This window comes from Ixodes scapularis, unplaced genomic scaffold (assembly GCF_016920785.2).
Source record: "Ixodes scapularis isolate PalLabHiFi unplaced genomic scaffold, ASM1692078v2 PGA_scaffold13__105_contigs__length_92229423, whole genome shotgun sequence".
Taxonomy (NCBI): domain Eukaryota; kingdom Metazoa; phylum Arthropoda; class Arachnida; order Ixodida; family Ixodidae; genus Ixodes; species Ixodes scapularis.
The window spans coordinates 18,308,447-18,380,535 of record NW_024609839.1 but is presented as its reverse complement, the minus strand read 5'-3'; the positions used below and the strand labels follow the sequence as shown (position 1 = coordinate 18,380,535).

Below are 72,089 nucleotides of genomic sequence, written 5' to 3'. Positions count from 1 at the left end.
CGTCGCGACTAGTGTCCCACAGAGCGGGAAATTGCGCCATGAGCGCGATGAAATAAAAAGTTGCATCGTCGCAAAACAAAAGGTCCGTCTTTTTCGTCTTCCACAGTTGGCGCCAAAAAGAAAACGACTTTGGATTTGGATTCCAATCCAAACAACAAAAGTCAGCTTGTTGCCAGACTTAGCGCTTCAATTACACTAAAAACGCCGCGGTCCGCCGCCAAGGTCCGGGCGAGAAAAGTCACTTGGCATTTCTCAGAAGCGCGGTCCGCGGACGGCCGGCGGACCTCGCAAACCGGTGACGTAAGATCACGTGATGCGCGGCCCGCGGACCAAAACAGCAATTTGGTTCGTCGTGTGGATACACCTTAAGGAGGTGCAGTTCATGCAAGTGGCGGCTAGGCCTGGGGTTGGTTGATTGATAGGATCGAAGCGTGTATATATGCCTCATTTACATGTTGATTATATAGTTGCAGTCAGCGCTCGTGTCTGTCTTGTCTTTCTTTCTTTTGTCCTCGTCCAAACAAGCGCTGCCATGCCTTTGGCAACCCAAGACCAATACCAACTAGCCCAACATACAGCTTTGTTTTACAGCCTATGTTGGCTTGGGGAGTATGTACGGTGGCTTCTGTCCATCCCTTCGATCACGTCGTTTTTCGTTTTGTTTTTTTGTTTTTGTTTCCCGAGCGGGCGATTTTTCGTGTTTGTCGTGTACGTCATTCTCACTATTCCTTCATAAAAGTAAGGCATTCAAAATAACGAGAAACTGACGCGTTAGCTTCAGGCTGGCGTCACGTGTTCATCTTGAATCCCAGCAACGAGCAAAGTACTTATTCACTTTTCGAGTGAGAAACGAGTAACGGCATTTAATTACTTCATTTCAGTTACGTGTACGTGTCTCATTGAATGCAATATTTACCCGCTTCGCGAGAGGGCAATTAAATCTCGGGCTCTCGCTCTCGCAGTCACGAAAATTGTACACCAGGGGTGATTTGTAGTGTTCGGAGGCCAGAACCGTTTGTGTCTCCCGCGCCCGGTACTATTTTCTGCCAGGGCTCCAATGAGAACACCGATCATCACGGGGACACGTGAGAGGGGTACAGACGGAAGCTCATTAGAGCACGAACGAGACAGAGAAAGGGGTCTCTAATTTGGTACCGCCAGATAGATACTAGCCACTTTCTGATGGCAGTCAAGGCCCCGAATCAAGTTGTCAAAGTCTTCGTATATTCGTCCAATCATCCGTCAATTATTCGCATGTTAAAATAAATTTTTTATTAAATTCATTAAATTTATAAAGTTTGAAAAATATAAGTTTTCTTTCTGATCCGTTCAGTGTCTCCAAGACCCTACAACAGCCTCTTCCCCCGGACGACTAACATGAAAGAACGTCCGCTTCACCTCAAGCGCCTCTACAGAAGGGACCAAAACGATTGAAAACAGTACCTGGACTTTTCTTTAAAATTTGTAACATGGAAACAGCATCTGTGAAGTAAAAAAAAAATATTACCCAAGCCGAAGTTAACGTTCCCGCCCTATTTTAAAATCTCATAACTGTGTCCAATAAACATACATGAACTATACAAGTTATATAAGAACTTAGAAGAACCATAACAGAACCATATGAGTACTATATAAAAACTATATAAGATATGTAAGAACATATAAAACCATGTAAGAAACTTGTGAGAAGTTTCTTTTATGGTTCTTATATTGCCACGCGTATCACCGAGCGAGCGCGTGCGTGGCCGAATGGTTACAGAGCTTGACCGTCGCGCGGAAGGTGTAGGTCCGATTCCAGTGAGCGAAATTTCACTTTCATCATTCTTTCAACTTGCCGTTCTCGTAAGTTTGAGAACATTCTCGCCTGATCATAATGCAATTCAATGCAAAGGTGCAAGCGAGCTGGACAAGAATGACGAAAATAATCCATGGAGAAGGGGAACAAGGGGGACAAAGGACAAACATAAATCTCCAAACACAGCAAGGTGTTTGTCCAGCTCACTTGCACCTTTGCATTTAATTGCATTATAATCATAACATTAAATTGCATGCTTCACCCTTGTTGGTGTACGACTGGTGGCAGCTGATAAAACCCGTTTGCTCTACTGACGTCTAACACCTGGTTAGCTCAGTTGGTAGAGCGCTCCACTTGTAATGGAGAGGTCCCGGGTTCAGAACCCGGACCAGGCGGATTTTTTCGGTCTCGCACTAGTCACCTAGCTGTGTTTGGAGATTTATGTTTGTCCTTTGTTCCCCTTGTTCCCCTTCTCCAGGGATTATTTTCGTCGTCTGATCAAGTTCCGAATGTTCTACGGTCCGAAAGTTCTACGCGGAGTGCCATAAACCCACGAGAGTACAAAAGGGACTCCGCATAGGAAGCGGAGTCAGTCTCGCCACAGCGTTCGACTATTCTGTTACGCCGCCGTCGACGCCCGCGACGTTCAATTTGTTATCATCCGTTTTATTTTTGTTTTGTGCACAAGTTCGCCCAATTAAACGTTTAGCTTGTTTTAGTTTTCGTCGCCTTATCAATTGTCATTCCTGACATTTTGGTGAAGGTGCTGGGTATCGCTTTCTATGCCCGTGAAGCGAACCCCTCCGAAGACATCCCGGTCAAGTGAGGTGCTCAGCCCCGGAAGGCAGAAGACGCCGACGCCCCAGCAAGCTGCCGTACCAAAGGTCAACCCCCTGAAGAATTCGGACCTCTGCTGCAGAAACCAAAGACCGCGACGATGACCACTCCACCCGTCGTTGTCCTGCCCCTCGTTGCCCGCACGCCTGCGTCCTTCCATGGTGAGCCTTATGAAGACGTCGAGGACTGGCTACTGCAGTACGAGCAAGTGGCCCAGCGCAACGGCTGGATGGAAGAACAGCGCCTGCTGAGCCTTTACTTCGCGCTCGAAGGAACGGCCAGGCATTATTTCGAGAATCGCGAAACCTCTTTGACTTCGAAGTCCGCGTGGTAGGGTGTGCTGAGACGGACATCCACGAACCAATATCGACGAGAGAGGGCCGAGGACCTTCTTCGAATGAGGACCCAGGGCGCAAACCAAATTATTACCAGTTTCATCGAGGATGTTCTGCGCCTGATCGATCGCGCCGACCCTCAAGCCACCAACGAAAAGAAGCTGCAGATCTTGATGCGACGAGAAAAGGATGACATCTTCGGTGGTCTTGTTCGCGAACCCCCATCCACCGTCGATTATTTTGACAAAGAAGCCACGAACATGGAACTTGCCCTCCTCGCAAGAGCCAGCCGCTATTATCGGCACTCGAGCATCGCTGCTCTTTCTGCAGTGGGCTACAACATTAGCTTTAGCATCCCCGGAATTCGTGACATCATTTGTAAAGTCGTCCGGGAAGAGCTTTCGCAAGATGCTCCCCGCTGCGGATATCCCGTCCTCACTATCGCTCGCCCAGGTTGTCCGAGAGGAGGTTCACCAAGCCGTCCAGCCTGAAGTTCCCATCAACACGAACAACCAACGTTGAGCTACGCTGCCATGGTCCGACAACCTACGCAAGCTAACCGCCAGGCGACGGCACCACCCCGACGAGGGCACCATGACAGAACAGCACACGACAAAACAGCACGCGACAAAACAGCACGGTCAAAACAGCACGCGTCAAAACAGCACAGCGTCAAAACAGCACGGCGACAAAACAGCACGCGTCAAAATAGCACGCGACAAAACAGCACGGCGTCAAAACAGCACAGTGTCAAAACAGCACAGCGACAAAACAGCACAGTGTCAAAAGGGCATAGCCGCAGAAGAGAACGGCGTCAAAACAGTACCGCAATAAGACAGTGCAACGTCAAAACAGGACAGAGACAATATAGCTAGGGTTTGGCCTTTGCGGTTTTTATTATTTTGAAATTCGGCGTACTTTTTTTGTTTCTAATTCCAAACAGAAGTTTTCGGTTTTTTGCGATGTGCATTTGTAGACTCACAAACTTCTCGGTTCTTTTCAGTTTATTGACGAAAACCAGTATACTGACGAAAATGCAATAGTTTTTAAAAGCGTTTGTTTAAAATGTACAGTCAGTAAACCATCTACTGGTTTCCTTATTTGTTGCAATCTGTGACAGCCGGCGGGACCTGTTCTGCAAGACGCACTGGGGCCCTATTGTGTCCTGCCATTATCGTCGTGCACTCACACTTGTACACAGGACCAACATGATCTTCACTATACCACTTCGGTCGGAGAGTAAAATATCAAAATCCAGAAATTCGCAAGCATTGTACTCAGTGCGTTTTTCCCCCACTTTCACGACTGCGAGAGGTGATAATTAAGTTCCCGCCGACCACAGAAACGACAATAAAACAATCGTATTTACGCCCTCCTTTAGTAGACGGAAGCTAGAGCAGTTAAAAAATGTGCGGCATTTACGGACGCCCATGATCTTCATTGTTCAGTTCATGATTAAACTCTCTTATTTGAACATAGAATTCTGCACACAAAATCTTATAAGGTGCAAAAACCCAGCTTTCGTCCTGAGGACACCTGCGCTCCTAGAGCTTTTTCTGAAAGTTGAACTGATCTGGAAGACAAGATGCGAACTGCAAAAGGAGGTTGTCATACAGTCAGTAATGTGTCACCCCCCCCCCCCGCCCCCCTTCCAAACGCCCTAAAAAAACTGACCTTTTTTAGTAAAAACCTAATTCGGAGAAATGAATTCGGCGTATGTTTACCGGTTTTATTCGGTTTAAGACGGAAACGATGAGCCCTAAATATAGCGTATGGAGTTAAAAAATGCATGTGTCAAAGTAGGTACTGAAAAAGAATTGAAGGGTTTAAGCCAATTTATTTATTTATTTATTTCAGTACCCTCAAGGCCCGAGGGCATTACAGAGGGGAGGGGCAAGTAACAAACCATAATACAGAAATGACAATCAATACAAAAAAATAACAAAGGGATAAAGCAGTCAGGGTGCCTGCTGGCAAAAATTGCTGGTTAATGCAGTTCTAAAAGAATCATATGGCGATGTAGATACTAAAGATGCGGGAAGGAGGCTTTCGACGATTTGGCTTTTGCCGAAAGCCAACTCCTCGATGGCCAATTTGTCGAATAGGTCAATTCTTCGAATGGTGACTTGTGGAAGAGGCCACCTGGTCGCTGCTTTTTCAAAACCAAAGTATATAATTTTTGTCCTGAAAAGGCAAAGCAAATACTGCCCTATAAATTGTAATGCTTAAAATCGCCGCACGATAATTGACTTTCAGTGGGCTCTTTCTTGTTGAAGAGAACAACTTCTCACCGCTTTCATGAGAGCCATATTAGATGCTACATTGCAGTTAGGGTTGCGGAGTTTGGTAAGCATAAAATATGCATTTTTTTTAACCTAGCGACACTAAATGAAATGTTCAAGGAGGTTCGAAATTATTCGCGGAGAGAGAGGTGAAGAGCGCGCTCGAAGTTGCTGCAAGCGTGCTGTTTTGACGCCGTGCTGTTTTGGCGTGTGCTCTTCTGTCGCTGCGCCGTTTTGACGCTGTGCTGTTTTGTCGCGTGCTATTTTGACGCGTGCCGTTTTGTCGCCGTGCTGTTTTGACGCTGTGCTGTTTTGACGCGTGCTGTTATGACCGTGCTGTTTTGTCGCGTGCTGTTTTGTCGTGTGCTGTTCTGTCGTGTGCTGTTCTGTCGCGTTCCCCCCGACGAGACCCTCTAATGCCGCAGAGTCCTCGGCGTCAGGAAGCACAAGTTCAATACGCCCGTCCGGAGCGACGCTCGCCGAGGAAGACCGAGGTGTGGCTGACGGCCGACAGGCGACCGCTGTGCTACCACTGCGGTGAGGCTCACCACGTCTACCGGAGGTGCCCATACCGTTAAATGGGTCTACGAGGGTTTGCGCCGTACGACCCTCGCCCAAGGTATGGCGAACGCCCTCGCGAAATCAAGGAATACCTCCGTTGCCCGTCACCAGCGCCAACAGCACCACGAGGTTCCCCTTCTCCATCCCCCCGACGTTCCGCATCGCCCTTCCATTGGTCGCGCCTTGACAGCCTGTCTCTCATTTCCCGGCGGAAAAAACTAAGCGCAGCGAATCCCGGAGGGGAGGTTGCCGTGGACAGACGACGTTAACGGCCTCCAAGAACGCCGGAGCAGTCCCACTCTCCCGACACCACGCATCGCAACGACGGCCCTGCAACGGTGCCCAGCATCTTAAACGTTGTTATCGACGGCCACAAAGCGTCGGCACTCGTGGATACCGGAAGATACAACTCAGTCTTGAGTAGGAGGCTCTCTCTGCGCCTTCGAAAAGTGATGACGCCGTGCGATGGGCAGGAGATACGAACCGATGGAGGACACCTTATCACGCCTGTTGGAAGGTGTTCTGCTCGCGTCGAAATTCATGACGAGACGTGTTCTGTGAAATTCATCGTGCTACAAGGCTGCCCCAGGGACGTCATTCTCGGCAATGATTTTCTGTGTGAATACGGCGCCGTCATCGACCTTGGAGAAAAGAGATTCACGCTACGGACACCTGTTCCGCCTACACAGAAACCCCAAACTGCGTCAGCCGCCGTCCGAGTCTCCGCCCACCACGTAAAGCTGCCACCGCGATCAAGTGTTATCGTGCCCGTCGTGACTGATGCAGCTGCCTGCGGCGAAGTTGTTCTTTAAGGTAACCTTCAATTGCTCCGGGGAAGACGAATAGGTGTCGCAAGAGGAATAGCTGAACTTCAGGACGGGCGCGCTGTGGTCCTCGTGACTAACTTCCGACAAGAAAAGCAGCACCTCATTAAAGGTGCAGCTGTGGACCATGTCAAGGAACTCTGGAAGTCTGCCGAAATCGTCGTGATTACCGAAGAATAATCACCGCCTCAGCAAGACTGTACGTCACCAGCGCAGCTCGACATTGACCCTAAACATCCGGGTCCGAAACGACGGCCGCTGAATGATCTCCTCGCCGCATACAGCGACTGCTTTGCGACGTCGTCCAAAGTGCGCCAAACCACCGTTGCGAAGCATCGCATCGTTACCGAGGACAACGCGCTTCCTGTGCATAAATCTCCATACCATGTCTTCATAAAAGAAGGGGAGGTAATCCAGGAGCGAGTGCAAGAAATGGTGAATGACGATATAATTAAGCCTTCAAGCAGTCCGTGGCCTTCTCCAGGCGTACTGGTTAAGAAGAAGGACGGAACGCTTAGGTCCTGCGTGGACTAACGGCAGCTGAACGAGGTGACGAAGAAAGACGTCTACACACACCCCCGCATAGACGACACGCTAGATCAGCTGCGCCACTCTCGATATTTTCATCGATGAAACTGAAGAGAGGCTACTGTCAGATCGAAGCAGACGAAAGGGACCGAAAAAAGAGAGCTTTCGTCACGCCAGATAAACTGTACGAGTTCAAGGTGATGCCATTTGGACTATGCACGGCACCAGCAACTGTCCAGCGTGTCATGGACACCATACTGGCTGGGCTGAAATGGCAGAGCTGTCTCGTCTACCTTAACGACGTCGTGGTGTTTTAAGGGATTTCGACGAGCACTTGCGATGACTCCCAGCTGTCTTCCAAATCATACAGACCGTCGGCCTCACCCACAAGCCATCGAAGTGTTGCTTTGCCTATGACGAACTGAAGTTGCAAGGCCACGTGGTTAGCAACGATGGTGTTCGGCCAGACCCGAAGACTCACACCATCGCGGCATTTCCAGCACCGACAGACAAGAAGGCCGCGCGAAGATTCCTCGGACTATGTGTGTACTATCGGCCCTTCGTTCGCGATTCACAAGGACTTCCGCACCGCTCACAAACCTCACAAAGGACTCCCAGAAGTTTGAATGGGCCGAGGAGCAACAGCAGGCATTCGACGAGCTGAAGTTACAACTCCAGACTCCTCCAGTTCTTGGACACTTCGATCAAGACGCGGGAACCGAGAGTCATACTGACGCAAGTAACGCGGGACTTGGCGCGGTACTGGTACAAGTATAAGAAGGCACCGAGCGAGTCATCGGCTACGCAAGTCGAACACTGTCTAAAACAGAGATAAATTACTCAAAGACTGAAAAGGAGTGCCTTGCGGTCGTCTGGGCAATCACGAAGTTTCGCCCGTACTTGTACGGAAGCCCGTTCCGCGTTGTCACGGACCACCACTCACTCTGCTGGCTTGCTATCCTAAAGGACCCTCTAGGACGCCTCGCTCGACAGAGCCTCCGATTGCAGGAGTTCAACATGATTGTGGTCCACAAGTCAGGCCAAAAACACAGCGACGCCGACTGCCTGTCCAGAGCCCCCCTCGAGACATCTCCCGATAGCAATGACGAAGATGACGACGAGTGCTGCCTATGCGCAGTGAACACCGACGACATGGCACAACGTCAAAGAGACCATGCGGAGTTGCGCGCGCTAATCGATCAAATCGAAGGACGAAGGGTGTTTTCTTGAGATCCCTGCCGCCCTTTGTCCTCCGACAAGGTGTGCTTTAAAAGGAGAGCTTCGGAGACGGCAGCTTGCCATGGCTGCTGGTAATCCCTACCGACCTTAGAGCGGAAATCTTCCAAGCCTGCGATGACGACCCGACGTCCGGACGCCTTGGTTACAGCCGTACGCTGGCCCGAGTTCGTGAAACGTATTACTTGCTTGAGCTCCCGAAGACCATTCACCTCTACACACGATCGTGCCGCCAGTGCCAGCGACGCGAGAAACCACAGACGAAGCCAGCAGGTCTCCTGCAGCCGATAGCATCCCCCACCGCACCGTTCCAGCAGATCGGAATGAAACTAGTTGGTCGTTTCTCACCAGCGACGCAAGGAAACAGATGGATAATCGTCGCCACAGATTATCTCACGCGGTACGCCGAAACGAAAGCCCTTTCTTCAGGGACTGCTTTGAAAGTCGCCAATTTTTTCACCGAGTCGATCGTCCTCCGGCACGGCGCTCCCGAAGTTCTGATCTCAGACCGTGGATCATCGTTCATGGCCCAGCTGACGCAAGAAATCCTTCGCCTCAGCCACACCAGCTATTGTCGCACCACTCGGCTTACCACACACAGACCAACCGGCTGACTGAGAGACTCACCATGACCATCACTGACATGATCTCCATGTACGTCGACATGGAGCACAAGACATGAGATGAGGTGCTGCCGTACGTTATATTTGCCTAAAACACGGCCGTGCAAGAAACCACAGCGGTTGCAGCCTTTCAACTGGTTAATGGTCGCAAAGTAACGACAAAACGACAATGCTGGGCGCGTAGTTAGCTCGCGAACCGGCTGTCGACGAGAAGTGACGACGCCCAGGTGGTTGACCAATGGGCAGAAGTCCGTCTGCTCGCGAGACTCCGGATTCAAGCCCAACGACGCGTCGACACTCGCCGCTACAGCCTTCGCCGTCGGGACGTCCACTTCCAGCCAAAAGACAGAGTGTGGGTGTAGACACCGATTCGCCGCCGTGGTCTCAGCGAGAAACCCCTGAAGCGCTACTTCAGACCCTACACAGTGCTTCGTCGACTCGGAGATCTGAACTACGAGGTGATGTGCGACGGAACACAGACTTTACCACGCCGCCCTCCACGACCGAAAGTCGGCCACGTCGTGCGCGTCAAGCCGTACTGCGATCAATACGACTATGAATTGTGTTTTGTACTACGCTCGATAGGATTGTGGTGTACAAGTCGCAATAGTTTGCCATTATTTTTGTTTGTTTCGCTGTTTTGCTTCCCGGCACGTCGCATCGAGACGATGTGCTTTTAAAAGGGGGGAGTAATGCCACGCGCGTCGCCGAGTGAGCGCGTACGTGTCCGAATGGTTACCGCGCTTTACTCTGGCGCGAAAGGTCAAGGTTCGGTCCAGTCAACGAAATTTCGTTTTATTTTTCTTTCAACTTTCCGTTCTCGTAAGTTTGAAAATATTCTCGTGTGACCGAGTTCCGAATTTTCTACGGTGCGAAAGTTCTACATAGAAGGTTCCAGGAACCCACGCGAGTACATAAGGGAGGGGCATGGCGAGCGACGTCAGTCTCGCCCCAGCGTTCGATCGTGCTGTTACGCCACCGTTGACGCCGGCGGCTCTCTCTTATCTTCTGTTTCTTTTCTGTTTTGGACACAAGTTACCCTACTGAAAGAAACCACTTGAAATTCAAGCGGATCCCTAATTAGTGGATTCGTTTGAATCAAACAGGTGGCAAACTTGTCAATCCGTTTGGATCAAACGTGATTATGGGATATGGGTACCCGTTTGAAACGGCACCCGTTTGAAACGGCACCCGTTTGAATCGATACCCGTTTGAAGCAATACCTGTTTAATACGGGTGCCCATTCGACCTGGCACGTGACCACACATTTGAACGGGCCGTTTGGATAGGCAAAGTATTCACTTGCCCTAAATGGGTATCGTCTGGAAGGTTGGTTATCTTAAACTTATTTAAGACATCCCGAAACTCATGAACCTATTTAAAACACGAAGGAAACACGTGGAACAAATGTGATCGCGCTTGTGCTTGCAAATGGGCAGGAAAACAGACACAATAGATTGTTTTCAATTCTTTTAGAAGTTGCATAACGATCATCTGGTGGGCTAGTTTGTTGATCATTATGTTGAATTTTTTAGAATTATTTAGAATAGGTTGAATAATTACAACTTATTCTGTAGACAAGTATAAACGTGCATGCGATCTGTGAAATCTGAAGAGACACTCTAAGCTTTTACAAAACTGGGAAGATTGCGAAGTAAACAAGAACCGACGTAATTCTAGACTATAAAGGTAGACTTTCGGGAAATTATTCCCCCGGCTGGTGCGAGAATAGACGCTACATAATTCTATAGATAATCTTGAAGAGTACCCATAGAAGAACGGTCAATCGATGCCAACAGGTAGGCCGCAGTGTACTTACCTTAATAAAGCGGACTTGAAAGATGTAATCCGTGATATTTGTCGACACGATCAAAGCAGGACAACCACACAAACATAAAAACGAGAGGGAACGGCTCCTTGGAAGTTTCAACACGATGCGGCGCACAAGCTGTCATTTGCCGAACCCAACCAAACCGCAAGAATTTCTGACTTCTTTGAAGTATCGCTTGTTGGCGATATACGCGTAGGACTTTTTGAACACTGATAGCTTTGGTGCACATCCAATACGCTCTCAAGAGACATCATAATAAGACCGCAGGGTTAGGGGACAGAGCGAAGCAGGTAGGACGAACAAAATTTAACTAGCAGACAAAGAAAAAAGCGGCCGCCAGGTGCGCCCTGCCGTATCTTGGAGGCTTACCAGCGTGTAGCTCGCGCGCTGCTGGTGCTTTCCTCTCCCTTGGCTCACGTGACAGAGGTGACAAGAGTAAAGGGAGGGGGTGATGAAGGCGCAGGACACCGGGGGATTGCCCTGTACCCTTTCTCTAGGCATTCCAGCATGACGTGATCGTAGACTCGGAAACCAGGCGAATCGTGAGCATTTCAGCACGCACGAACACTGGAAATGGCGCCCGCCAGGAGCTCGGCTTGCGCCCAAGTGAATAAAGTACTCAGCGCGAGCTCGTAGTTTGACTGCTGCAACGGCGGGCGTGCTCTCGCAATGCTCGATGCTTTTACAGTCACGTGTTCGCGCTACCTTCGCTGCGTCTTGAATTGAGGTGAAACAGAGTCTAGAAGTATATTCCTTCCCGCGGTCGCGTCTTTTGCGAGAGAGATTCGAGCTAAATACGTAAATTGAGGGAACACATAACGACAAGGTTTTAAAGTTCTGTCAAAAATATCGACTTACAACGTCACGTGTTTACGTAAAAAAAAATTTTAGTTTTAGTTGCAGTATATTTGAATATCACCGCAATTAAAATATAAATATAATTACTTGCATTACGCGGACGATTTGAAATCGATGAACCCGGCAGCCTTAGTTCCCGGCCCTCCGGAAACTAAGGCTGCCACGGCTGAAACAAGCATGCCCATGCCGCCGATCTGTAGGCCCAATATCAAACGGGCTCCGGAAAGCCGTGAAGTTTGATGAAACCGGTACAGTTGGCCGGTCAACGGTCACCCGTCTGTGCAACATGGTCACCTGTTTGAGCAAACGTGTGACAACTTTGCCCAAACGAGTCTCCTATTTGCCCAGACGAGCGACCAGTTTTCCAAAAGAGTGACCTGTTTTTCCATATAGGTGACTGTCACGTTCCTGAAGTGACGGTGAAAGCGAAAGACGAAGAAGGGGGCAAGCTCGAGCGAAAGGGAAAGGGCAAGCTCGAGCAAAGGGGAAAGGAGAAGCTAGCGCAAGACATTCGACGACCGAACCTGAACGGCGGCAGCTGACACGCGAACGCTCCCGGCAGCCCAGGCTTCGCTCCTGGTGAACCCTGGCTCCGCTCCAGGTCTTCTCGCCGTTTCTGGGGTGCAGCTTAAACCTCCGTAAGGTTTCAAAGCCTCCCCGGGTAATCTCATTTCCCTGGCAGGCGCCTCTGTGTCTGCACTCAGGCTATGGGGGACTGTTATCAAGTCACTGTCAACTTTCCCATCAACGAATCGCTCTTCAACTGATGCGCACATCGCATCTTGAGCTGAAGCCACTCGGGCTTCCAAAAGCCCGATCATATCTTTCAGGCTACGAGATTCTGCCTGAAGACGCGACAGTCGTGCGGCCGTCTCTCTTTTACATTTCTGCATTTCTGAGGAACCTCCGTCACCTCCATTCTCCGTCTCTTGCCATAGCGTTTCCCATTCTTTACATTCCAGCTCCCACTCTTGCTTTACGAACGACAGGTGACCTTCTAGCCACTTCTTCAGTGACACCTCGTCCATTTCCAAGGACTGCCCGAGTTTCGTTACCCTATTGAGTCTGTCATCTTTTCTCATCCAGGCTCTTTCGTCGTCTACAGATTTCTTCAACTCTGGCCCAGCATAGCCCAGTTCCTTTTCGACAGCCGTTAATCTCTCTACCTCCATGACCCTGGATGCCTTTCGCCTTCCGACGCTCCTCTACCTCTCAGAAGAACAAGACGTCAGAATGGGCCATCATCCTGGCAGGCTCGCCAATTGTCATGTTCTTCCGCGGGGATGAGGGCATGTCGAAAGACGAAGCAACAAGGATGAAAGGACGTTAATGTGAACAAGAATTTGGACGCGGAAAAAGGTGCCGAAGTGCGTGCGCTGATCAAAGACTTCAGCGAGATCTTCTCTGATGTGCCGGGAAGAACAAATCTCTTGACATGCGACCTGGAAGTCACAACGACGCGCCCGGTACACGTAAAACAATACCCGCTGCCCCTTTCAGTCCAAGAAGTGGTCGAGCAAGAGATCTCAGAGATGCTGGCGCTAGGAGTCATCGAGAGATGTTCCTCACCATACAACGCACCGGTGGTGATCGTGAAGAAGAAGGACGGATCGAAGAGATTTTGCATCGACTTCAGGAGATTGAATGATGTCATTAAACCCAATGCGGAGCCGATACCTAGGATCGACGTCACATTTGCCAAAGCGGGGCAGAAGCGCTTTTTCTCAAAGCTGGATGTGGCCAAAGGTTATTGGCAAATTCCTATGGAGGAAAGCGCAAAAGAAAAGACGGCCTTCTCATCAACGAGCGGGCTCTTCCAATTCAACTTCATGCCCTTTGGAATAAAAACTGCTTCAGCTGCGTTCACAAAGCTGATGCGAAAGTTGTTGGACGGAATCCCAGACGCGTATCACTACATAGATGACGTCCTGGTCGCTACAAGCTCGTGGAGGGAACATATGGAGACGCTTAGCCGTATCTTTCAACGCCTGCGAGAGGCCAACATCACGATCAAGCCGATGAAGTGTGAAATAGGATTCTTGGAAATCAGCTTCCTCGGACACGACATCGGAATGGGCAAGATATCGCCGGACCCTAAAATAATTGAAAGAATCCAAGATGTTCTGAGGCCTCGAACAAAAATACAAGTCAGGTCCTCCCTTGGTCTCACGGGGTTCTACCGAGAGTTTGTAGAAGACTACGCTCGTCTGGCTGCACCGCTAGTAGAATTAACCAAAAAAGGAGCCCGGAATGAGGTCGAGTGGGGGCCAGTGCAAGAAGAGGCGTTCAAGGAGCTAAAGAGCAGACTGGGACAACCTCCCATCTTATTAGCACCGAACCCAGAAAAAGAGTTAGTACTAAGAACGGACGCCTCTGATGAAAGCGTGGGTGCAGTCCTGCTTCAAGAAAAAGATGGCACGCTACATCCAGTAGTGTATGCAAGCAGAAAGCTTAGTAATGCAGAACGGAAGTTCGCAACGGTGGAAAAAGAATGCTTGGCGCTGGTATGGGCCGTTGCCAGGTTCAAGTTGTTCTTGTATGGTAGGACGTTCCGGGTCCAGACCGACCATCAACCTTTGGAATTCTTGAATAAAGCCAAGCACACCAACAGTCGAGTGATGAGATGGAGTATGACTCTAGAAGATCAAAGCTTTCATGTAGAATATATTAAGGGTAGAGAGAACGTGGGGGCTGACTTTATGAGTCGCGTGTGAGGAGTCGCGACTAGCTCATATAATGCACGAGGGAGCTTTGTGTTCATTTGGAACAAAGTTAAAGGAAAGTCACAGAAAGGTTTCCAAAGTGTTACAAACACTGTAAGACTGGTGCGATTATCATGTCTCATTTTGTTTTTATGTGTGCGTTGATGCTTTTATGCGTGTGTGTGGGGTGAGCGTTGTGAGGAAGACAAGCGACGCCAACGACGCGACGCACATCTCATCAGAACTTGGACCGCTATTCGCCTCAGGAAGTGAGGCTCTTGAAGAAGGGGGGAGTGTCACGTTCCTGAAGTGACGGTGAAAGCGAAAGACGAAGAAGGGGGCAAGCTCGAGCGAAAGGGAAAGGGCAAGCTCGAGCAAAGGGGAAAGGAGAAGCTAGCGCAAGACATTCGACGACCGAACCTGAACGGCGGCAGCTGACACGCGAACGCTCCCGGCAGCCCAGGCTTCGCTCCTGGTGAACCCTGGCTCTGCTCCAGGTCTTCTCGCCGTTTCTGGGGTGCAGCTTAAACCTCCGTAAGGTTTCAAAGCCTCCCCGGGTAATCTCATTCCCCTGGCAGGCGCCTCTGTGTCTGCACTCAGGCTATGGGGGACTGTTATCAAGTCACTGTCAACTTTCCCATCAACGAATCGCTCTTCAACTGATGCGCACATCGCATCTTGAGCTGAAGCCACTCGGGCTTCCAAAAGCCCGATCATATCTTTCAGGCTACGAGATTCTGCCTGAAGACGCGACAGTCGTGCGGCCGTCTCTCTTTTACATTTCTGCATTTCTGAGGAACCTCCGTCACCTCCATTCTCCGTCTCTTGCCATAGCGTTTCCCATTCTTTACATTCCAGCTCCCACTCTTGCTTTACGAACGACAGGTGACCTTCTAGCCACTTCTTCAGTGACACCTCGTCCATTTCCAAGGACTGCCCGAGTTTCGTTACCCTATTGAGTCTGTCATCTTTTCTCATCCAGGCTCTTTCGTCGTCTACAGATTTCTTCAACTCTGGCCCAGCATAGCCCAGTTCCTTTTCGACAGCCGTTAATCTCTCTACCTCCATGACCCTGGATGCCTTTCGCCTTCCGACGCTCCTCTACCTCTCAGAAGAACAAGACGTCAGAATGGGCCATCATCCTGGCAGGCTCGCCAATTGTCATGTTCTTCCGCGGGGATGAGGGCATGTCGAAAGACGAAGCAACAAGGATGAAAGGACGTTAATGTGAACAAGAATTTGGACGCGGAAAAAGGTGCCGAAGTGCGTGCGCTGATCAAAGACTTCAGCGAGATCTTCTCTGATGTGCCGGGAAGAACAAATCTCTTGACATGCGACCTGGAAGTCACAACGACGCGCCCGGTACACGTAAAACAATACCCGCTGCCCCTTTCAGTCCAAGAAGTGGTCGAGCAAGAGATCTCAGAGATGCTGGCGCTAGGAGTCATCGAGAGATGTTCCTCACCATACAACGCACCGGTGGTGATCGTGAAGAAGAAGGACGGATCGAAGAGATTTTGCATCGACTTCAGGAGATTGAATGATGTCATTAAACCCAATGCGGAGCCGATACCTAGGATCGACGTCACATTTGCCAAAGCGGGGCAGAAGCGCTTTTTCTCAAAGCTGGATGTGGCCAAAGGTTATTGGCAAATTCCTATGGAGGAAAGCGCGAAAGAAAAGACGGCCTTCTCATCAACGAGCGGGCTCTTCCAATTCAACTTCATGCCCTTTGGAATAAAAACTGCTTCAGCTGCGTTCACAAAGCTGATGCGAAAGTTGTTGGACGGAATCCCAGACGCGTATCACTACATAGATGACGTCCTGGTCGCTACAAGCTCGTGGAGGGAACATATGGAGACGCTTAGCCGTATCTTTCAACGCCTGCGAGAGGCCAACATCACGATCAAGCCGATGAAGTGTGAAATAGGATTCTTGGAAATCAGCTTCCTCGGACACGACATCGGAATGGGCAAGATATCGCCGGACCCTAAAATAATTGAAAGAATCCAAGATGTTCTGAGGCCTCGAACAAAAATACAAGTCAGGTCCTCCCTTGGTCTCACGGGGTTCTACCGAGAGTTTGTAGAAGACTACGCTCGTCTGGCTGCACCGCTAGTAGAATTAACCAAAAAAGGAGCCCGGAATGAGGTCGAGTGGGGGCCAGTGCAAGAAGAGGCGTTCAAGGAGCTAAAGAGCAGACTGGGACAACCTCCCATCTTATTAGCACCGAACCCAGAAAAAGAGTTAGTACTAAGAACGGACGCCTCTGATGAAAGCGTGGGTGCAGTCCTGCTTCAAGAAAAAGATGGCACGCTACATCCAGTAGTGTATGCAAGCAGAAAGCTTAGTAATGCAGAACGGAAGTTCGCAACGGTGGAAAAAGAATGCTTGGCGCTGGTATGGGCCGTTGCCAGGTTCAAGTTGTTCTTGTATGGTAGGACGTTCCGGGTCCAGACCGACCATCAACCTTTGGAATTCTTGAATAAAGCCAAGCACACCAACAGTCGAGTGATGAGATGGAGTATGACTCTAGAAGATCAAAGCTTTCATGTAGAATATATTAAGGGTAGAGAGAACGTGGGGGCTGACTTTATGAGTCGCGTGTGAGGAGTCGCGACTAGCTCATATAATGCACCAGGGAGCTTTGTGTTCATTTGGAACAAAGTTAAAGGAAAGTCACAGAAAGGTTTCCAAAGTGTTACAAACACTGTAAGACTGGTGCGATTATCATGTCTCATTTTGTTTTTATGTGTGCGTTGATGCTTTTATGCGTGTGTGTGTGGTGAGCGTTGTGAGGAAGACAAGCGACGCCAACGACGCGACGCACATCTCATCAGAACTTGGACCGCTATTCGCCTCAGGAAGTGAGGCTCTTGAAGAAGGGGGGAGTGTCACGTTCCTGAAGTGACGGTGAAAGCGAAAGACGAAGAAGGGGGCAAGCTCGAGCGAAAGGGAAAGGGCAAGCTCGAGCAAAGGGGAAAGGAGAAGCTAGCGCAAGACATTCGACGACCGAACCTGAACGGCGGCAGCTGACACGCGAACGCTCCCGGCAGCCCAGGCTTCGCTCCTGGTGAACCCTGGCTCCGCTCCAGGTCTTCTCGCCGCCATCGAGCCGGAGCGAAGTCGTGCCTGCTGCTCGCACCAGAAGCCCGGAGCATTGGACTTCGAGCTCGAAGGCGGACGCGAAGGGGTGTCCGCGCAACACTCCTGTCAACCCAGGCCGCGTACCTGGTCGGCCAAGCGACACCATCGAACCGGTGCTGGAAGGCCTAGAGCTCCTAGCAAGCTTGGATCAACACCCGTAACATCGAGGAACAAGGCCGCGTTCCGTTCCAAGCAAGATCGACACTCGAGACTGTGAGTGTTCTCAGCGCGCGACCGAGACTGTCTGACTGTAGCTATTTAACCACTCTATTGTTTTCTTCCTTTCGCTTCTGCTTATAATTTTGTTTTCTGGATAGCTAGGTTCGACATTGTACATGTACCTTTTTTTAGTACACGGAAGTGACGTCATCACGTCTGATTGGTTGGAAACAAAAGTGACGTAATTTCCCTAGAAAAATGTGGGCGGAGTCGGCAAAACTAGGCGGAGTCGGCTACCGGACGTGACAACAAAATGACGTTTCGTTTTGTACCGAGTACGTTTCAAAAGGTACTTGCTCGGAACTAGGTGTCATTGGCAGCATGTTTTCAGCGGCGAGGCGTCGCCGTCTCGTCACTTCGACTTCTTCTTTCATAGAGCTTTTTTTTTCGCCAGAAAGGCTGTATCGGGAACACCGCGATGCATTCGAGCTCCCGGAGGAGATCTTTCGGAAGCAATACCGCCTGCCCAAGATCGTGGTGCGGTGGTTGTGCGACGAACTTCGCGAGGAACCGGAGGTGAGGAGAGTGCGTACCACGTCATGACTGTGGAGCTTCAAGTGTTGTGTGCACTGCGCTTCTACGGCACGGGGAGCTTCCAAGGCATGGTGGCGAGCGACGAACACGTAGCGCGGGACCAAAAGACAGTCAGCGTTGCGGTCCGCGCCGTGTCCGTCGCTATCGTGCGTCGTCTCGGGGTCCAGCGTGGCTGAATCCACTTCCCCGAGACGCCGAGCGAGAGGTTCGACGCGGAGAAGGGCTTCAGGCTGCTCGGCCGGATACCCGGCGTCATCGGTTGCGTGGACGGGACCATGGTCTCCATCGTCGGCCCGTCCAAGAACGACCCCACCGTCACGAAGGCGGCGTACTGGTGCCGCAAGTACTTCTACGCCCTCAACGTGATGGTGGTAAGTACACTCATGTTACGTTGTCAAAACGCGCCCCAAATCTGTAGAAAAAAAACACGTATTGCCGAAACGGTTTAAGTATGCCGTTTTATGACTGCGGGGGGTCTCACGACTGCGCGAGCGTGTGCTCTACGTAGCATGTGAGCCGTGAGACGCTTCTCCCAAAAATAATATTTGTCTGTTAAAACGTGCAAGCTTCGTAAAAAAAAAACACATTATTTTTGTTTCAAGGTAGTTAGTTGTACCTTGCATCCAGGAAGGTGTGTTGACATGCATGTGTCAGACAAAATAACTTAAAACGTTCTGAAATTGCGACTGCTTTGTGAACCATAAGTACAATCTACTACTTGTGGATTCAGGTAATTACATGTCAATATCTCTCTCACTTTCAGGTGTGTGACGCCGACTCCCGGATAATGTGCATCGACCCACGGTATCCCGGGTCGGTGCACGACTCCTTCGTGTGGCAATTTTCCTGGCTCCGAAACCAACTCGAGCAATGGCAGCTGCCACGCGACGGCCGGTTCCTGCTTGGTGAGCATACTAAATTCATTTCTTACGCACACGGTGGCTCCCACTGCTTGAAAGCCACAGTACCACACGTACTGTGCTTGTTGTGAGGCACACAGACAAAGTTGCTGGAACTCCTTGAAGTGAGACAACACCCAAAGTTTGGCCATTAATCTCTGTTTATGTCCACATAACTCTCACACTCTGCAGGCTACGAAAGCCACACTACACCAATCTCACGACAGTGATAGACTAAGCAAGGCATGCGACCGCAGTGCGAGTCGCTGTCCGGTTCGGCCCACTCACTGTTACTGTCTGCCTGTACCCTCTTGCTGGTTGGTTTTTGCATGAAGTTGGAGCTCTTTCACTGATACCTGGGGGCTCGCCTGGTCGCTTTGACGGTCGTCAGTTTGTACGGAATGGGATCAATTCCTCCTTGGCCACTTGGGGCTCGCCAAATCTGTCCTCGGGTCGTCTCTGTCCCACACACTGGATTCTTTTCCCTGACCCTTCTTCTTCGGTCTGCCTATATAGCTCCTCCTATTAGACCCTCCGTGTCCCAACAGGACCTGACTCCTTTCCAATCTAACCACCCCCTCTCTTTTCCCCATCTCCAACTCCACCGAGGATTAGGAAAGAGGTTCGTCGAACTGGCGCCTTATCCCCTTGCTTGCCAAAGACAAGGCCAGCGTGTTCTGCTCTGCCCGTGCCTATGGTCACGGCCACACTCCCAAAAGCAACAGAGCTTTTATCTGTCGGATGCAAGGGCCTAATAATGCACCTGCATACAACACAGCACCCCTAAGGAATCGTGCACACATCCCATACAACCCACCAGGAAAACACATAGTTACATGAAATAACAGGGAGTTTGCAGGCAAGCTGGTGCTAATTAATCATAATGTAAACTGATACTGTAGTGCAGAAATATTAACACACTTTTAAGTCACACCTAAGTTACATTATAATTGACATAGTTGCACACAGCTGTTTTCTTGCCTTTTATTTTAAAAAGTAAAGAATGTAATATGTTCCATCCTCTACATGTGCAGGTGACAGCGGCTACCCCTTGGAGCCTTGGCTCATCACCCCTGTCCCCGGGAACCACGCGACCTCCACCGCTTGCGGCCGGTTTAATAAGGCGCATTCCTCGATCAGGTCTGTTGTGGAGCGCTGCATCGGGCTGTTGAAAAACAGATTCCGGTGTCTGCAAAGGCACCGGGCTCTGTATTACCACCCTTCAACAGCCACCGCCAATATTTCGGCATGTGCAGTGCTCCACAACATCTGCCTTGCATCGAGCGAGCCAGAACCGGAGTCAGACTCCGACCCTGAAGAGTCAGAGTTGGAGTCTGAGCCGAGCTCGGAGAGCTCAGCGTCGGCTCCCGAGAGGCTGGCTCCTGCCGGCCCTCCGGTCGGCCTTCCGGTCGGCCTCTCGGACAGGGGGAAGGCTCTGAGGCAGCGCCTTGTCGCCCGGTTCGGAACCCGCCGTAGGCGTGCCCGTGTGGAGCGCCACACGCAAGGGGTCCGCCGCCACGACGGTAGTCCCGACCACCAGGGACACCGTCGGGAAGCCCCTCAGCGCCCTCGCTGCGGTGGTGCCCAGCACGGACGCCGCCAGCGACAGGGAACCTCTCGCCACCACGACTGAGGTCCTGACCACCAAGGACCCCGTCACATCCTTGCCCTCAGTGAAGCCCTCCCCGTGGAAGCCGTAAAGTGCACACTTCGCTTCCTGCTCCACAGTCATGGCCGTCCACAAGCTACATACTCTCTTCAGCTCCTACACCTTGTGAAGTTCGTCCCACAGCCAGCGTGCTGCCTCCGGATACGTGTCGAGTGCATCGCGGTGAAATCGATACAGCCTTTTTTTTTATTTTTATGAGCAGAAGGCACGAGACGCAGTCGACAGTGACAGAAAAGGTTTGGAGGTTTAGTTGCCAGACTAACAGGTCATCTGGATTGCCCCTGCAAAGAACTCAGAAGTAATTTAGACTACCTCTAGAAAGAAATGCTTGCTTTTGCAGAGATTGCTTTCTTAGTTGCTGATTGAACCAGGGATATTGTTGTCATGGACATTGTTTCATTTTACAAATGCTTCAAAGCGTCTTGCCTTCTGCTCCATTTTAATATCTCTTTTATGGTACTTCATCAAAGTTAGGTGATTGTGTTATCTCAAGACAGTGCACATGTAGTTTGTTTTGAAAATTGCTTTATTTCTTAAAGAAAAACCTGTGACTTCATGAATAAAAGTGTGATAACGTGGAATGTAATATTTCATTCTTGGAAGTAAAACTGAGCATCGACTGGAACCATGTAAGCAATTGGGCAATCTTAAGTATATATCACAGATATCTTGTTGAACACTCTGGTCTTATTTGAGCACAATAGTTAAATTTCGAAAGGAAAAAAAAAATATATATATATTCTCTGACTAGCATACCACCATATAAACACTGGACCACTTTGAAAGAATTATCACAGATGTTGCGCCAAACATTCTTATTTGAGCACAGCAATAGCAAGTTCTCGAAAGATAAAAAAATTGTTTCTGACTAAAGCAGCCGTCACTCGCGCGCTCCCCGTTGGTTCCGCCGACCCCTCCGCTGCCCCCGGCACACCCGGCTCCTCGTGGTTCGACATTTTGGTTTGAAGAAGGCGCATAGCGCACATCCCGCATAATATTGGAACAACTTTCTCTCCAATTAATTCTTAAATGTATTGCAAAAGGGTACAAAAAAGCGGTTTGTTTTAACAACGCCCAAAAGGTTTTGATTGTTTTTCAATACTTTTACCTGTACTAGAACAGATGCGACGGCCAGCGACGCACAGGATTGGTTGCCGTTCCTTCGCTAAACGCAGGAACTGCTCCCCGCGTCGTAGTAAATCCTACCCCGTATCCCGCGCGTAGGGACGCCTCAGGGAATGCGTAGCTACTTCCGCTCGTCGGTGGTTGGCTCCGGACGTCGCTGAAACGGGTGACGGGTGTCAAGTTTGCGATGACGTAGCGGCGTCAAAGTGGGCAGAGCCGCCACGTGAGTGTTGCTAGGATACGCTCCTCCTTTGCATTACGTCACTTCCATGTACCTTTTCTCAAATGTCCAACCTAGCGATCCTGTTCTGCTTTCTTTTGTGCTTGTGAGTAAATGAATTTTTGTTCGTCTACTTATGTGTCGCTTCGTCTTTCGACATGCCCTCATCCCCGCGGAAGAACATGACAGTGACCGTTGTGGCTCATATGGGGGACCCCTTTGAGCCATACGAGCGACCCCTTTGACAAACTGGTGACCGGTATGGCTAAACTGTTACCGGTATGAACCTGTTTACTTTCATATAGGCGTCAAATGGCTTACACCCTATCAAACGTTTAGTTTGTTCTAGTTTTCGTCGCCTAATCAATTGTCATTCGTGACAATATGTTCTTATATATCTTATATAGTACTTATATGGTTCTTATGTCTTCTGATATGTCTTGTATGAATCATCTGTGTTTATTGTACACAAGTAATGGCTTTTTCACTGGGGCGCGCGATACGCGCGAGTGCTGTGGCGTCAAAGTTTGATTCGTCCTGCAACGCGAGTTTCTCGCACGCCTCCGAACCATGCCGACCTAAAGTGTCGTGTTCGCCCGCGACCCGCCATTAAACGCTCTTCTCCGTGCCTGCCGCCTATCGTTGTGAGCAGACGACGCGTCACTTTTCAGTTTGGAGTTCGTTTAGGATCCTTTTATTGATCTCAAATTCTTAGAAACTGTGCGAGGTCGAAGAGAACGCGCTGTGAACTTTTGTGAGCGACGTGAGAGGCCATGTCAGCCGCGTTCTGTGTGAGAGTCTGCCCCGGGGGAGTCAACCGAAAACTGCGGTATACAGACACCAAACCCAGTTGTTTTGACCGTTTGACGATTTCCTTTTCTAAGTTTGAGCGGTCGTCGACTTGTCGGGCACATAAAAAGACAACTTCGTCCGATTCACCGATCATACCGGTCCTACATGTGCCGAGCGCCGCCAGCGCCGCCTTGTTTTCCGAGGGAGGGTGAAAAGCCAGGAAACGAGATCACGCCGGACTCCGACTTTCGATATTTCAAAAAGAAGGGCCGTAGTGCGTTCGCAATTGCGTTAAAAAAAAAGACATGTTTTTCGAATGCCGTTAATAAATATTATCGAAATGTCGCTTTCCTAGCTTCTAAATGTCATAATTTCTGATGTCAAAAATAAAAAAAGCGAGAATTTGAGGAGGGGGTAAGAAGGGTATTTGTTGTTTGTCTATGTCTACAACTTGCATTGTTTTAGACAACAACAAAAATATCACCTTTAGGGTGTCGTGCCCCCTTAAGCTTCGCCTTTAGGAGTGGAACGCAATAGCTAAACAAGTAAACTCCCGCTCGTTTCCAAGCCGCGCAAGCGTCCCTGCATGGACAATCGGCAATAAAAAAAAATAAAAAAAGCGTCTTGGGTCGCTTCGCCATTAACGTGTATGGCACGCAACCGAAGGGCCCTGCGTCAGAATCGCGCCTAAATTTCTTCAAACTTTTTCTTTAAGGCGAGCGTATTACTTTATAGAGTGAAATCATTAGAGGCCCTGCGGCGACCTTTAATTTGCATTACATGCCATGTTTTAATCACTTTCATTCTACGCGTGACGTCTCGTTTCACGTGAGCGTTGTTTCGAATTGCCGCGACAGGTCATGTACCAGTAACGTCATAACTATAGTTCCGTGTTTTCGGTTTTTATTTTTTCAAAATTTGACGTACTTTTTTCGGTGTTTATTTTAAGATTTGAAGATCTGTACATCAGGATAGCGTGATCTCATTATAGTATCACACATGTACTTACCCAAGTTCTCCTCGTTGATACACGCTCACTCTTTCCTGTTAATGACGCTGGGCTTCGAGAATGCCCTCTCAACCATACATGGGTAAATTACTTTCAAAATGTAATTTAATTACAATTACAATTACTTAGCCCCCAAAGTAGTTTAACTACAATTACAATTACTACTACGCGAAAGTAGTTCATTGCAATTACAAATTACTTTTTAAAAGTAATGCAATTACTTTACAATTACTTATTTCTGAGAGTTACCCACCTTGGGCCATATAACTGTAAACGAGTTATATGGCCGCTGTATAAATGTCACGCATTGTACTTTTCTTTTATGAAATTTGTTAAATGGATTATAGAACTTAATAGTTTGGAGTAATGAACTTCTGATTTCTTATATTCTCAAAAAATAAAAATAAATGGCGACAAAATTCACAGGTGCGAGGTGAATCTCTTTAGAGCTTGTGCAAATGGTATCCAAGTCAAACCAACAAAAAATAAACTTAAAAATAATACAAGGAAACAAATATGCGACAGTACTGGTATCATAAAACTCGGTGATTCGCTGCCTCTCCCTGCCTGTGGACTTGTAACATGTCGGATGTGGGTAACCGTAGCACGCGAACTGCGGTCGCTTCCACAAAACTAGTGTCACAATAGCAGCAACTCTCTTGCCAGGGATTCTGGGTTAATTCAGTGCACGGTAACACCAAAAAAAAAAAAAAGCTCCTGAGATATATAATAAATTTAGGATCGTCATGTCAGGCGAAGAAGCAAAGAAGCAGCAGGTCTAATTAACACGACTCACCCTGCCTTACTTCCAACTGTTGTTGCTAAACTGTGCTTCTTCGCCTCGATATTAGAGTAGCACGACCCTCTGTTAGTGGTACCAACATACGAGATAGAGGAGAAAGACGTGAAAACTCATAGAGAAAAGAGAATAATTACATGAACAAAAAAGTACCCAAACTTGACTGAAATATGTAAGCGAATATGCTAGCGGCGAAGACGCGTAAGGAAAACTTCGAACCTCCCCGCCTCGACCGGATGATGTGATCGGAGCCAACCAGCTCGACTTCGACCCCCATACCCCCGTGTGGGAATGAGAAATAAGAAAGACCCCTAGAAACAGGAGCAACAGGAAGCGAACGAGACGAAGAGTCAGATTCAACTACGACAGGAACGAAAACGGACGCGAATGAAGCCCTCATTTATCAAATTATTTCTGAAATTCTTCATTAAATCGTTTTGCAGTCTACAAAATCCTTCATTCCGTTCTATCCCAGCCTCCCTTTTCCCTTTTTTTGAGCAGGTTAGGAGACTCTCTCTTTTATTGCTTCGGTTGTGCTCTCGTCGCCGTGGCCAGGGGGGAAAAGTGCCACCGCCGCAAAATCTTGCAAAAGTAATTGTAATTGTGCCTGAAATTTAGCAATTACTGATGCTAGAAAGTAATTAAATTACAATTACAATTCCTTTCAGCCAAAAGTAATTATTACAATTACAAATTACTAGGAAAAGTAATTAAATTACAGTAATTTAATTACTGTAATTGAATTACTATCCAAGTATGCTCTCAACGTAAACACTGGATACTTTCAGGCTGAGGAGATGAAGCACTGCCTGATCCAAAATCGGCCAATCAACCAAATGTGACTAGCAAAAGAGACGGTGCGACGTTTTGAAGCGCAACGTATTTCGCGTACTCAGAAAACTTTGGCTGCAGATTTTGCATGAAGCTAAAAACCTTACACTAGCCCACACCCGAACTTTTTATAGGACCAGGAACTTGACACACTAATGCTACATACGTCTGGGGCACCACGCTGCACCGATGGACGCGTCATGTTCGCCGGGTAGTGTCGGTGCGGCTGCACTACCTTCGCCTGGAACTTCATGCGGCGCGCGGCACAAGAGCGTTGCTGCACCAGCTGCACCGTCGGAAGGAGACCATACAGGTCCTCGCAGTGCGACCTTGATGAACGCTCTCCACTTCCTTCGGCACCTCCTTTCTCGCTCTCGCCTCGTCGTCGGTCTTCCTTCCTCGTCTAGCGAAACATGGCGGCCCGCAGCTCGAGAGAACGTGATGTCCGCGCTGCTATCTTCTTTCCCTAAAGCCCTCTGCTCTGGCTACGATTCCAGCAGTGACGACGGGCGTTGGTTTTTCCGGTACTGGGAAGTGTGTGTGTGTGTGGTGCTGCGTTGCGTCAGCCCCCGAGCAACCAGTCCACCACACCGGGCACGTGAAGCTTTCGTCGTCCGTCGGATTCAAGACGTCGGTGAGTCTTCGGACTTCGTTTGAACTTTTCCCTTGACTTTGGGTCCCGCAGTGGGGACTTTCCTTTTTCGGAACTTTGGTCTTCTTTGCACCGGCGAACTTGTTTTCCGGCTGTAGTTTGTGTCGCGAGCGGTGAGTTTTTCGCGTTGTGTCGGGAATTGAGTGCTGTCTTGTTTTTTTTTCGCGGCCCCGCTGCCCGAAGGTTCGTGAAAGTGTTTAACGCGTGTTCGCATTTCGTTCTGATGGCTTTGTCGTGTTCCCGCCAGGGGCGGCTTTTTATCGCCTAATTAAATTTCTTGTTTTTCTTTTAATCCCCTTCGTCTCTGTTGATTTTCACACCGGACGTGTACCTGTCGCTTGTCACCAGTCCGACAATAAAATCGCATGTGTAAACGCTCTGTTTCATAGTCCATGTACTTTTGTTTTTACGTTGGCAGGCGAATTTCCGGCGTAACAAATACATACTTGAACCATCCACTTGAAAGACGATTTGTTACTTTGATTCCTCGCTAGATGGCGCGAGCCTCGCCCCACTCTTGCGGATATTTTTTTACCGTGCACCCGTTCATGTTTTGCCCTTGCAGTGACCGCACCAAGCGCGTCGCACGGCGGGATGCTTCGCGTTCGCCTGGTAGTGGTTCATGTGGAGCACTTACAGAGTGGTGTGGCCTTGGGGGCGACACTTTCTCGGTGCCGTGCGCGCCCCAGACGAGTGTGACAAAAAGACCACCCAAGACATCTTTTGTTGCATGTTTAACCTCGAAAGAGGGCAATCACGAAAAGGTCACACTCGAACTCTGCAACGCCCTCTCTCCCCTCCTCCTCTCCCACCCTCTCCCCGCACATCTAGTCACGACCCTAAAACACTGACCATTTTCGGCTTACTTTTATCAGTTTTTATCGGTTTAAACCGAAAACGCCAAACCAAGAACTGACCTTTTCGGTTAAGACCGAATTTCCGAAATTTGATTCGGCGTACTTTTTATCAGGTTAAACCGACAATTCGGAACCCTAATCATTGTCACGATCCTCATGACAATGATTGCGCCGCGGCCGCGATCGAAGACGAAGAAGATTCGGAAGAGCACGAGGTGGGGAGCGCGCGACCGAGCAGGCAATTGGAAGCGAAGCACCGACCGCGACGGTCGGCCTGCAGATCGCTCAAGAGCTGCCACGGTCAGCGGAACGTTGAGTCTAGCGATCTGGTCGACAGAACCTTCGCCGGACTCCGACATCTGGGACTGCCATGCACAGCTCCCAGCCAAGTCTGCGCTATGACCTCCAACCATCGAGGCGAAGACAACCGCCTTCACGAGGACAGGCCACGGAGGACTCGTGAGCGAGATTCACCTGATGTGTCTATGACTTGACGGAACTTTGATTAGTGTTGAGACGCGTGTAGAGATTTCTTTATTGTACTGTTCTTTTTTTTTTTGGTAATTCTCTCTTTCTTTTCTGACGGTTAACTTTATCTTTCTTTCTCATTAGAGTTCTTCCGCTCGCCTAAATAATATTACGTATTTCTCATTCCCGATACTCTCATGGTCTTTGTCTTCCTCTTCTGCCAACGGGCGGTGACAATGGCGAGCTTGCCAGGATATTAGCCCACTTATTACATCACGCTTGTTTGGGAGAGCGGGAGCACTGTCATGGCTAGTTCCGGGATTGTAGAAACTGAGAAGCTGATGGCGGCCGGAAAAGAGCTGGGGTACGTTGGTGAAGAGCTCAGGAACTGGGTCGAGCGAGAAAAGAACTATTTGAGAGAAGAGCGAGCACAGGCGCGCGAGGCGGCAAAAGAAGAACAACGAGCGAGAGAACGCGCATGCCAGGCCGAAGCCATCAGATTAGACAAAGAGCGCGAGATATTAGAATTGCGAATCGCGGCTCAGGAAAGAGAAACTCGCGTGGCACGAGACGAGGGGGACCGAAGTAATTCAGCTGGACCAAGTCATCGGGCAAGCCCTCATAAGCTTATTCCGCAATACAACGAGAAGCGCGATGACCTCGACGCTTATTTGCAAAGATTTGAGCGTACGGCGACAGGTCTAGAATGGCCACAAGAGAAGTGGGCAACCACCCTGAGTTTATGCCTAACGGGAGAGGCATTGAGCGTTGTTGGTCGCTTGACTCCTGCGGACGCGATGGATTACACCAAGGTGAAGCTCGCGCTGCTGCAGAGGTTCCGATATACCAAAGAAGGTTATCGTGAGAAATTTCGCGATGCGAAACCAGGAGACGGAGAAACTAGACGACAGTTTGCGGCGAGGTTGGCCGGATATTTTGATAGATGGTTGGAAGTTGCTGAGGTGGAGAAGAGCTTCGTGGCGCTACGAGAGACGATGCTCATCGAACAGTTTATTAAAACATGTTCCAGCAAGCTAACCGTTTTCTTGAAAGAAAGGGACTGCACGACGCTAGACGATCTGGCAGGAAAGGCTGACGTATTTCTAGAGGCGCAAGTTCAACCGAGCAATGAAAAAGCGAAAGGAGACGAACGTGAGTTTAATGCCAGCATGAGGACATCCGGTAACGCGCTGAAGGAGGATGTAAGGAGAACTCTCCGATGTTTCTTGTGTAACAAGATAGGGCACAAGGCAGAGAACTGCCAGAGTCGAAGCAAATACTGTAGACCATCTACGTGTTGGCACTGTGGGAAGCCGGGGCATAAAGCTGAAAGATGCAACCTGAGGTCTGGGGATAAGACCCAAGTTCCTTGCCTATGGACAGCATCGGATGAAAGGCAAGGGGAACCGGACGATTCCTACATTACCCTCAAGAATGGAGGCAGGATCCCAGTTGTAAATGCGGCTGTTGGACGAGCACCCAAGTTCTTGGTGGATAACATGCCTGTAGTTGAAGGTCGTGTTGGGGAACAGAAGGTAACAGTGCTGCGGGACACCGGCTGTAATACCGTAGTTGTGAAAAAGAGCCTAGTCCCTGTCGAGTGCTACACTGGCAAATCAAGCCCTGTATTTTTGCTTGACCGAACCGTAAAATACCTACCAGAGGCTGAGATCTTTGTTGATACACCTTTCTTCGTTGGAAAAGTTATCGCAAAATGTATTGACAACCCACTGTACGATTTAGTTCTCGGCAACATCCCCCAGGCAAGAGAGGCACACGAGCCGGACCCGGCCTGGAAGTGCGACCAACAGAGCAGCACCGAAATTCCACCGCGGACCGAGCATCTGGGTTGCGAGGACATGGAAGAGCAGAGAATCGAGAAGAACAGAGCTGATTCATCACGACACGTCCCAAGTAACCACTCTACAATGCTACATGTCAACGTCGCCGGACTTGGACAGGCGAAGAACGGTAGCAATAGAGGACAGGCACCCTTGAACGTACCACAGGTTCCAATCCTTGAAACGACAGCAGAGGAGCTCTCGAAGGAGCAGAGGAATGATCCATCCCTGAAGAAGTGCTTCGACAACGTAGGAAAAGTGATAAGGAAACACAAATGCCGGACAAGATATGACATGGTGATTCGAAACAACTTGCTTTTCCGAAGCTGCGTGTTCGCCACTGGGAGAAGCATTGAGCAATTAGTGCTCCCAACGAGATACAGGCCAACTGTGTTGTCAATGGCACACGATGGCATCATGTCTGGACATCAAGGTGTGAAGAATACGCTTGCATTGGCGACAGAAGAGTTCTTCTGGCCTGGAATTCAGAGCGACATCAAGCGGTATGTTCGCTCATGCGACGTCTGCCAACGAACAGTGCCAAAAGGAAGAGTGGGCAAAGCACCTCTGGGGACCATGCCTACAATCGACACACCATTCAAGCGAGTGGCAGTCGACATCATCGGGCCAATTAGACCAACAGCAAGTTCGGGCAACCGATATATTTTGACGATGGTGGACATGGCCACAAGGTACCCGGACGCTGTCCCCTTGAGGAACATTGGGACAGAGCAAGTGGCAGAAGCGCTCCTAGAGATGTTTGCCAGGTACGGCATTCCATCAGAGGTCCTTAGCGATCGAGGCTCCTGCTTCACCTCAGATCTCATGAAGGAGGTGAGGAAACTTCTTTCGGTGAAGCGTCTACTGACCACCCCTTACCACCCGATGGCGAATGGACTGGTTGAGAGATTTAACGGAACCATCAAACAGATGATGAAACGAATGTGTCAGGAAAGGCCCAAAGACTGTGATAGGTACCTTCCGGCATTGCTGTTTGCCTACAGAGAAGTCCCGCAAGCAAGCCTGAAGTTCTCACCTTTTGAGTTGCTCTATGGGAGGAAGGTGCGCGGGCCTTTGGCCATCCTCAAGGAGATATGGTCCAACGAGTCTCTCAAAGCTGACCTCAAGACGACCTACACCCATGTCCTAGAATTGAGAAATAAACTGGAAGGGACATGCGAGTTGGCTCACCATTGTTTGGAAGAAGCCAAGGGCAAGTACAAAAAATACTATGACAAGAAGACCGTCACCCGCCAACTGAGACCAGGGGACTTGGTTCTCATACTGCTTCCAAGCGATCATAATAAACTGATCATGCAATGGAAGGGACCCTTTGAAGTCTCAAGTAGAAGAAATGAAGTCGACTACGAGCTTGATGTGGGCGGAAGAAAGTATTCCACGTGAATATGTTAAAGAAATATGAAGAAAGGCTGGAGTACGGGATGAATCGGCCAAGTTGCGGCGCGGTGACGCAAGACTTCAGCGAGAAGACTCTTTCCGAAAGAAACACTACAGAACAGTCTTGGCAAGATGTCGTCGTCAACGAGGACTTGCAGGACAAGGAAAAGGACGAGGTATGGAGATTAATTGGACAATACCAGTCGGTGTTTTCAGATCGACCCGGCCAGACCAACTTGGTAACGTGTGACTTGAAACTGACCACTGAGGAACCAGTCCGTGTGAGACAATATGCGCTGCCCTTTGCGGTCCAAGACGTAGTAGAAGAGGAGATCTCGGAGATGCTACAACTGGGAGTCATCGAACGGTGTACGTCACCCTACAATGCACCGGTCGTGATCGTTAAAAAGAAAGACGGGTCCAATAGATTTTGCGTGGATTATCGAAGATTGAATGACGTGCTGAAGGTAGACGCGGAGCCTATCCCAAGGATTGATGTCACCTTTGCTAACGTGGGACGAAAGAGGTTCTTTTCGAAATTAGACTTATCGAGGGGATACTGGCAGATCCCGTTGGAGGAGTCGGCCAAAGAGAAAACTGCATTCTCTTCAGGAAGTGGACACTACCAATTCAGGTTTATGCCGTTCGGGCTTAAGACTGCCTCGGCTATCTTTACAAGACTGATGAGGAAGCTACTTGGTGGAATCGCTGACGCTCATCACTATATTGACGACATCCTGATAGCATCAGACTCATGGGCACAGCACATGGAAACTCTGAGAACAGTTTTCGATCGTCTGCAAGCCGCTAACATCACAGCGCGACCAAAGAAGTGTGAGGTGGGGTTCACCGAGACGGTCTTCCTCGGGCACGAGCTAGGAGGAGGACGGATCGCGCCCAACGCGGAGATCCTTGAAAGGATTCAAGATGCACCGCGACCAGTGACGAAACGCCAAGTCAGGTCATTTCTTGGATTATCTGGGTACTACCGCGAGTTTGTACCAAATTACGCGGATCTTGCTGCTCCACTGGTGGAACTCACGAGGAAAGGAGCACGAAATGAAGTCGAGTGGGGTGAAGACCAGGAGGAGGCATTTGAGGAGTTGAAGAGGTGCTTGTCGCGGTCGCCTATCTTACTGGCACCAGATCCCGAAAAGGAGTTTGTTTTACGTACAGATGCGTCTGATGCGTGTTTGGGTGCGGTACTGCTGCAGGAAAGCGAAGGCTTGTTACACCCGGTGGCATATGCTAGCAGGAGGCTGAGCAAACCAGAGAGGAATTATGCCACCATAGAAAAAGAATGCTTGGCAATTGTATGGGCCGTCGAGAGATTTAGGCTGTTTCTACATGGACGGAAATTTCGAATTTAGACTGATCACCGACCGTTGGAATTTCTGAACAGGGCGAAGCATGCTAACAGCCGCGTGATGCGATGGAGTCTGGGGCTGCAAGACCAGAATTTCCACGTAGAATATATCAAGGGATCTAATAATGTTGGAGCGGACTTCATGAGTCGCGTTGAGGTCTAAAGCGGAGTTTCCTTTCTTTTTACGACGCGGAACGTGGAAACAGATTAAGTAATGTGAACAGTGAACGTACGTTTCGTATGATGTCAACATAGGATTCTTGTTTCAACAAGAAAGGAAGGGGGATCTCGTTTTGTATTTTAGTAAACGTGTTTTTGGCAAATTTAGTGATCAAACGTGAGCCTTCTAGTGGTACGGAAAAGGTTTGAAATGATTGAAAAGTATCTGGGGAAATGAAAAAAAAGTATTTTTGTTAATTATGGAAGTGTGAACTTCGTGGAAAACGATTTGTTTTGACTTTATGCATGCAGGTCGAACACGTGCGCGGGTGCTGCAAGAAAGTGACTGTGTGTGCGCGTGTATGGCGACAACGACCATGTATCAACGACGTCGTCACGTGCAGAAATCTTCATGAGATGAAGTTTTTAAAAGTTGGGGGAAATGTCACGATCCTCATGACAATGATAGCGCCGCGGCCGCGATCGAAGACGAAGAAGATTCGGAAGAGCACGAGGTGGGGAGCGCGCGACCGAGCAGGCAATAGACCCTTTACGAAAGTCAGTCTACCCACCTTGTGCAGAGCCAGACCCGACGCTCTAATGGCGGAACTACACTGTTTCTCCACACCAGAAAAATCGAACGTCTTCGAAAGCATAGAGCAGAAAAAGGAAAAGATGTTGGTCCTTTCAGGTCAGCTTCGATGCACGGAATCGAGGGTGTTTGATTTAGCCGCGCATGATCTCCTATCACCGCCATTAGAGCGGCAATAATGGAGCTTTTTATACTGCCACAAGAGGACTCTGACTTTTGAAAAGGGTCTATTGGAAGCGAAGCACGGACCGCGACGGTCGGCCTGCAGATCGCTCAAGAGCTGCCACGGTCAGCGGAACGTTGAGTCTAGCGATCTGGTCGACGGAACCTTCGCTGGACTCCGACATCTGGGACTGCCATGCACAGCTCCCGGCCAAGTCTGCGCTATGACCTCCAACCATCGAGGCGAAGACAACCGCCTTCACGAGGACAGGCCACGGAGGACTCGTGAGCGAGATTCACCTGATGTGTCTATGACTTGACGGAACTTTGATTAGTGTTGAGACGCGTGTAGAGATTTCTTTATTGTACTCTTCTTTTTTTTTGGTAATTCTCTCTTTCTTTTCTGACGGTTAACTTTTATCTTTCTTTCTCATTAGAGTTCTTCCGCTCGCTTAAATAATATTACGTATTTCTCATTCCCGATACTCTCATGGTCTTTGTCTTCTTCTGCCAACGGGCGGTGACAATCATAACCCTAATGAGCAATCTGAATTCCCCCGTCTCAACTCCACCGACGCCGGCTTTTCTGCGACGCGAGCTCCTTAACGCTACCGGCTTAAAAAGAGCTAAAGTTTATTGTGCTTAGGAACTACGTCCCGGTCAGGACGGCCCGTCCAGCGTAAGTCTCGCGGATGGATTCAGCAAGGGGGCCAGTGCTTCGCTGCCTGGGGATGAACCAGCCGTTTCCCCCACGAAAGGGTGTGGGGGAAATCGGGGGAAGAGTGGATGAGTTACTGGCCGGCGTGTACATAAAGTGTTTGCAAGATTAAACGTTACCTGTATTCAATTACATTTATCGGTAACGAAGTAACCATTTACTGTAGTTACTTTTCGAGAAAAAAAACAGTATTCCGTTCTGTAGTCACTTTTCGAGAGAGTAGCGATTAACGTTATTTAGTCACTCTTGGAGGGGGACGTGTACGACAGAAATTACACAACTTGGTTGTTACCTAAGGCAGAGCGTTTCAACCAAAAATCTCTCTCGGCTAAAACATACAACAAAATAATATCAGCAACCAGCTAGCACATCAGAGGGAGCAGACAATGTTCTTGTTTTTAATGTCAGTGTTTTACGCACATGCATAACAGGCGCTTCCACGGCAAAGCTAATCCCCAGTTGATTCTTCCAATCAACATATTGCGCAATGTGGAAATTAAGTATGTAACAAATATCGGAAGGCGGCTACTGCTACAGTGAGACGACAAATTTAGTGTCGTTTCATTTTAAGAAGGAACGGATTCATTTTTAATAGGAGTAAGGAGTAACCTACCAAGTTACTACTTATTAAACGAGTAACGAAGAAGATAATTTATTTACTTGTTTAAGTAACGTGTGCATGTCTAATTACAGGACCCGTAGGTGTGATTGATGGAGAGGTATACACCGCGCTTGGGGCAGAAGTGAGGGAGCCGGGACGTTTGGAAATTTAAAGTAGATGTGCTTTGATGAAAATATGTTGTTCTGGAATGCCTGTCGACGGTGGCTCGCTTTTGCGATATAGTCTTTGGAGTGTAAGGCGAAATGGTCAGCTCTTGCCATCGCCCAGGGCTAGCTAAGAGCTTTTGCTTCACCTGCCAAGCAGACGCCCGTCCATGGCTAGACCGGCCGCTTACCCGTCAAGAGCTCATATTTGCTCCAAGTGTCCTGCTCTAAATGTCCAAATCGTGCAACTCTCCCCTCACTTCCCTCGAAGGAGCGAAGGAAGTGCGGCGCGAGGCGTCGAAATGGCGCACTGTGCTGTTCGAGGGACATTGAAAGGATAAGCTTTGATTCTTGGGTTCATCTACGTCAGGCGAAAATGTCCGGCGGCCGGTACTATGTAGGCGCTTTGGACACGAGGCAGCAGGGACCGCCGGCACGGGTGTGCATTTTGGTAGGGAAACCAGAACTAAGTTAAAAAGGCTTCCCTATCGAGTAAGTTTTCGGAACACTGTATATCTGCGGGTGCATAGCATTTCTTTACAAGAGCGCTGGTCTAGTTCTTTTTGACGATCACCTGAATGCATGGTACATGTTGAAACCATACCTTAAAATTCACAAATAAAAATAAATTTAAAAAAAATTTAGCCCTATTATATCAAACGTAATTGCCCATTAGCAAAAAACCAAAATACATAAAACTTCTATTGTTCGATGCGTACTTCTCGTGGGAGCGAGCTTGTCAGCTTACCTTCACATTCTGTATACGGTCCTCCTTACTTCCTTCATTATAAGTACTTCATAGTTACACCCACATTTATGATCTGAGTTTGACTCTCCCAAGTGCGAGTTCAAATCTAAGCAAACTTCGGATTTTACCTTCTTGTTTGTAACAATCAATCCGAAGCATTTGTGAATCTTTATAGCGAGATTGCATGATAGCTCCGCTCTACGTTTCTTGATTTTGCGTCACTATTATCAATTCCAGTTTTCGTCTATACTCGTTTTCACCTTAAGAACCGTAGTAAAAAAAATACGGCTTCTAGCAGAGCATTACTAATTTCCTTCTTTGTGCTGAGAATTGAGATATATGTAGGTGCATTTTAGATTAGATACATGTTACTTTATCAAGACGTAAAAGTTTCAAACGCCAAAAACATCGCTTCTGCCTCCACAACCAAATCTCGTAAGAACTACTTCGTGCAGAGTAGGGACATGGAGCAGAACTTCCTTTTTTCTTGAGGTGAAAACTGGTATAGCTATAAATGCCTACCACCAGCTAATTGGCACCTCTTCAATCGATGTTACTTTCTTCAAATAATATTAGAGCAAACATAAATGAACTTTGACCTTCTTTATTAATCATATTTTATTGCATTTTGGGCTTTGCGATGCTTACTTAATATTCTGACGAAACAATAGTCTCTTAGAGGTTAAGACAACTTAAAAAAAACTCATTTCGTTTCTTAGGTTGTCAGTGATTAAAGAGGGAATTCCTCGTCATCACAATTTTAGAGTAAAACTTACCTGTTTGAAGATTTTCGTTTGCCTAAACCAACAAAACGCCTTTTACAAGGGGTCAACAAAATATTTTTTTAACGTTTACTCGCAAAGAAAGTAAAGTTTAGAACTTTTTTTATTATCATTTCTATTATTATTTCGAAAACTTCTTTCCATTCACTCGGTTGTGGTTCACGAGGTTTCTTGCTCAAAAGTATATTTGGCCAGGCTCGTGGTGCGCTGCGCTAATTTTTTCTGAGTGGTGGAGAGGTGGTAGCTCTGAGCTACGTTTGCTTGGAACAGCCCCAATGCCTGAAACGTGACGCCTCTCCCGTCTCTTGTTAGGTGTTCGTGTTCCAACCCTTCCACGTTATAGTACCTCCATATTAGCTTCTTGTCGCGCGTTTCAAACAATGCTGCAACGTAACCCTTCAAGAAGATGTCTGCCACCCACGGCACCACCTGTAAATATACAACATGATGAAAACAAAGATATATTGCATGACCCAAGTTTCGGTTAAATCATCACCGAGGTACGGCGAAATTTTGATGGTCACTGATTTGCCTCAAAATCGAATCAACACGTAAATATACAGGTCTAAACCAGTAATACAAATTACAAGTCACATCAAAGTTTCTTGTGTAGCTACTGCATTTTTAAGTTTGGTCTGAGTGGTTAAATCTGGGGTAACACTGCTTACACATCATACAAAAGAGAGCCTGCAAACAGATTCGAACGCGAGTCACCGCGAGATCTGTGCTTCAAATGCCGCATTGCAATGACTTACAAGAGGAAGCTTGGCACGCGGCATTCAAACCACGGATGTTGCGGTGACCCGGGTTTCCAGATTGTCTTTTGTATGAGCAGTGTGACAACGACTTTACGCATATATTTGTCTATTATACCTGAACTCTTTTTTTGGGGGAAGTGCGGATTAAAATACCCTAAGTATGCGAAGAAAAACAAATGCTTGGAGAAAGCACATTTTTGTGAAATCACAAAAGCTGCAAAACAAAAAAGTAGCTTTCTCCGGAAAATCTAACTTCGAGAAAACTGAAACGCAGTTATGAACCCACTAGCTCTGACCCCTATGCGTAGCTGCACAGTTAAACGTGGCGGTGGTATGTCTTCACTGGACTATCAGTTATAGTGTCGGGAAACATTACTGACGCTAAGAAAACCTACAGATCATCCTGGTTACGAGCATTCTTACTGTGCGTGCGATTCAGTTGACTTTTTTTTATTAGGCTAGTTTGAGACAGGCGGTGTTTTGTTTTACGTTGAGAGCTACGCGACGGTTGATTTTAGATAGTCAGAAAGGTTCAACTGTATCTGTAAACATTTTCTTTTTCAGAAAACAATTAAATTATATTGTCATTGGTTTTAGGAATATCATATTCATAATATCGAAATTTTTACTACTCAGCCGCACAAGTAATTTCATTTTACACAGTTCCAAGATACTCCGGTTACACCCGCAAAACACTCAGCGTTTTTGTTGGCCACAGGGGAAAACTGACTTAACATCATGCAACGAGAGCCACGATAGCTCTTGACAGCTGTCTCAGTAAAATAACTTCGGTCTAAGAAAGACAATATTTACGGCAATGAGGGAAGCTCAATTCTCCGACGATGTCCTTTGTACGCAACATCAGCCATGTTGATCAAGACCGGGAGAACGCGAAAGTCCGTAACAATGACTTTACCATGCCAGATGTGAATTCACGGCACGACCAGCCTTGGTCGTGTTGTGAATTCACGATTGGCGAACTTTGGCGTGAGGTTTCGTATTAATGTTCATAATTGATTTAACGACTTTTGGGGGCGGGGGGGGGGGGTCGTTTAATGAAATACATATGACACCTGACCATTATTTGGCCCTCTCTACGTGATGAGCGCAGAAACTAAGCAACTTCCGGATTTTACAACACCATTCTTTTAACGCGTTTGCATGTAGATTAAACTATAGACCTTTCCAAACAAGAGTGTGTAGCCGGGGCCATTTTGAGTGTTCGAGCGTATGGCGCGTGCTTTGCTCGCTTTCTAAAGCGGCGAACGCGCACGTGCTGGGCTGCGAAGATCGCGCGCTGGACTGTTATTCTGCAAACATTAGAAAGGTCTATATGGGCTCTGATTCTCTGCTTCTTCTATAATAATGTTCCATAGAAAGCAAAGGTTTCGCCGGTCATTAAGATAAACTGCGAGAATACATACGGAAGGTGGCTTCAGTGTGGCGTCTTGATGTGCAAGTAATTATGAAAATATTTTTATTGCGCACTTATACATTTGGGCTGACTTTATTTCCGTCATTTCACAGAAAAGTGGCTCAAACAATGGTGTCGCTATATGCCTAGTGTGCTCTTTTTGTAAGATAAAAAAAAACATGGATAAAAAAATAGCAAATCGTACGCACCACCTGTGCTTCGTTGACATACCACTTAGCTTCGATAGTGGCTTCAGGAGGTATATTGATATCTTGTTTAATCATCTGTCGCGTAGTGCGTGTTTCGATCCTGGTAGATCCAGAGCTTGTCGTCAGTGTTGTCGAAAATTCTGTCGAGAACTGATAAATTAGTGGCACGTTTATACTGAACTTGACTTGAGCCGTGAAATCTGCTCCCCTGGTAACGGACCACGTGTACTCGTCTTCGTGTTCTACTTGCTCCGATATGTACGCCTTACCCTCCTCGCCAGACTGGTTGTTGTGAAACATCTGTACGTATACAGCAGACAACTTTAGAGACTCTACTTTGACGGCCTGGTAGACCACCGGGCCGACTTTGATCTTGACTGGTGGGTACCTGCATCGAAAAACTGTACCGTTATGCTGCGCTCACACCGAGTACAAAATACCACCTGGAGACTCCGTCTAATGCCTCCTTTTTGAATGGCGGTACTGTGACACGGGACCTAAACAAGCTGTTTTGCAAACAAGTTCACATATGTACGAAGCAGACATTCTTCGAGTATGCTTAAGGAGATCCCGCATATAATTCTTTCACCATGTTTGCAGCGACCACAGCGCCCTCTGTATGATGTACGAGCAGTGTGATTGTACCTTTAATCTGAAACCAGATAACACTTCACGGCATGGCTACTCCTTTCCGTCGCTTTAGATAAGATTAATCTCGATAGTGCCCGCCAACGCTATTAAAGCTAGAATCAGCGATAGCTTTTATTCTTCGCTATAATGTCGTTCTTCAGATAATACCTTGTGTCCCAGATGGAAACGAGAATTAATAGTAAGTAATTATGGCAATAAATATATCGTTAGTTTTTTATAGCCTTCAGGAACAACTCTGCAGTGCTCGTGCTCGCTCACTTAAAAATAAAGTGATAAAAAACACAAAATACAAAATGAAAACTGAGTCCACAAATCCGACGCACCTCTACCAAGCATACAAGAAAGAGCAACAGCACTCAAAGACAACACGAAATGTTGTAATGTTAATAATACCAAATAAGAAAGCAGAATCCATGACGTTTGTGAGACTGTTTTCTTAGCACTGCGAACGGAGCACAGACCGCTGTTCAGATGTAGACACGCTAGAGAAATTAAGTAGCTAAATACCTTTACTCGTTACTCACTAAACTAGTAACGAAGTTTGGTACTCCCGCTATAAAAATTATTTTTGAGTTTTTATTGAAAACGTCTTGACTTCTTGTTGACTCTGATTACTTTTTCTTGACTTTGACTTGATGCTGACATGGTCAAGTGAAAGTTTGTTGACTTCTAAAATTGTTTTTTGATGATTTTCTTCAGCCAGAGTCAAAAGAAAAGCTGTTAAGTTTCTATTAACTTGGCGTTGAATTTTTTCTTCTGTCTTCCTGATGACAACGTCATCAAAATGACTGTAGATGTTTTGTTTACTTCATGTTGAAAATCTTCAGTTGAGTCTCTATAGCCAGTGTCAATAGAAAAACTAGTCTGTTTACACTTTTTGAACATAATACACCTCGACTAGATGTCAAATTCACTAAGTTTCTCAATAGTCCCTGGCAAAGTGAGAACGGTGGAGAGCAGCTTCAGTTGCTCTGTCTCCAGCGCGAGCCTACTATCCTTGACAACGCTTCGGCGTTCGTGCTCCTCGAGCGCGCACGTGCAGTCTAAGCACGACGGAAGGCATGGGGCGCGTGCTGGAGGCCAGGCGTTCGGAAGACACGCCCTGCCATTCTCACTTCGGGACTTTGGTTACTTTAATAACCATATTAAACTAGTCAACTAGTAAAGAAAAGCAAAATAACTATTTTAAAGTGGAGAAACTTCCTTGACTCACTTCGTTCTGAGGGGTGCAATGCTGAGAAGCGATAACATTTCTGCTAGGAGCAGTTTTTGTCGATGTTTTAGATACTGCACCGAATCATTTCATTTCATTTCGTTTCATTTCATTTATTAGCCATTCATTCCATTTATTAGCCATTTCGGTTGGAGTGACACGGACAAAAGGTGAAAAAATTCACCTTACTACGTTCCCACTACCCACACAGGTTTCAGTGCGACGCAGCAAAAAATAAAGAATTAAACGAATAAAATATATATATATATATAATTACAATAAAAACAAAGCACAAGCAGTGTGCAAAAACAAACAACCGCTCTCACACACACAAAAAAAACACAATGCACGGCAAAAAAGAGGAGTAATGCAACGCAAAGGAACACAAGGCTATGCAAAACAAAAATACTTTAAAAAATTCACTTCTACGCAAGGTTCTACACGTTTCCAAAAGTAAAGGTCTCTATTTTTTTCTTAAAACTATTAAGAGATGTTGCTATTTCTGCCATATCGAAAATTTGTGGATGCCTATTGAGAAGTTGTGTAATTTACTGTGTTAAAGGGACACTGACAGGGTATTTATGCTCGCGGGGGTTTTTAGTTGTACGTGACATATGAGAACCCAACTACTCAGAACAGAATTTGCGGCTCGAAATTTGGTTTCTTTCCGCCCGAAAACCGCTGATCGAGAACTGGCCGGTTTGAGTCGCGCTCACTCTCTTTTCCGGGGATCACGGGCCGTTTTATAAGGTTTCAACGCGACCACCACATTAAATCGAAGTCATGGGCCATTGAAGGCACACAGTCAATATTAAAAATAGAAACAAAAACATACGAAACCCATTTTTTTGTGGCTCCCAAATAGCTGCAAATGCGATGATTGAAAAAAGAAAAAAGGTAGCACACACAACCGGAAGCATTCTGTACGTTCACTGTATAATTCTCAACATGACGTCGTTTCGCGTGGGTGTAGCGGATGGCAGCGGACGATGGGCGTGGGACCTCTACTTCAGAACTTTCGTTCACGGCACCGGTGAATTCTGTCTTCCTTCGAAAGAGAAATTTTGGACCGATCAAAAGAACTAATATTCATCCCTTACGACACGCCCGATTAGCAAGCCGATTGTACGAAGACGTCGCTGAGCCGTCGTCCCTTCTCGTGGCTGAAGACATCGCTCGGTCAAACGTCAAGCACGAAATGCGTACTTCGACTTGAATACGCACGCGTACGGTTTTTTTACGAGGTGCGAGTGTGGCCTATGCGTGGTGCTGGCCGACTTCAAACTGGGAGTGCATGTACTGGAGGGAAATCGGCAGCAACCTTCCGACATACAGTCGACCGGCTGCATTATACGCATGAAAGAGTTTCTTCGGTAGCTCAGTGGAGCGGGCACGGGTTCGATCCCTGGTGTGGATGTACCATTTTTTTCCCAAGGATTTTGCGGCGTGTACATAACTTATTTTACAATTATCACTGAAAAAAACAATTGTTGTGTAAGATACGTCGCTGAACTAAATTGTATGGGATCCAATTGTTGACACCTGCGAACTCAATGTTGTCATTTTCCACAAAATGCAAGGAGCATATATGAAGCGGGTAGCGTCCACTTTCCGAGCTTCGCGTAACTGTTCTAAGGAATTGCAGCCAGCCATTGATCCCGACCCGTTGATCTTTCGGAAGCGTGTGCACTCTGCCGCACAATGCCACTTTCAGATGCAGGACATATGAGGCGGCTCTTCACGCAACATCTTGGGAGTATTCTTTTCGGAGCCGATCACGGGAATTCACCACGGGCACTCACTACTTATCGCCAACACCTAAATGTACAAAACAACTCATCCTGGAGTACAGAACAGCGAGCGGAACAAACATAACTGCAAAGGAATCGAATGGCGAACGGATCCCTACGCATTTCATGTTCTACGTGCAAAAAAAAAAAAAAAAAAAAAAAAAAAACGCACGGCCGGGTGTAGCCACGTGACTTCCGCCACTCAATCTCTCCTCTCCACTTCTTCGTGTAATGCGGGAGTTCCGGTTTCGGTTTCGAGCAGCTGCGTTTTCTGGCTTTATTAAAAAAAAGACGTGACTCTGTAGCAAAATATTATGTGGGTAGTATTCCAACACCATAATAAATCGCCTGACAAAAAAGGAAAAAAAAAATGGGGGGGGGGGGGGGGGGGGTGTCAGTGTCACTTTAAAGTTTGATCTCCGTAGTTCGTGCGTATTTTCTCTGTAACATGTATTACACAACTTAAGTTTGAGGGAATGTCTTTTAAAGGAAATTGACATAAAAAAAATTCCTGCTGTTCTTGAAATAATCATAAATTACTTTTGAAAGCTTGAAGGTGATTAGCTACTGAACAGTGAGCAAACTATGCTTTTGAAAATAAATAGAGGTATATTCATTATAGCCCAAGCACTCGATGGATCTCACAGCCTTCTTTTGAAGCATCAGTATTTTATCAAAGTTGCTTTTTGATGTGGTTCCCCGAACTAGTGAGCAGTAATGTATACGAGAGTGAATAAGTGCATTTTATATTTGACGCTTTGGCCATATTGGTAATAAATTTCTTACTTTGTGCATAATGCCGATTTATCTGGAACACACTAAACATAACTTGCATATATGAGTTGTCCAAAATAAGTTTTTATAAAACCAGACACCCACAAGTTTTATAGATTTAACTTTTTCTAGTTGGTACGAATTAAATCTAATGCCAATGTCAGTGGTAAGTAACTTATCTTTCGCCCTAAACACAATATATTTCGTTTTTGAAATGTTCAACTCAAGCTGGTTTGTAATTAGTCACGTAGATAATTTATTTGACCATTCACTGGACGTATTTTCAAGTTGGCGGAGATCAGGGTGCGAAAAAAGGACGTTCGAATCGTGTGTCTATAATACGACTTCTGCGTTTTGATAAATATTATCTATATCATTAATATAAACAAGAAACAACAATGGTCCTAAAATAGAACCCTGCGGAACACCATATGCTATTTGTTTAAGATCTCATTTAACGCCGTTAAAAATGGTGAATTGTGACCCACAGATCAAGTAACTATAGGCGCTAGCTCTGGCACTTTTCCTCTTTTTCCGTACAATTTGAGTTTATTTAAAAGTATTTGCTGCTTAAGGGAGTCAAAAGCTTTTTGAAGTCTATTAATATTCGGATTGCGCATTGTTTACTTTCAATATTGGTAACATTTTCATTTTAATGTTAACGCGTGCCATTTCCGTTTACTGATTCTTTTGAAACCCCAAACTGCTTTTCTGTAATTATTTTATGCTTTGTAAAAAGGCTAGTCAATCGGCTGTTTATTATGTGTTCCAAAATATTTGAACACAGATGTGATACTGAGATTGGTCTATAATTGTTGAGGTCGCTTTGTGCACCAACCTTATGTATAGCATAGACTCGCGCTACTTTCGTTCGGTTGGGAAAACAAGCTGTTGACAACGGTACGTTACATACAGGGTCTGTCCCAAAAGTTCCCGGAATTGTTTTTTTTTATAAATCATTTATTCAATATCAGTTTACAATCTTTTCAGAACTTTTCAAAGTAATCTCCCCCTGCTTCGATGCACTGTTGCCAACGCTGAACCCAATCACTGAAGGCGCCCTGGAAGCCGTCAACAGGAACCTCCTTCAGTGAGGTCGTCGCAGCTGCTTTTACCGTCTCCAGCGTCCCATGCCGAGTTCCTTTCAGGGTTCTTTTGATTCTTGGGAATAAAAAGAAGTCCGGTGGTGCCAGATCGGGGCTGTACGGTGGCTGGGGCAGCGTTGGCACACACATTTTGGCCAGCAACTCGGAGACAATGAGCGCGGTGTGGCTTGACGCATTGTCATGGTGCAAGATCCAGTTGTCGCAAATTTCTTTTCGGACTCGTCGAACCCTGTTTCGCAACCGTTTGAGCACTTCACAGTAAAACTCCTTGTTGACTGTTTGTCCCTGTGGCACGAATTCACTGTGAACCACACCTTTTCTGTCAAAAAACACAATGAGCATTGCCTTGATTCGCGATTTGCTCATCCTTGCTTTTTTCGGGCGAGGAGACTCCGTGGTGTGCCACTCGCTGCTCTGACGCTTTGATTCGGGATCGTACTCGAAAATCCACGTCTCATCCCCTGTGATCACTCTGTCCAAAAATTCTGGGTCTGTTTCGAAGCGTTCGTGCAATTCCTGACACTTCAACAAACGCTCTTCCTTCATCTCACTCGTCAGGACCTTTGGCACCATTTTCACGCAGACTTTCTTCATTTGGAGATCCTCTGTTAAAATGCGATGAACGATTGTTTTGGGTATTCCACACTCATCTGCGACCATTCGAACGCTTAATCGCCGGTCCTTGTCCAAAACGTGACGCACATTTTGCACCGAGTCATCCGTTTGTGATGTCGACGGGCGTCCCGAGCGGTCGTCGTCGTTGACGGACTCCCGACCTTCCCGGAACCTCTTGTGCCACATGAAAGTTTGGCTTTTTTTCATCGCGTCGTCGCCGTAGGCCTCCCGAAGCATTTCGAGCGTCTCCGCCCCGTTTTTACCTAGTTGTACACAAAAGTTGATTGCATAACGTTGCTCCAAAAACTGGTCCATTTTTTTTCTCGACGAGGGTGCTGTAGATGCCTCTGCGCGGAGCGTGACCTGCCTCAGCAACTGATAGCAGACAACTAAGACCGGTCTCGTTTCGAAGCTTATATCCCCTACTAACTTCTCCACCTGAAGCCCCACCCCGCCAGGCGGCGTTGCCGACCACAAAAAATCATTCCGGGAAGTTTTGGGACAGACCCTGTATGTGTGCTAAGGGAGCAGCTATAATTCTGGATATGGCTTTGATTGGTTTGGCCTTAAGGCCATCTTCACCTGCAGCAGGGTTATTTTTAAGACTAGCAGTCAGTGTAAGTACTTCTTCCTCATCAGTCGGGAAAAGGAAAATAGAGTTACATATGATCTGACTTATATATGACGTGACATTGCCTACTCTGGTTTGGGGAGAGGAGATTGCACCTGATGTTAAGAAATGAGTGTTAAATATATCAGAGATCTGTTTACCTCTGTAGCTTATGCCGTGTATCGCGAGTTCACTTGGAGGTGGATCTTTATTTTTGGAGATCAAATGTCCCACAGTGCTCCATATTTTCTTTTGATCACCTAGAATGCTCATAAATTTGTCTGTATAATATTCACGTCGTGCCTTTTTTAGGTCCGAGCTTAGTTTGTTCCGGAGTATCTTGTAGTTAATCAGGATTTCTTTGTCTCTGAGCTTTATGAGTGTATCATACAAACGATTTCGGTTCTTTATTCTCATATAAAGTGTTATAGTTACCCATGGCTTTCTTATCTTTCTATGTTTTTTCAGTGTTCTTAACGGAAATGCGCGGTCATACAATAATATAATCCTATTCACAAATATATCATATGCTACGAGAGGATCACACTCATTAGATACAAACTCCGAATTACTATTGGACACCAAATTGAAGAATATGTCGAAGTTCTCTTGAGCAATTGATCGGTACGTTAAAGAAGGAGCAGACACAGCTTTTCCTAAACCTTTCAAAACAACAAAATATTGGAAGATAATCACTAATGTTCCATGTTAACAGACCCTCTGTAAGTTCGCTAGGATCACAGTTTGTTATACACAAGTCAATCAGCGTAGCCGTGTTCGAGGTAACTCCTAATGGGTTTATCAATAACATAAAAAAAACATAACACTGAACAAGTTCCGTATATTTTATACACGTTTGTCTAGAAGACGGGATATCATTATTAAAGTCACCAATCAGCGACAACTGAAGACATGAAGAGGTGGCATATAAGTTGTACCAATGCTTTTTAGTTAGAGATATCATCCGGGAACTTCAAAACACTATTTTCGCTTTGACAGACTCCCGAGAAGATGATCGGATACCTGGAACCTTAGTAAGTGCTGAGGTGGGCGCCTGCCAAATGATTGCACTCAATATGTAGGCTACAAGGCTCTGGAGTAAATAACGGGACTGTAATTCAGGTGTTCGGTGCTTCATGGTGTTTGTGTTCGCTTCCAATGTGTAGTTGTGGTATCTGTAGTGCTTTCACATACCACAAGAACACCATATACAGAAAGAAGAAAATCTCGACTTTTTTATGGTATTTTGTTGAGGCCCACTTGGAGCAGAGTGCAAAGCCGTAGTAAGCTTCCAAAACTTCGTTGAATGAATAGCAACGCTGTAAATATTTTTTTAACAGTTGTAGTTTTTCAGTTGAAAGGCTATACATTTTCAATCAATTGTAAAGCTGCAGAAAAAGCATGTTGGTAGTTGTCAAAAACCCTGTTTACTTTTTTATGAAAAAGAGGGCCAATATCCAAAAGAAAGTCAACAGAAAAGCTAAAGAAAGTCAGATGAACTGCTATTTACATTTTATATGCTCTGATGACCTTTTTCAAGAGCCTTCCATCAGAAAAGCACCACATTTTTGGTAAGGGTCGATAGTGTGATTCAAAAGAAGCGCGTTTCCCTTGACTTGAAAGTAACGCGTCCTTTTTTCGTTACTCTTAAAGGGGCAGTCAAGTAGTTTTTGAGTTCGTGTTTTGATAATGACAGCTGAATTTAGACGCTTTAAGTATCCCTAAAAACCAAAAAGTATAGTCATACGGTGATTATTTCTTTAATAAAAAATGTAATTGAAGGCCGCCAAACCTCGGATCCATCCGAAAACGAAACCACTCTCATTGGTCGTCGCACGCTTATCAAAAGGATCTCGGGCCAATGGCGTTGGACGACGTTCCGTCGCGCAGTGATCCCGAGGTAGCCGCATCGGCCGAACCTCTTTGTCATTCGAGCTTCGATCATGGCGGAGTTCTCTACGCTCGAGGACCTGACGCCGTTAGAGGTTGAAGTTCTTCGGCGGACAGCCGACCTGGGGATGATTTCCTATGACGCCACTCCGACGTGCGATGTGGACGATAGCAGCGCTTCGGAGTCATGTTCGGGTTCCGAGGACGACGAAACGCAGACCTTTTCGGGCGTTCTTCGATTTGCGGTTGGGGCAAGTCGTAACCAAACCAAGGTTTGACATCGCAGCGTTACCTCTGGTACGTGATGTCAAACGATGTCGCCACGTTGACTTTCGCCTCGGGAGAACGGGGGGAAGGCTGGTTCAGACATGTGCAACGAGCGCGTACCTACGACTGCGTCCGTTGCAACCGGAGCGACCGGTACGACCGCACTGCGCCGCGCGTACACACACCTGTAACCACTACAACAAGAGCAGCGGGTCGTCAGCACGGTGACCGCTTCTGTACGCCGCCGTCAGCTGTGTCAGCGGCCCCTCTAAAAAAGGGGACGCACTGCTACTCAATGCCGTAACAGAATATAGACAGACAGTTTTCTAGTCTAAAGCTTTATTATTTTTTCTTGATAGGCTTGCAGGGTACAGCGAATGAAAAAAATAAAATAAAAAGATGCAGCGCCGTCTTGGACGATCACGACTCTAATACACGACATTGCAATAGTACAAATATCGCCACACGCCTTTTCTACGATTATAAAAGACAATGTAATCTTAGCAGCGATATAGCAACGTAGAAATATGATTTCGTGATCAGATAGACGTTGCGAGCGTTCAGGATTGCTAACACTAATCACTTTTCTCCGGTGATGAAAACGCGTGAAAATTCGTATCCTTTATACGGTACGCGCCAGTAATACCTTGAACTTGAGCACACGCATGAAATGCGCCAAATCAGAAATCCGGGCGATGTTCGAGGACACAAATGCTTAGAAAGCACCACTGTAGTCGAAATAAACAAACACGACGGCACGGGCGTTTCTGCTATCTTGAGAGTGCCGCCACGACATCGCCGCACGAGTAGGTGGACGTTCCCTTCTAGTACGTGCTGGGTATTCATAGCGAAACACGACGAAAATTCACAGTCAAGGATAGCGCTTTTACGCGGAATGATGAGCTTTCACCAGGCCGTCCATTCCGACGATCACCACCGACGCCACGTTTGCGGATAGAAGGAGCCGGCCGGTCCCCGACCGGCACGACCGGCCTGCAACGCGCGGAGATATGTGCGCTTCCGCGCATCCCTGGGGAACGGGAAATTCACCCCCCGCGGAGGAAGGCAAGGAGAAAACGTAGTCCCTTGTTTGTGAAACGATAATTGCGCTATCGCGTATTCTAAACTAGAAATATTTTACGTCTTGTGAAATTATCATGCACAACATATTTAAATGAACTGAAAATTGTTTTTTTTAGCGAAACTTTAAAAAGACCGCCAAAATTTTCAAACATACGATAATTCCATTGGTCCTCGCAAGTACAGAAAAGAGTCCGCACGTATTTTATTCCTGCGTGATTAATAGGCGTTTCTGCCTTCTAAAACTGAAGATACTCATTCACTGACACTTCCTTAACACCATCGCACCAAAAAGTAGCTGCTCCAAAAACCGCTTGAGTGTCCCTTTAATGTGTCGTTTTGTGAAGCAGCAGCCGCTTCCAGTACTTGTTGCCGTTAACAATTGCCCGCCTTATAACGCGTTCGTTCGGGGATGATTTGGGCTATACAGAAAGGCCTTGTGCAGATGTTTTATATGGCCTATCTAGCTCTTCCTCGTCACGCAAACCACAGGCGCGAGCTGGGGCGAGAACTACGTAGGGTACTTCTGTCGTACGCGTTCCCTTTCACAAGTAACGATATACCGTTGCGCGTTACTTCACCGCAAAGTAACGACAGCACGGCAAACGTTTCTTTTCTTAAAACTATGTCGCTACATCGTAAGAAAAAAAAATATATATAGCTATAGATATATTTTTTCAAGCTACTTGGAGTATAAGCATCCTTCTCTCCTCAACCGGGAGGAGCAAGGCGTGCCTAACTGGGCTTTGCTAGCAGGCAAGCACGGGGGAAATCGCCGGCGTGGTTTCGCCGACCCGTGATCTTTTTTTTTTTTTTTTTTTCTTTTTTTGCCAGCATTTATACTGCGTACTCCAGAAAGAAAAAGAAAGAGAGAGAGAGAAAAGAAGTTATTTTGTAATAAATAGGAAAATTTTCGCTGTGGATCATAGATTAAGCTAGATTTTTAGTCGGAGACAAAGGTTGCCAAGCACAGGTGTGGAAAGATTCACGCGTGGTCGCCTAGAAACCGCCAACTGCTCCTCGGTGTGTTTGAACGGGGGTCGCTCGCGAACCACATCCGCAAACGCCTCGCAAATGCAGCTCAATCACCTTCGAGATTGCGCCCCAAGACCGAGCGCAGTCAACGCTATGCAGGCCGATGGGGTCGACCAAGCCAGGACATCTTAAGCAGCTTTCAAGCCTGCGCGTCACGTGACATAACGTCACGTCCCGGAGGCCTGCGCGGCCGCTGATTGGATGCGAGTGCTGCGTCAGCGTTCCCGTAAGACTCGTTCCCTATTATAGTGCCGCGCGAACGCTGACGCGGCACTCGCATCCAATCAGCGCCCGTGCAGGCCTCCGGGATGTGACGTCATGTTACCTGACGCGCAGGCTTGAAAGCTGTCTAGAAGGTGCTGATCAAGCGGCGCCACAAGTGAACCAGCCCTCGTCGTCGTTGTGTTTCCCCGGATACACCGATCAGGCACGGAAGAAAGCGCAGGATCACGCCGCATTACACTGCGCGCGACTGGTCGAGCCGACGACAGGAAACGCACAGAGACGCGCGTGACGATGCGGTTTTGACGCTGCTTGATCCATCGCCTTACAGCGCTGGCTGCAGCCCTGCTCGTCCAAGCTTATCCCGCATGTTCAACTGACAAAAAAAAAAAAAAACGATCTGCGTTTCAGGTTTGCATTTATGCGGGCGAAAAGGGGAGGAGAGGAGGAGACGAAAGGGCGCGGGGAAATCAGAACGGCGAGAACTCTGATTGGAAGGAATAGTGGGTAGACGCGAAGCAAGCAGCCTTTGACTCCACTGCACCCGTAGAACGCGTTAAAAAGCGGAACGTCGGCGTCCGGCGTTTGGCGTTCGCGTTTGAACGCCTTTAACGATTATAGTGGAGACAAAAGCATCCGACCTTGCGACCACTTTAAAAGAAGTCCTGGTCATGAAAAATACAAAAAAAAAAAAAAACAAAAAAAACTTAGGGGTTCCTTGGCTTGCCCATATTTTGAACCATAAAAAATCTCTTTACGCACCCATGTAAAGGGTTCTTCGGTAATAACCTGTAAGTTTTTTTTAAGCTCCTTTTTAATGCAAAAGAGTTTTTAAATTCCCAAGTTACCTTGCTGCTGCGCCAGGGTTCGATAGTGCTCCACGCGAAACCGCTGTTCAGGAGCTGGGAGTTTTTGGGGCGTAGAAGACTCCTTTTCAGAACGGATTTTCTTGCAGGTTGTACCCACACATCGTTCCAACTCAGGCATCTGAACTCCCCGCGCTCTTTGGTCTCCGCCTCTCCCTCGGGTTTCGACCCGCATGGTCGATGCCAGCTTAAAGCGCGACTTATTACGTTTACGCCTCTTGCGTTCTGATTGGTCCTTCGGCATTCTTATTGGTATAATGCAGCGATCGCATTGGCTGACGGGGGATAATGAGATTCGCGGGACTCGACATTCCTTGCATTTTCTAAAGGTCAACTCCGGGTTGTATTCTTGAACATGGGATTACGACTGTTTTCATCTGAAGCAGTGTCCTTGAATCAGGAGGCATAATTTTCTCGTTCTCGATATTGTGTGTAGTTTTATAAATATCACAGGGGCCCTAAGTTTAGTTTTGGGCGTGTAGGACGAAACCTAAACTGTCTGCTGGAGGGTTGGCTACACTGATCATGAGCCCTACGGACGCGACGTGACGTCTTAAGGATGCTACGATACGTAGTACAACGAAGCGACCGCAGGTCCACCGCGACGTGACATTACGAGGGTGCTCATCCAGTGTTGCTCGACTGTCACGGAGTGGGTGGTTAAATTAATAAAAATAAAGCAATGATCCACTCTGAGGATAAACGAGAAATTACGGAAAAAGAACAAAAGAGCTAAGTTCGACCGGTGACTAGCGCTAGGTCCACGCCAGGTGTAAAATCAGGAAAGAGAGACGATGACACAGGGAGGATAAGCAAACAAAAGATTAAAAATTTAATAAAGTGAAATACTACGCCGCGGACGGCAAAAGAGCACTCTACACAAACCTCGCTCCAGTTAAACGCAATGGGGTCCCGCGGGCCAGAAACTAATACTAAAAAAGTCACGACACTCGTAAAACAGGATCGAGCCGACAAAACCGCGACGAAATCCCAACACTAACCAAAAACAAGGGCAAACCGAGACGGAACTCGAACGTTACCGCTACCCAAAAGGGACAATCCCCCAAAACAGTCGCGACAGAAAGTAGCGCTACGTATAAAAATGTCCCAAAGTTCAACAGTTCGTACTTCAGAGCCGGAGGATGAAGTAGACAAAACAAACAAAAAACAGCTTAGCTTTCCGGTAGGTGCTGAGTCCAGAGCAGTCCGTTGTCTGGAGATGTCGGCCGAAGAACGATGTCTCGGAGTCAGGCGGTCCGGTTAGAAGCTTGATGAGGTCGACACCGCGCACCACACAGCCACGCACGCTTCAGCACAACCAACTCAAACACTTGCCCGACAGGCAGGGCAGAAGCCGAAAAATTAAACGTTCAAAAACTCACGTGCAGGGAGTGACTGCGTCGAGCAGCACCCCGGCCAGCTCCGGGGCTCCACTACTTCCTTTGTTCCAGAACCCCTTTTTATAGGTTCGACTACCGACCAACCTCCCGTTTTCCCGCCTTTCGGGTCAGTCCACTTCCCAGAAAAGCAAAGGTATCCGGCGCCGACCCAAATGGGAAAACATACAGGCCATCCATTTCCCCCGTACGAGTCCAAAACATCAATTATCGTCGATACGTAGAACCCGACAACACGACAGGCGCCAGACTGAAGAAAGTCGCCGCCTTCAAAAGGCGCGCCAGCCAGCTTAGACATCTTTGTATCCCGGCGTCGCCTTCGCGTGTCAAATCGGCACCAGAGTCCGCAAACGCACCCCTCCGTCCGCGAAGGCCAAGACACAAATTAACTTTGCCCCGGGGTGAAGCCTAATCTGAGTCGCCCGTCCACAAGTACCTACCCCGAAAACGAGCAAACCCGTTGGGGACGTAGAAAGGATAATACGACGGGACGAACTGGAGATTAAAAGCGGCCCGGCACTCCCCGTTCCCGGACCGTACCGACACTTAAAGTGGTCCGAAAAGAAGATCATAAAAATGAAAAACAAAATCAAGAAAAGCCTGAATTTGTGACATCGACTAAAAGCTAACGCGCTCGCCGCCCGCTAAAGAGCAGCTGGTCGCATCTTTAAAATCGATTTCAGTAGAGTACACGGCTTCATTTGGAGGTAATATTCCAAGTGTGATCATATTTCATGCCATTAAAGCGATACCAGTCATTTATTTGGCTTTCGTTTTCGACCAGAGTTATCCTTTAGTTTGTCAATTAGCATAATGCTTTCTAGGGTTTTGTTTGTATGTACATGTTGCAAGGACAGTCCAAATGATCCGACGGCGTCCTTGAGTAGTCCACGCAATACGCTCTAAACAAAAATATGGTCTTGAAAAGTCCTTCGACGCCCAAGAACTCTTTCAGCTCGTGAAGAAAGTTTAGTCTCAAACTATATTGCACTCTGGCGACGGAAGAACTTTTTTGCATCAAAAGAGGAAGCTAATGACCCCTCATAAGTTTTTCACCAAAAAACTCCTTCAGGAGGTGCTTAAAATAACTTTTCAGGAAGCTAAATATAGACCAGCCGAAGATCGCCTAAAAGTGCTTTTACGATTTGATTTTTGTAGAGCGTAGAGCCACATTTTTGGGGTAGGTTTTAGTTAAAAGTAACAAACTTCTTCATAAACGCTACGCATAATTATTGAATGGTGTCGTGATTTGGAATATTCAAATGATCAAAAAAGTAACATTTTGTGCAAAAAACATGACACAAATGTAAGTGGTTATTCAAGGAAAGGCGAAGAAAGGAGGCGAATTTCAAGAATTCTGGGCAGTTGTCACTTCTTTCGGGGCGCCACATTTTGTTACTTGCGTTGCTCTTCTAACATCAACGATGTCACCAGCGGTAAGCGTGTTTTACTTCGATTCACCTTAGCGAAGTAACAACACGTCTACTAACGGATGCGAATAACTAAAGCCGTTTTTTTGCGCTTAATTTTCTTATTGTTTTTCGGCATTACGTGCATACGTAAGAATATGACAGCACAAACAAGTACGTGTACCAGTATATTTGAAACGCATTTTTAGCAGTCATAGATCGCGACCTGTACTTTGGTGTTGAAACTTGTTACACCAGTACTTTCAATTTAAAGTGACCTTAGTTTGTTCTATAATATATTATTTTCGGGACAAAGAGTAGCATAACGTACGAATCGAGGGTGTAACGGGGACCCCGGGTTTTGTTATCTCCAGTGACATCAAAAGTTACCAGCCTTTCATTGTACGGGCATTTTCGCAGAAGGATTTGGTAAATCACATCTTCGAGGTCAAATAGGGTGCCGCTGCCTAGAAGAAAACAAAAAATTATTTCACATTTAGACTTGTGACGCCCAAGGGTTGTAAAAATGGTAAAAAAAACAAAAAAAAAACGAGGAAAGTAGAATATTCGAGACGAAAAAAAAAAGATATCATAGGTATAGATCCGGGTTCGACCTTGAAAGCGACCGTCATTAGGACAAAAGCCACAGTCGCCTTGCTTAGACATCAAAACAGTGTACGGACACTGTCTCAGGCGTAAGGGTTGTATATACAACACCCCTCTCACATTGATCATAATAAAGAAAAAAAAAATGGCTGCAGACATCTTCAAAACACAGATATGTGTGAAGCAAACACGCTTCCAGCGTACACCCGCAGGCGATATGAAGGTGAACGCCGGACCGTGGACCGGTCCGTGCTATCAGCGCAAAGACGCGGCTCCAATGGCTGCTCGCTTTCCTATCGCGCTCTTCGCCGAGATTAAGCTCTTGGATCGAGCGCTGTTCTCAGCTCTACTGCTACTCCCCGCAGAAAGCGCGAGGATTGCGGGAGGAGCCTTTCATGCGGTATCGGTAAACAATGTGATTTAGTAATTTTTGTTGTTGTTGTGATATGTGCTAAATCGGAAAGCTGTGGAACAAATCAAAGAGTAACTTATCCTTTCCGCTTCTTAAAAAGGAACCGTTGTTATCGTTCGCAGTTATTAGCGTTCACTCATGAATGAAAAAAGCGGTTGGGTCACTGATAAACCATGCCGAAGAACGTTCGCTCTAGTTCACGTTCAATGTGCAAATCATTTGCTGACAATGACGGGGGCACGGCGCCCACAAAAAGCAGTGCCGAGATCGAAACTCACTTCCACGCTTTAACAGGGGCGTAGCATCAGAGATGAGAACAGCGCTCCATCTAAGCGCTTAATCTCGGCGAAGTGAGCGATAAGAAAGCGAGCCGCCACGGCAGCCGCGTCATGTCGCTGATAGCACGCACCGGTCGACGGTCTGCCGTTCGCCTTTATATTGCCACGCGCGTTGCCGAGCGAGGGCGTGCGTGGCCGAGTGGTTAGCGTGCTTATCTGTCCCGTGAAGGATCCAGGTTTGATTCCAGGGACCGGAATCTAATTTATTTATTCTTTCTACATGGCGTTCTCGCAACTTCGAGAACCTTCTCGTCCGATCCGCTTACGAATCTTCTACAAGCCGAACGTTCTAGGCCGAATGTTCCAGAAGCCCACGCGTTTACAAAAGGGGCTCCACGTGGCATGCCGGAGCCATTCTCACCCCAGCGCTCGATCCTACGGTTTTGCCGACGTCGATGCCCGCGACGCTCTGCTGTTTTCGTCTGTTCCCTTTTTGTTTTGGGTACAAGTTTACCCCATTAAACGTTTAGTTTCTTCATTTATTATCGCTTCATCAATTGTCATTCCTAACATTTTGGTGCGGGGTACGCTCAACAGCATTCTATGCCCGTTGAGCGTACCCCTCTGAAGACAACCCGGCCACGCGACGTGCTCAGCCCCAGAAGGTACCGAAGCCCGAAGAAGCCTTCGTATCAGAGGTCAGTCCCCTGAATTGGGTCTTCTACCGGACAAGCCCAAGCTGAAGAAGACGACGATGGCCAACTAGGCACGGACCCCGGCCGCCGCCGTCGTGTACCTGCCCGGCGCTCCCCGCGCTCCGACGCCCTTTTACCGCAAAGCCCATGAGGGCATAGAAGATTGGGTGCAACATTACGACCGAGTGGCCCGCCATAACGGATGGACGCCGGAGCAGCGCCTTCAAAAAGTGTATTTAGTTTTGGAGGTCACAACACGAAATTGGTTTGAAAACCACGAAGCGTCAATCACCTCCTGGGAGCAACTGAAGGCTGAGCTCCGAGGTACGTTCGCAAACCAATAGCCGAGAGAACGTGCCGAAGAGCTTGTTCAAGTGAAGATCCAAGGCCCTAACGAGAGCGTCATTAGCTTTGTCGAAGATGTTCTTCGATTCAGCAACCGCGCCGACCTTCAAGCCTCCGAAGCAAAGAAACTGAGACTCCTGGTGCGAGGTATGAAGGAGAGCATCTTCGGGGGCTTGGGGCGATGTCCACCTACAACCGTCGAAACGTTTGTAACAGAGGCGACCAATATTGAACGGGCCCTGCAAGCACGAGCCGCTCACTTCCATCGAGTGCCTGGCGTCGCTGCACCCACGCCATCAAGCTGCGCCCTCAGCCCCAATATTCCGGGGATACGAGAAATTGTCCGGTACATCTTCCGTGAAGAGCTGAAGAAGCTGGTACCTGTCGCAGAACGTCCAGCTTCACTCTCGCTCGCCAAGATTGTTCGAGAAGTGGTCCAGCAAGCGCTCCAGCCAGAGGTTCTCGCCGAAGCCACACCGGAACCACCAGCTTTAACCTACGACGCAGTTGTTCGTCATCCGCAGCCTCCTGTCACCCGGCAGTACTCAGCTGCACCCCGATGAGAGCTCTCTTCGCCGCGGTACGCTACGCGCCAAGAGCAGCGTGGACACCGAAAGACCGACGTGTGGCGCACGGATGACAGACGCCCGGTGTGCGTCCACTGCGAGGAGGCTGACCACGTGTACCGCCAGCTCGGCCTGCGAGGATTCGCGCCAAACGACCGTCGACCTCGCTTTGGAGAACGACCAACAGCCATCGAAGAATACCTCCGTCGCCCTCCGTCACCAGCGCCAACAGCCAGGCGTTCCGCATCGGCTTTCCGTCGGTCGCGCCGTGACAGCCGGTCCCCCCTGTCTCGTCGGGAAAACTAAGTGCGGCAACGCCTGGAGGTGGCGTTGCCGAACACGACCGAAGTAAAGAGCCTCCAAGAACGCCGTAGCGCTCCCACTCTCTCGCAACGCATCACAACGACGCGCCAGAAACAGCGTCCAACAACCTAAACGCCGTCATCGACGGCCACGACGCAGCGGCGCTTGTGGACACCGGAGCAGGCTACTCAGGTATGAGTAGGAGGTTCTCTTGCCGCCTTCGAAAAGTCATGACGCTGTGAGATGGACCTCAAATGCGAACCGGCGGAGGACACCTCATTGCACCAGTCGAGAGATGCACTGCTCGCGTCGAGATCCACGGTGAGACGTGCCCCGTGAAGTCCGTGATTCTACAAGACTGTTCCAGAGAAGTCATCCTCGGCATGGACTTTCTGTTATAATACGGCACCGTCGTCGACCTTGGTGAGAATAGATTGACGCTGCGCAAGCCTGTTCCCCTCCCCTTTCAGAGAAAGCCCGAACAGCGTCAGCCGCCGTCCGAGTCGCTGCCGACCACGTGAACCTGCGTCCGCGATCAAGTGTTGTCGTACTCGTCGTGACCGATGAAGCGACCTGCGGCGAAGTTGTTCTCGAAGGCAACCTTTAATTGCTCCTGGGAAGAGGAATAGGCGTCGCATGCCACGGCTGAACTTCAGGATGGGCGTGCCGTGGTCCCCGTGGCGAACTTCCGACAAGAAACGCAATGTCTCAGAAAAGGTGCCGCTGTGGGCCACGTCGAGGAAGTTCGGAACTCCGCCGAAATCGCCGTGATTGCTGAATATCATCCCCACCTCAGTAAGACACTACGCCACCACCGCAGCTCGACAAGCTTCCAGGCCCCCAAGCTTCCAGGCCCGAAACGACGGCAGCTGAGTGACCTCCTCGCCGAATACATCGACTACTTCGTGACGTCGTCGAGGGTGCGCCAAACCGCCGTTAAGAAACATCGCATCGTTACCGAAGACGACGCGCTCCCTGTGCACCGATCGCCGTACCGAGTCTCCCTAAAAGAAAGAAGGTCATCCGAGAGCAAGTGCAAGAAATGCTGAACGACAACATAATCCAGCCTTCAAGAAGTCCGTGGGCCTCTCCAGTCGTGCTGGTTAAGGAGAATGACAGAACGCTTAGGTTCTGCGTGGACTACCGGCAGCTGAACGCCGTAACAAAAAAAGAGGTCTATCAACTCCCCCGCATCGATGACACGGTACACCGGCTGCGCCACTCTCGATATTTTTCATCGATGGACCTGAAGTGCGGCTACTGACAGATCGAAGTCGACGAACGGGACCGGGAGAAGACAGCTTTTGACACGCCGGATGGATTGTACAAGTTGAAGGTGATGCTTTTCGGACAATGCACGGTGCCAGCAACTTTCCAGCGTGTCATGGACACTGTACTGGCAGGGCTGAAGTGGCAGAGCTGTCTCGTCTACCTTGACGACGTCGTAGGGTTTTCAAGTGACTTCGAAGAGCACTTCCGACGACCTTGAGCTGTTCAACAAGCCATAAAGACCGCCGGACTCACCCTCAAGCCGTCAAAGTGCCGGTTCGGCTATGACTTACTGAAACTCCTAGGTACCGTGGTTAGTAGCAAAGGCGTCCGTCCACACCCCGAAAAGACTCGCGCCGTCGCGGCATTTCCTTCCCTGAGAGACAAGAAGGCTGTGCGAAGATTCCTTGGACTTTATGTCTACTATCGACGCTTTATGTGGGATTTCGCAAGAATTTCCGTATCGCTCACTAAACTCGCCAACGACGCCGAGACGTTCGAATGAACCGAGGAGCAGCAGCACGCGTTCGACGAGCTGAAGCAACGACTCCAGACCCCTCCTGTTCTTGGACACTTCGATTAAGATACGGAAACCGAGATTCATACAGAACCAAGCAACAATGGACTTGGCGCGGTAATGATTCAAGCGCAAGAAGGCACCGAGCGGGTCATCGCCTACGCAAGTCGAACGCTGTCCAAGGCGAAGAGAAACTACTCCACGAGTGAGAAGGAATGTCTTGCGGTCGTTTGGGGAATCACGAAGTTTCGCCCGTACATATACGGAAGCCCTTTTCGCGTTATCACAGACCACCACTCACTGTGCTCGCTTGCGAACCTAAGGGACCCGCCAGGACGTCTCGCTCGATGGAGTTTCCGACTACAGGAGTTAAACATGACTGTGGTCTACAAGTCAGGCTTCAAGCACAGCGACGCCGATTGCCTGTCCAGAGCTCCCGTTGAGACATATCCCGCTAGTAGCGACGACGATTACGACGAATGCTTCCTAGGCGCAGTGAACACCGACGACATTCGCGACGTCAAAGAGACGATCCTGAGTTGCGCGCGCTGATCCTGCACCTCGAAGGTCGAGGGGTACTATCCCCCGTGTCTTCTCTAGAGCCCTGCCAACCTTCTTCATTCGACAAGGTGCACTCTACAAGGGGAACTTCGGAGACAACAGCTCGCCATGGCTGCTGGTAATCCCTGCCGACCTTAGAGAGGAGATCTTCCAAGCCTGCCACGACGACCCAACGGCTGGGCACCTTGGCTACAGCAGGACGCTCGCCAGGATTCGGGAAAAAATACTACTGGCCAAGGCTACCTAAGACCGTTCATCTCTACACTCGATCATGCCACGAGTTTCAGCGACGCAAGAAACCACCGACGATGCCGTCAGGACTTTGGCATCCGATAGCTCTCCCATCCACGCCGTTCCAGCAGGTCGGAATGGATTTATTTGGCCCTTTTTGAATCGTCAACTTTGGTAAACCCATGGGTAATCGTCGTCACAGACAATCTCACGCGATACGCCGAAACGAAAGTCCTTCCTTTAGTGACTGCTGTGGAAGTTGCCAAGTTTTTCATCGAGTGTATTGTCCTCCGGCACGACGCCCCTGAAGTCCTCCTTACAGACCGTGTATTATCGTTCATGGCTCAGCTGACGCAAGAAATTCCTCGTCTCAGTAGCACCGGCCACCGTCGAACCACTGCGTACCATCCACAGACAAATGGACTAACGGAACGACTATACAAAGCTATCGCCGACATGATCTCCAGGTATGTCGACGTTGAGCACAAGGCGTGGGACGAGGTGTTAACCTACGTCACGTTTGCTTACAACACGGCGGAGCAAGAGACCACAGGAGTAACACCGTTCCAGCCGGTGCATGGTAGAAAAGTAACGACGATGCTCGACGCGATGCTGCCCCACGAACCTGCTGACGATGGGAGCCACGACGCCTATGTGGAGGCTCAACGAGTTGAAGAAGTTCGCCAGCTCGCCCGACTCCGGATTCAAGATCAACAACGTGTCGACTTCGCCCGGTACAACTTTCGTCGGATCGAAGTTCGCTTCAAGCCCGGAGACCGTGTGTGGGTCTGGACCCCGATACGACGACGCGGCCTAAGCGAGAAACTCCTGGAACGGTACTTCTGACCCTACAAAGTGCTTCGTCTACTCTGGGATCTGAACTACAAGGTGATACCCGACGGAATAACGACCTCATCACGCCGCACTCCATGACCGGTCCACGTCATGCGCCTCAAGCCGTACTACAATCAATAGGACTGTGAATCGTGTTTTGTGCTACGCTCGATAGGACTTCATTTCACAAGTTTACGTAGTTTACCATTATTTTGTTTGTTTTTATGTTTTGTTTCCCGGCATGTCGCATCGAAGCGATGCGCTTTTAAAAGGGGGGAGTTATGCCACGCGCGTTGCCGAGTTAGCGCGTGCTTTACTGTCGCGCGAAAGATCCGAGTTCGTTTCCAGGAAGCGGAATATTTTTTTATTTATTATTTCTACATGGCGTTCTCTTAAGTTCGAGATCCTTCTCCTCTGATCCAGTTACGAATGTTCTACGAGCCGAACGTTCAAGGCCGAATATTCCAGAAGCCCACGCGTGTACAAAAGGGGCTCCGCGTGGCATACCGGAGCCAGTCTCGCCCCAGCGCTCGATCCTGCTGTTTCGCCGACATCGACGCCCGCGACGCTCTGTTGTTTTCGTCTGTTCCCTTATGATCGCCTCATCAATTGTCATTCGTGACAATATCGCCCGCAGGTGTTCTTGAAGTGTGTTCGCAGATAATTATGTCAACATGCCTGCAGCGATCACAGTGACTTTTGTTTTTGTGAGATGCATAAACAATGTAACTGCCACGTGAAAAAAGAAAAGAAAAAATGTAAGGTTGCCACGTGCGTAAGCAGCACCTATACAAAGATCTCAGACATAACATTGTCTTAATCTTTCGCTTCTTTACCTGACACGATTGGAAACCTCCCTTTCACAATTCCGTGCGTCACCACTATAGATTCCTCTTATTCAGTTTTTGAGCACTGCGCCCTCGACGTTAACAACAAGGGTTCTTCCAGAGCCGGTTTAACAATTATAGAGGCCCTAATTTGATAAGCACCAGCGCTCTCCCTGTTTTTATAAAGAAAATAAAAAATATTGGCGGGAAACTATTGTGGTCCAGCAATATCGCGACGGAGTGTCGATGCTCGGCAGTGTTTTTATGTACGTGGAGCTTTTCATTTTATCTCTTTCATTCAAAAAGGTCGTGCGTGGTGAGAAAGTTCTGCGGTTCGGAATCAAAAATGGTATGTACTGTACAGTAAAAAGGAACAGTGCCCTGGACTTCAGACAGATTTCCAAGTGGCGCTTGTAAATCTGCCCGAACCTTTCTCTTGTAAAGCGTTCCTCACTTTCGTATTTCCTTTCGTAAAGGAAAATGTTTCCTTCCGACTCTGAGAATACATTGAACTTTTAACAATATGCACTCGTCCCGAAACCTGCAGCAGTTATAACAGCTGCATAAGTGGCGATACAAGCTTCATCATAGGAGATTTTATACATTTATTAAGCACGTTAGAATAAGTGGGTCCCGTTCCCTCGCTCTCGCAGGTGAGGCCCTTAACTGCGACCTCTTTAGCCTTCTATCTCCCTAGCCCAGTGACACCGTGTTTAGAAACAAAAATCCGTCCACTCAACTGGTAGTTAATTAAGCCAATGCCACCTAGAAGACGGGGCCTGTCCATGACGTCATCATTCGTGGATTCAAAACCCACTCCAAGAGGCAAACACGCCGATGCTTTACGAGAGTCGCAGCAAAGCAGCAGACGCGTCCAGCCTGGCTTCGCCACGTTCCAGCGTCGTGCTCGTTGTGAGATGCAGGGAGACGCGCTGACGGCGAAGCTCACTCAAGCTAGGAGATACGCTGCGTGCAGCCGCTACTGATGACGTGTGGGGGAAAAGGCCCAGGCCTTGTCTTCTAGGTGGTATAGACCTGTAGCTCTCAAGTTTTGAACAACAGTCCTGGCGAGCAGCATGGGGAATTTTTAGGTCACGTTTTCTCTGTAGTGCGCGTGAAACGTGAGCAGACGCAGAGGGACGCTGACAGACGCCAGTTTACGCAGGTGGAAAGTGCATGACGGGACGCTAGGACGCCGCTTCACGTCAGCATTACATGGTCGCGTCTCGCGAACGCTAGCGAAAGGTCCTCTTTTGCGGTCGCGTCTCATGAACGCTACAGCGCCCCCTGGCCGAGAGAAATAGGTTTATTGACTGAACTAAACAGTAACAAATGTTATAACATTAATAAACGATAAAATATTTGTAAAGTGCCTGAATGGAGCGTACTTACTGTGATGAACGGAATACTGCAGAGAGAAAAAAAGCTGAAATTAATATTCGAACACATGACGGAAGCATCGCGCGCATTTTGAGTTTGACAGAGAAGATTGTATTTGCTTATCACTGCACCAGGTCAAGACAGGCGAATTGAGTGATAGAGTCAAATCCGTGTGAAACACACGGATGTGACACTATTTCTCAACTTACTAAATTTGCAGAAATAAATTATGCTTCTTCCTTCTTTAATATTTCTGGGAACACAGAAGGTCATCGCTATAGTACATTCTTGTGAACGAAAAGGCGTTTTTAGAGATTTCGAATAGAGTTTCAGTTAAGCATCAACAAGGTTTTCTGAGCACCAAGATTGCTGAAGTGTGGTCACTCCAAAGCGAATCTTGTCTAGTGGCTCTAGCATAGACTAAAAAAAAAAATTAGTACCGGGCGCGTAAAAGTTTACTCAGTTTTACACTCACCAAGAAGAGGAGAAGGAAGAGCACACACACAAAACTTCGTGCCATGTACCTGTTGAATAAACTGAGCAATTAACAGGTGCCTCCTTCCTTCTGCGTAAAAATTTCCCGTCAATACATTTTATACAAAGAAATCTATAAAAAGAATGCAAGTGCGCTCATAAAATGAAAAAAAAAAATTAGACGCCAAGAGCAATTTATTTGCAGTGGAATCTTCGAGCTTTTTTCGAAAGGACGAGGTTCAACAGGGGGCATTCACCGGATGCCACATTTGAGTGCCTATGCACACCTTATAAACCAGTCTGTCTATGCTGGAAAAAGGGTGGAGAAGCTGCATCGTGACGTCACTGGTGGGAGGAGCCTAATCTCCATCGCCAACAAACTACATCGGGAGAGAACTGCACCGTGACGTGTCCGGTGACGTCGCCGAACTGTAGTGATTGAGTTGAAACTAGATTGTTATTTTTCTCCCTACAGGAAATTTTGAATAATCGCAAAACTCAGCAGTGAAGGCTTCTAGAAAGCAATACTGTTAAGTATCCAAAACGTATGGTGCACAGCAATTTAACTAAACTATTTTTTGTTGAAATTTGTCGCGTGAAATATATAGTTTACTTAAGTAACACAAAAATTATTAGAATTAGCTGCAGCCCTTTACGTTGCGCAGCTGGGCAGTCATGTCCGACAACAAGAAGAAGCTGAAGTGCTCGCGTGTCGGTCCACCAGATTAGCCTGATGAACTACTTTTTGAGAGAAAACTAAGTTTTCGTGCGGGCCGCCACTGACAGTCCTCTGACCAAACTTGAGAGGGACGAGATGTGGGACAGAATTTCGGACGAGCTGAACGCCCAAGGCCCGTTCATCAAAACGCGAGCAGAATGAAAGGGCCACTGGAATACTCGTGTGTGCCACGCCACAGCACGGGGTTTGGATGCGTGGGCTGCTTGGCCGTGTATCACTTCTGCGTGGTTCACGATAAAAGCCCCAGGCTAGCAGTCGTACTGCACTGGCTAAATTTCTTACCTGCAGTGGGTAACAATGTTGCCATGTTCAGGTATTAACGACTAACGACAAATTTGCATTTTTTTACTTTTTTTTACTGCGTTAATGCAATTAATTTCGGGCTGTACGAGAAAGAAAAGAGGTTTCTTTGGGGGTTAAAGTTTCGGTGAAGTACGATGCAAAAAGAAAGAAAAGAGAATATTTACCTCAAATTTGGCTCGTAGTAGAACTAGAGGAAACAGAAAATCAGTTGTTAGTCCCACGATGTTTATGGTATTTTCTTTATGTGTATGTTCATTGTAGTTCAGCTGGCCGTACCTGAAGTAGTTGCTTTAAAATAAAATCTCTCTCTTTCTCTCTCTCTCACCCTCTACTTGAAGTATGGACCAACTAGCTCAACTTAAGCGTCTTACCGTTGCTTGGCTTTTTGCTCAGCCATATCGCTTATATGGGGTGCACTCAAATGAAAACCCAATCGTGTTGAATCATGTAAGAGTATTTGGAATATTTATCGATCACGCCACTGAACTTGCATCGCTCGAAGAACTTTCTTCTGTGAGCACTTTCTCTGCTTCAGTTTGCTGGAAACACAGACAGTTCGATCCGAGGCAATCGATGATAGCGTTGGTGACATCACAAAGTACACGACTCACAGAGTACTGGTGAACACCATTGTTTTTGTCGCTCCTGAGGGTTCCCTGGAAGCCGCCAGCGGCGTTAAAGCGTGGAGCTGCGAGGACTTGTTGTTCGACCGTCAGCAAACGGGGCCCTTCACGACGCCGCTGGAGCTTTCGGAGGAGCTGGTCGGACAGCCAGCGAGTCACCCCTTTGGTCAGCCGGTATTCGCCCACAAACCTGGCATCGCTCGTCTCGAAGGCATCCCTGTGACCTCTAAAAACTCGATCCGCTGGCGAACCCAACAGTAGAGAGGCATATGTTAGGGTCGCCATCTTTTACGAGGCAGAGCGATCTCCGGCTTCGTCTCGACCACTCAGTTTATTTATTTATTTATTTATTTATTTACCCTCAAGGTACAGAGTACATTTTAGAGGGGAGTGAGCAAACAATAAATAAACGTAATTAATCAACCAAGGGTGCTGTTAATAAGTGATTGCTTGAAGAGTGAAATATCTTTAATATCTGCAATAGAAGCGGGAAGGTGGTTCCAGTCAGTCGATGTGCGAGGTATGAACGAGGTGCTGAATTTGAAGGTGTTAAAATTAGGTATGCCTACCTTGTGAATATGGTCGAGACGGGATGAACGGTAAGAGGGCTCGAGCATTAGTTTCAAACGGAGAGATGGGATGTGATGATAAATTTTGTGAAACAGGCATAAACGAGCTGTTTTGCGCCGAGACGACAAACTGGGAAGTGACAAAGTTAATTTCATTGATGTTACACTGGCTGTACGATGATAGTTAGATAATATGAAACGAACGGCTCGGTTTTGTGCAGCTTCTAATCTGCTGATAAGACCTTGGTGACCAGGGTCCCATATGGATGACGCATATTCTAATTTAGGACGGACTAAGGACTTGTATAAGGTTAGTTTCAGAAAAGAAGGGGCTTGAAAAAAGTTTCGCTTTATGTAACCCAACGTGCGGTTAGCATTACTTACAACATACTAGACGTGTGTATTTCAGGTAAGGTCAGAGGTTATATGGACTCCAAGGTATTTATAACATGTAACAGACTCAAGGGATTTATTGTTAATGCTATAAGTAGGACATAAACTGTTAGAGCGGGATACTCTCATTGACTTACATTTATTAGTGTTAAGTTCCATTTGCCAAGAGTTGCACCAGAGAGCTATGACGTCAAGATCAGATTGCAAATGAATTACATCAGAATGGTCAGTCATATTGCGGAAAAGGACACAGTCGTCAGCGAACAAGCAGATCGGCGAGGAAATATTAGTTACAAGATCATTACTATAAATTAGAAACAACAGGGGACCAATTACAGAACCTTGCGGTACACCGGAATCGACAGGCACCAAATGAGAATTATTATTATTTACGTTGACGAACTGGACCCGATGAGATAGAAAGGCGATAATCCAATCAAGCACATGAGGGTCAATGTTTAGAGTGCGAAGCTTATGGATTAGTAGCTTATGGGATACTTTATCGAAGGCTTTTGAAAAATCTAAGAAAACACAGTCAGTGCTAGAGCCGTTATCAAGGAAGGAGTGGAGCTCATGAGTGAAAGACAATAATTGAGTATCGCATGAAAATGGCCTTCTGAAGCCATGTTGAGCGGACGAGAAGAAACTATTTGATTCAAGGAAAGACACTAAATGGGAGCAGATGATATGTTCGAGGACTTTCCAAGGAACACTCGTTAGAGAGATGGGACGGTAGTTGAATAAGTCATGGCTGTCACCTGATTTATGCAACGGTACCACCTACCCTGTCTTCCAATCATCAGGTATGGACCCTGACTCAAGTGATTGGGAGAATAGTTTAGAAAGAATGATGGCCGAATACATTTTAGTGCTTTTTAGAAATTTAGAGTTAATACCGTCAACACCTGCGGCTGATGAACACTTCAACACATCTATTACCTTAGATACTCCTATGACATCAATGAAGATAGGGTCCATTGGTAAAAAATTCCGAGAAGTTAGAGGAGGCACATAAGTGTTACTAAGAGCTGAGAATGATCTAACAAAGACATCATTCAACACAGAAGCACACTGGGCAGGTTCCGCAATTATCCCATCAGAAGAAGTAAGAGATATATTTTTGGTTACGCTATTGCTGACAATATTCCAAAATCGTTTAGGGTTATTAAGAAGCATGGATGGAAGCGTATGGTTAAAGAAAATTTGTTTTGCATTTTTTACTGTTTTGGCATACTCGTCAGCAATATCGTGATACGCCTGCCAACGCAATTCAGATGAAACGTGTTTAGCGGCACGGAACAATCTTCTCTTTTTGTTGGACAGTCTTTTCAGCTTTCGATTGTACCAGGGTGCGTCAGCACCCTGGTACAATAGAACTGCATCGTCAAAGTGCATCGTGCAAAAAGTTTGACGTCATCTTTAACTGCATCGTTTCACGTGCGTAGTTCGAGCTGCATTGAGAAAAACTACATTTCAACGTCATGTCACGTGACCCGAGAGAATAGCCATCAGTGCCCGGTGCAGTTTTCTACATCATTTAGTTTGCGTTCCCTCGTAGATACACAGCTCACGTTTCAAGCAAAGCAGAGCGCTCCTAGCCGTTTTTGTCTTGTTTGGCTTAGTTTTTACTTTCTTTCCTTCGCTTCGTCGCTTACTACCACCGGTTTGTCTGCTCCGCTATGCCCAGACCTTTGGAGGGCCGTATGCAACTTTGTTGTTGTTGTCGTTTTCCAGTGATCGTCTGTGATAATCTCCTATGTTCGCCTTCGATTGAATTTTGAAACCAAAATTTTTATATGTACTTTTTGATACTTAATATATTAGAAAGTGTATAGCTCGTAGTACATGTCTATTCGGATTTTATTTGAGTATGTGGTCCCGTGTGGCAATGCGTCATCGTTTGTTGATCAACCGGCTGTCTTCGGGCGTACACCAGCGCATACTTGGAGATGACAGGCATCTCATGTGCTGCACACCACTCCAAAAACAAGTTTTTTCGAAGTGGTGGAACATTTTTTTCTGTTTCCTGAAAACCGAACAAACTTGAGTAATTACATTGCTTCAAAGTAAACTGGATGACCTATCCAAGTTTGGCTTCAAAGTCCCCACTGACGCCTCAACAGATGATTATGACAGCGCCACTGAGATCGCGGAGAACCTTGTGGACGACCGACAAGATGCACAACTGAACACCCAGTCCTATGTAGCCGGGTGAGCAACCAGTCAGATCTGTCATCATGCTTGCCAAGTCCAACTGCAATCAGAAACATGGAACACCTTGAAGGACATTTTGTTTAAGAACGAGAAATACTCGCATACGAAAATAACACTATCTTACGGCTTAGCTCGCTAACTAGCCGGTAACAACACCCGTGCCTTTGATACACATTTCACTAATCTATTTCACCTAACGAGAGTTCAGCTGAAGGCGCACTTGAGGCCGCTGATCGACACTCGAAACAAAGGCACGGTGTGCAAGGATTGCCTAGACATGTACGTAAACAAGTACTTGAATGTACTTTTCAACTGCTTCGTCAAGCGAGCTAACAAAGGACCTGCCGAGGTTATCGGAAAAAGAAATGTGACAGCAAAACAAAATGTCACACACTGCTAGCACGTCGCAGATTGCCGCGTGCGACTCTTATTTGCCGGGCAGTGTGAGCTGGACTACGTTATTCCTTTCCTCTGTTTTGTTTTTAGTTCCTAGCAACCGCCTCGAAAGCAAATAAACAAACGTGTAGCATGCAACTGAAAAAAGAAAAGCACAGCTCTTTTTTTTATTAGTTTCGTCGTGTTGCTTCCGCTTCGTTTGCTGCGCACTCAACACCGACGAACCACCTGCTAATTTTCAATGCTTTTGCCGACGCCCCGCGCGATCGCCGTTGTTGTGAGAAGTCTTGGCTGAGTAATTTCTACCTTTGTATCGTCTATTAACTTTTTTGTTTCATTCGCCGCTGTTCGCGACTGTTCCCCATTCCTTTTTATTTTCGTCTAGGAGGGGAACCGGTATCTTTTCTGGAAAGATCGGTGTGTGTGCACGGTCAGTTTTGTTTTTGTTACTTTTTGTATTGCTGCAGAGGCTGGTGCGCTTGCTCCGGTAATTTTAACATGTTGTGTGCGCACGGTTTATTAATCTCCTATTAAGGTAAGAAATTGTGACAACGCAGTTTAAAACGGATCAAAAGTAATCTTTTACGACGTAGTTTGAAGAGCTAAATACCTATTTTCCGCTTCCCAGACGCGCGTCGAACGTGTGTGATCCCTTGAGAGGCGTTCAAGACCGCTAACTAAACTGCTCTGTCTTTGTTTCTGAACGCGTTATTATTTGATTGTCGTTGAAGCCGCAAACAGTGGATTCCGGTTTGCAAACGGGCTTTCTGTAAATTATTGTTACAGCGGTTAGGGTGACGAAACAGGGTTCGGAAAGCTCGAGGACTGTGCGGAGCCTATACTTTTTCAGTGCGGCCTCTGCTTCTGTAGACTTAAAATCCACTAGAGGCGCCACTGTCACGTTCGCCTCCGCTCCCATGGGTTTTGGAGGAGTTTCCATTATAGGCGAAGTTATATCGTATTTGATTACGGTCCGATCTGACGATTCGGCTTGACGATTTACTCTGACGGTCAACAGTGACGGTCCCACGTGACAGTTCAGCGTGACGGTCCCAAAATTCTTGAAAACTGGCGTACTAAAACATTATGTGCGAAAAAAAGGCACGCTGTCAAAAAATGAACGCCGTTTACAACCCCCTGTAACTCCGAATTAGAGCGCAGCTCTTGAGGAGGAGGAGGGAAGGGTACTGAGGGGAGGGTATACCCTCGTCCCCCCTCCCCTATTGAAAAAAGTTATATGAATTTTTTTCTGATATGTTTATTGGACACCTTTTTCATATCAGAACTTATTATTTCATATCAGTTTCATATGCCCCATATCAGTCACACAAGGTGGCTAGGTGGCGCTAGGTACCGCCCAATTCATGTGCTGCAAAAATATATTTATTCACTCACGCCACCATGTAGATACATTACGCATACCACTAGCATCAGTTGAACAAATACATAGAGTGCATACACATACACGGCACAACAAACATGAATACAATAGCACACCCAATAACTATTACGGAGTTCTGCGTTTCCGCCTTTTATGCAGGTCGTTTTGTAAGGACGGAGTTTTTCGGTGACCACCTAAGCAATAAATAATATTTTCAGCGTGTTGGATTGTTTTCAGTAATGTCGTACCTCTGACAGTATTTAGAACGGCTCAGGGGACGAATCTCTTTATAAAAAGTAAACGCTCATGCCGTAATTATTTAAATGCCGGTAAATCAAGCCGCTCCACTGCGGTTCCAAGTCACGTCTTTGCTTTCCCGCGCGGCACGTCGTATACTGAAAAAAAATTATATGAATTTATTTCTTATATGTTTATTGGACACATTCATATCAGTTGGCATATGTTGCATATGAGTTCTTATATGTCGCATATCAGTTTTTGGGTATTTCATATCAGTTCTTATATCGCATATCAGTTTTTGGATATTTCATATCAGTTGGCATATGTTGCATATCAGTTCTTATATGTCGCATATCAGTTTTTGGGTATTTCATATCAGTTCTTATGTCGCATATCAGTTTTTTTGATATTTCATATAAGTTCTTATATAGATTCATATACTTTTTTTCAGTAGGGTCCCCACCTTCTTATCCTGTATGTTACTCTTAGTCCTCCCGCCAAGCGGCGTCGCCGTCGCCTCGCGAGCGTCACGTGACCTCAGGAGGATAACGTGACGATGACGCAATCGTCATCATCATCGTCAACACAGAATGTGTTTTTATTGTTGAAAATGCCTTTATAAAAAGAAAAAAAAAGTAAGGTCGTCTGGGTTGGTGGGGAAGGGGGGGGGGCACCGACTTTGCGCAGAACAAAGGGAACGTCTTAGCAACCCAATTTCACAGGAAAAGCGTTGAATGTGGCTGTCACGTTTGCTATACATGAATGGGTTCTATTTGTGTACCTAATAGAGAACATCACGCTGTCGGCGTGCTATCGAACCTAGCACCGTGTGATCTGTAGCCCAATGCTCTACCGATAAAGCAAGGGAACGATTTTTTTTTATTGCATGAAGAAGAGAACACACGTCGTAGAATAATAAAAATGCTCTGCAAAGCTTTTGCAGGGCATGTTAAAAAGCTTTTATTTCCAGTAGCTCTTTGCAAAGGCTTAGCCTTTCGATCTTGGGCTCACGGCTGGAAAAAACACTTTCTATTTATTTAACAAGGTCCACAAAATAAAACCGAACTTCTTTTGTATTGGGGCCGGCGTGACGCACTGCCATGCGTGACCGCCACATGCTGCACAGTCCTAAAATGGAGAACACATAGGAAGGTACACAAGCGTCACCGCTTACGCTCAAAAAACGTACGCCCGACGGGCCGATTGAAGAAAATCCCCTCCCCCTTCCCCCCTCCCCCCCCAAAAAAAATGAAAAAAAAAATTGCGTTCCAACGGAAAAAAAAAAAAAAAAAACGTGCTTGACGGTTTCGGGTTGTGTGCACAACATACACTCAACCGGCATGGCACACCCACGCCCTTTTCTCTAAGCCAAGCTTTAGCTTGGAGAGTATTGCATGCAATTTAAAAAAGAATGTTTTGACAGCCGGTGGCACGCACATGCGCTTGACACGTTTGAGTACACCGCGACCATTGCTGCAAAAGACACTTCTATACAGCATGGCAGGAAACGAACTTAACACCAAGTCACGTTTATACATCCTCTTGGTTACCGCGGGAGATACGCCAAACAAAAGCGCGAAAACAAAATGTGGAAAGTGTCGCGACAACCTTTTTGTGAAACTCATACAGTTTTGATGACTCACCGCCGTAGGATGATAGAGCAATGGGAGGATCACGTCTCAAAGCTTCAAAGTTCATTCTTTATGGGACCCTGTGCCAACAGCACGCGCGCGCGGAGTCAGTTGGAAGAAAAAACAGAAAACTGCAAATGATTGATGGTCACATGACTATAATCTGTGAGGGCACGTGACCATTGTTTATTTATTTAATTTCAAAATATTATCAGTCTCTGTTGAGACAATGATAGGGTAGGTATACAATGGTACGAAGAAAACAACAAGAGCAGCACACGCTTAAAAAGGTACTATCAAAGATATTACTAATCACACAAAAATGCTTTGAAAATAACTAAAAATGAGATCGGTGATGACGGTTAACAGGTTGTTACGTGACCGTTGTCCGTCGGTTGTCACGCGACCATTGACATTGATTTCGAAGAGCGCTTGCGACGACCTTGAGCTGTTCACCAAGCCATAAAGACCGCCGGACTCACCCTCAAGCCGTCAAAGTGCCGGTTCGCCTGTGACGAACTGAAATTCCTAGGTCCCGTGGTTATTGACGAAGGCGTTCGTCCAGACGCCGAGAAGACTTGCGCTGTCGCGGCATTTCCTGCACCCACAGACAAGAAGGCCGTGCGAAGATTCCTTGGACTTTATGTCTACTATCGACGCTTCATGTGGGATTTCGCAAGAATTTCTGCATCGCTCACTAAACTCGCGAAGGACGCCGAGAAGTTCGAATGAACCGAGGAGCAGCAGCACGCGTTCGACGAGCTGAAGCAACGACTCCAAACCCCTCCTGTTCTTGGACACTTAGATTAAGATATGGAAACCGAGATTCATA

The 72,089-nt window shown here is 47.4% G+C and overlaps 2 protein-coding genes across 2 annotated transcripts; one reads left to right on the top strand and one right to left on the bottom strand.

Moving 5' to 3' along the window:
* The first annotated feature begins 28,430 nt into the window (after positions 1-28,430).
* On the top strand, positions 28,431-30,878 carry LOC120846546. The gene has a single exon (XM_040218351.1). The coding sequence runs from the start codon at positions 28,431-28,433 to the stop codon at positions 30,876-30,878; it is 2,448 nt and encodes an 815-aa protein (XP_040074285.1).
* A 5,445-nt stretch (positions 30,879-36,323) lies between these two features.
* On the bottom strand, positions 36,324-62,814 carry LOC8027602. The gene is made up of 5 exons (XM_040218368.1): positions 62,770-62,814; positions 62,307-62,322; positions 53,802-53,937; positions 38,546-38,933; positions 36,324-36,593 (listed from the first exon to the last, which is right to left on the bottom strand). The coding sequence occupies exons 1-5, from the start codon at positions 62,812-62,814 to the stop codon at positions 36,324-36,326; spliced, it is 855 nt and encodes a 284-aa protein (XP_040074302.1).
* Between the last annotated feature and the right edge of the window lie 9,275 nt (positions 62,815-72,089).

Bases quoted from the DNA above. Each gene is read 5' to 3' on its own strand.
- LOC120846546 (XM_040218351.1), top strand. From the start codon at position 28,431: ATGGATTACACCAAGGTGAAGCTCGCGCTGCTGCAGAGGTTCCGATAT.
- LOC8027602 (XM_040218368.1), bottom strand. From the start codon at position 62,814: ATGGCACGAAGTTTTGTGTGTGTGCTCTTCCTTCTCCTCTTCTTG. The intron at 38,934-53,801 runs GTACGTTATGCT...TTTTCGATGCAG, and splicing joins CCCCGTTACACCCTCGATTC to GTACCCACCAGTCAAGATCA. The intron at 36,594-38,545 runs GTGCGTACGATT...GTATATTTACAG, and splicing joins ATGTCAACGAAGCACAGGTG to GTGGTGCCGTGGGTGGCAGA.